This window comes from Oncorhynchus keta, chromosome 15 (assembly GCF_023373465.1).
Source record: "Oncorhynchus keta strain PuntledgeMale-10-30-2019 chromosome 15, Oket_V2, whole genome shotgun sequence".
Taxonomy (NCBI): Eukaryota; Metazoa; Chordata; class Actinopteri; order Salmoniformes; family Salmonidae; genus Oncorhynchus; species Oncorhynchus keta.
In genome coordinates this window covers 1-51,421 of record NC_068435.1, presented here as the reverse complement: position 1 = coordinate 51,421, position 51,421 = coordinate 1, and the positions used below count along the sequence as shown (strand labels likewise).

The window sequence follows — 51,421 nt, the reverse complement described above, 5'->3', positions numbered from 1 at the left end:
AACCGGGCTATGTGGGGTGGCCAGTCCTCTTCTGGCTGTGCCGGGTAGAGATTATAACAGAACATGACCAAGATGTTCAAATGTTCATAAATGACCAGCATGGTCGAATAATAATAAGGCAGAACAGTTGAAACTGGAGCAGCAGCACAGTCAGGTGGACTGGGGACAGCAAGGAGCCATCATGTCAGGTAGTCCTGGGGCACGGTCCTAGGGCTCAGGTCCTCCGAGAGAGAGAAAGAAAGAGAGAATTAGAGAGAGCATATGTGGGGTGGCCAGTCCTCTTCTGGCTGTGCCGGGTGGAGATTATAACAGAACGTGGCCAAGATGTTCAAATGTTCATAAATGACCAGCATGGTTGAATAATAGTAAGGCAGAACAGTTGAAACTGGAGCAGCAGCATGGCCAGGTGGACTGGGGACAGCAAGGAGTCCTCATGTCAGGTAGTCCTGGGACATGGTCCTAGGGCCCAGGCCAGTTGAAACTGGAGCAGGAGCATGGCCAGGTGGACTGGGGACAGCAAGGAGTCATCATGTCAGGTAGTCCTGGGGCATGGTCCTAGGGCTCAGGTCCTCCGAGAGAGAGAAAGAAAGAGAGAAGGAGAGAATTAGAGAACGCACACTTAGATTCACACAGGACACCGAATAGGACAGGAGAAGTACTCCAGATATAACAAACTGACCCTAGCCCCCGACACATAAACTACTGCAGCATAAATACTGGAGGCTGAGACAGGAGGGGTCAGGAGACACTGTGGCCCCATCCGAGGACACCCCGGACAGGGCCAAACAGGAAGGATATAACCCCACCCACTTTGCCAAAGCACAGCCCCCACACCACTAGAGGGATATCTTCAACCACCAACTTACCATCCTGAGACAAGGCCGAGTATAGCCCACAAAGATCTCCGCCACGGTACAACCCAAGGGGGGCAACCCAGACAGGCCGACCACAACAGTGAATCAACCCACCCAGGTGACGCACCCCCAGGGGCCACGAGAGAGCCCCAGCAAGCCAGTGACTCAGCCCCGTAACAGGGTTAGAGGCAGAGATCCCAGTGGAAAGAGGGGAACCGGCCAGGCAGAGACAGCAAGGGCGGTTCGTTTATCCAGAGCCTTTCCGTTCACCTTCCCACTCCTGGGCCAGACTACACTCAATCATATGACCCACTGAAGAGATGAGTCTTCAGTAAAGACTTAAAGGTTGAGACCGAGTTTGCGTCTCTGACATGGGTAGGCAGACCGTTCCATAAAAATGGAGCTCTATAGGAGAAAGCCCTGCCTCCAGCTGTTTGCTTAGAAATTCTAGGGACAATTAGGAGGCCTGCGTCTTGTGACCGTATAAGCGTTGGCGTGTAGGTATGTACGGCAGGACCAAATCAGAGAGGTAGGTAGGAGCAAGCCCATGTAATGCTTTGTAAAGGTTAGCAGTAAAACCTTGAAATCAGCCCTTGCTTTGACAGGAAGCCAGTGTAGAGAGGTAGCACTGGAGTAATATGATCAAATTTTTTGGTTCTAGTCAGGATTCTAGCAGCCGTATTTAGCACTAACTGAAGTTTATTTAGTGCTTTATCCGGGTAGCCGGAAAATAGAGCATTGCAGTAGTCTAACCTAGAAGTGACAAAAGCATGGATTAATTTTTCTGCATCATTTTTGGACAGAAAGTTTCTGATTTTTGCAATGTTACGTAGATGGAAAAAGCTGTCCTCGAAATGGTCTTGATATGTTCTTCAAAAGAGATCAGGGTCCAGAGTAACGCCGAGGTCCTTCACAGTTTTATTTGAGACGACTGTACAACCATTAAGATTAATTGTCAGATTCAACAGAAGATCTCTTTGTTTCTTGGGACCTAGAACAAGCATCTCTGTTTTGTCCGAGTTTAATAGTAGAAAGTTTGCAGCCATCCACTTCCTTATGTCTGAAACACATGCTTCTAGCGAGGGCAATTTTGGGGGCTTCACCATGTTTCATTGAAATGTACAGCTGTGTGTCATCCGCATAGCAGTGAAAGTTTACATTATGTTTTCGAATAACATCCCCAAGAGGTAAAATATATAGTGAAAACAATAGTGGTCCTAAAACAGAACCTTGAGGAACACCGAAATGTACAGTTGATTTGTCAGAGGACAAACCATTCACAGAGACAAACTGATATCTTTCCGACAGATAAGACCTAAACCAGGCCAGAACATGTCCGTGTAGACCAATTTGGGTTTCCAATCTCTCCAAAAGAATGTGGTGATCGATGGTATCAAAAGCAGCACTAAGGTCTAGGAGCACGAGGACAGATGCAGAGCCTCGGTCCGATGCCATTAAAATGTCATTTACCACCTTCACAAGTGCCGTCTCAGTGCTATGATGGGGTCTAAAACCAGACTGAAGCATTTCGTATACATTGTTTGTCTTCAGGAAGGCAGTGAGTTGCTGCGCAACAGCCTTCTCTAAAATCTTTGAGAGGAATGGAAGATTCGATATAGGCCGATAGTTTTTATATTTTCTGGGTCAAGGTTTGGCTTTTTCAAGAGAGGCTTTATTACTGCCACTTTTAGTGAGTTTGGTACACATCCAGTGGATAGAGAGCCGTTTATTATGTTCAACATAGGAGGGCCAAGCACAGGAAGCAGCTCTTTCAGTAGTTTAGTTGGAATAGGGTCCAGTATACAGCTTGAAGGTTTAGAGGCCATGATTATTTTCATCATTGTGTCAAGAGATATAGTACTAAAACACTTGAGCGTCTCTCTTGATCCTAGGTCCTGGCAGAGTTGTGCAGACTCAGGACAACTGAGGTTTGGAGGAATACGCAGGTTTAAAGAGGAGTCCGTAATTTGCTTTCTAATAATCATAATCTTTTCCTCAAAGAAGTTCATGAATTTATCACTGCTAAAGTGAAAGTCATCCTCTCTTGGGGAATGCTGCTTTTAGTTAGCTTTGCCACAGTATCAAAAAGGAATTTCGGATTGTTCTTATTTTCCTCAATTAAGTTAGAAAAATAGGACGATCGAGCAGCAGTAAGGGCTCTTCGGTACTGCAGGGTACCGTCCTTCCAAGCTAGTCGGAAGACTTCCAGTTTGGTGTGGCGCCATTTCAGTTCCAATTTTCTGGAAGCTTGCTTCAGAGCTCGGGTATTTTCTGTGTACCAGGGAGCTAGTTTCTTATGAGACATTTTTTTAGTTTTTAGGGGTGCAACTGCATCTAGGGTATTGCGCAAGGTTAAATTGAGATCCTCAGTTAGGTGGTTAACGGATTTTTGTCCTCTGGCGTCCTTGGGTAGGCAGAGGGAGTCTGGAAGGGCATCAAGGAATCTTTGTGTTGTCTGTGAATTTATAGCACGACTTTTGATGTTCCTTGGTTGGGGTCTGAGCAGATTATTTGTTGCAATTGCAAACGTAATAAAATGGTGGTCCGATAGTCCAGGATTATGAGGAAAAACATTAAGATCCACAACATTTATTCCATGGGACAAAACTAGGTCCAGCGTATGACTGTGACAGTGAGTGGGTCCAGAGACATGTTGGACAAAACCCACTGAGTCGATGATGGCTCAAAAAGCCTTTTGGAGTGGGTCTGTGGACTTTTCCATGTGAATATTAAAGTCACCAAAGATTAGAATATTATCTGCAATGACTACAAGGTCTGATAGGAATTCAGGGAACTCAGTGAGAAACGCTGTATATGGCCCAGGAGGCCTGTAAACAGTAGCTATAAAAAGTGATTGAGTAGGCTGCATAGATTTCATGACTAGAAGCTCAAAAGACGAAAACGTCATTTTTTTTGTAAATTGAAATTTGCTATCGTAAATGTTAGCAACACCTCCGCCTTTGCGGGATGCACGGGGATATGGTCACTAGTGTAGCCAGGAGGTGAGGCCTCATTTAACACAGTAAATTCATCAGGCTTAAGCCATGTTTCAGTCAGGCCAATCACATCAAGATTATGATCAGTGATTAGTTCATTGACTATAATTGCCTTTGAAGTAAGGGATCTAACATTAAGTAGCCCTATTTTGAGATGTGAGGTATCATGATCTCTTTCAGTAATGACAGGAATGGAGGTGGTCTTTATCCTAGTGAGATTGCTAAGGCGAACACCGCCATGTTTAGTTTTGCCCAACCTAGGTCGAGGCACAGACACGGTCTCAATGGTGATAGCTGAGCTGACTACACTGACTATGCTAGTGGCAGACTCCACTATGCTGGCAGGCTGGCTAATAGCCTGCTGCCTGGCCTGCACCCTATTTCATTGTGGAGCTAGAGGAGTTAGAGCCCTGTCTATGTTGGCAGATAAGATGAGAGCACCCCTCCAGCTAGGATGGAGTCCGTCACTCCTCAGCAGTTCAGGCTTGGTCCTGTTTGTGGGTGAGTCCCAGAAAGAGGGCCAATTATCTACAAATTCTATCTTTTGGGAGGGGCAGAAAACAGTTTTCAACCAGCGATTGAGTTGTGAGACTCTGCTGTAGAGCTCATCACTCCCCTAACTGGGAGGGCCAGAGACAATTACTCGATGCCGACACATCTTTCTAGCTGATATGCACGCAGAAGCTATGTTGCGCTTGTGATCTCTGACTGTTTCATCCTAACATCGTTGGTGCCGACGTGGATAACAATATCTCTATACTCTCTACACTCGCCAGTTTTAGCTTTAGCCAGCACCATCTTCAGATTAGCCTTAACGTCGGTAGCCCTGCCCCGGGTAAACAGTGTATGATCGCTGGATGATTCGCTTTAAGTCTAATACTGCGGGTAATGGAGTCGCCAATGACTAGAGTTTTCAATTTGTCAGAGCTAATGGTGGGAAGCCGGGCGTCTCAGACCCCGTAACGGGAGGAGTAGAGACCAGAGAAGACTCGGCCTCTGACACCGACCCGCTGCTTAATGGGGAGAACCGGTTGAAAGTTTCTGTCTGCTGAATGAGCGACACCGGTTGAGCGTTCCTACAGCATTTCCTTCCAGAAACCGTGAGAAAGTTGTCCGGCTGCGGGGACTGTGCCAGGGGATTTATACTACTATCTGTACTTACTGGTGGCACAGACGCTGTTTCATCCTTTCCTACACTGAAATTACCCTTGCCTAACGATTGCGTCTGAAGCTGGGCCTGCAGTACAGCTATCCTCGCCGTAAGGCGAAAGCAGCGGCTGCAATTAGAAGGCATCATGTTAATGTTACTACTTAGCTTCGGCTGTTGGAGGTCCTGACGAATCGTGTCCAGATAAAGCGTCCGGAGTGAAAAAGTTGAGGAAAAAATAAATAAATATATGAACGGTAATTAAAAAGTGAAACCCGTAAAGTTGTCAGGTAGCAAAATAGGTTGGCAACAAAACGCACAGCAATTCGAAAACAAGCCTGCAAGTTGTGACCGGAAATGACGTAGTTGGTGAACCGGAAGTGTCTCCGGAAGGTGGTTCAGTATACAGTATGCACCATTGACACACCATATAAACACCATATATAAACCATATACATACCATATGTACACCAAATACAGTAAAAATCAAATCAAATTTTATTTGTCACATATACATTGTTAGCAGATGCTAATGCGAGTGTAGCGAAATGCTTGTGCTTCTAGTTCCGACAATGCAGTAATAACCAACAAGTAATTTAGCTAACAATTCCAAAACGACTACCTTATAGACACAAGTGTAAGGGGATAAAGAATATGTACATAAAGATATATGAATGAGTGATGGTACAGAGAATCATGGGCAAGATGCAGTAGATGGTATCGAGTACAGTATATACATATGAGATGAGTATGTAAACAAAGTGGCATAGTTAAAGTGGCTAGTGATACATGTATTACATAAAGATGCAGTAGATGATATAGAGTACAGTATATACATATACATATGAGATGAATAATGTAGGGTATGTAAACATTATATTAGGTAGCATTGTTTAAAGTGGCTAGTGATATATTTTACATCATGTCCCATCAATTCCCATTATTAAAGTGGCTGGAGTTGAGTCAGTATGTTGGCAGCAGCCACTCTATGTTAGTGATGGCTGTTTAACAGTCTGATTGCCTTGAGATAGAAGCTGTTTTTCAGTCTCTCGGTCCCAGCTTTGATGCACCTGTACTGACCTCGCCTTCTGGATGATAGCGGGGTGAACAGGCAGTGGCTCAGGTGGTTGTTGTCCTTGATGATCTTTATGGCCTTCCTGTGACATCGGGTGGTGTAGGTGTCCTGGAGGGCAGGTAGTTTGCCCCCGGTGATACGTTGCGCAGACCTCACTACCCTCTGGAGAGCCTTACGGTTGTGGGCGGAGCAGTTGCCGTAGCAGGCGGTGATACAGCCTGACAGGATGCTCTCGATTGTGCATCTGTAGAAGTTTGTGAGTGCTTTTGGTGACAAGCCGAATTTCTTCAGCCTCCTGAGGTTGAAGAGGCGCTGCTGCGCCTTCTTCACGATGCTGTCTGTGTGGGTGGACCAATTCAGTTTGTCTGTGATGTGTACGCAGAGGAACTTAAAACTTACTACCCTCTCCACTACTGTTCCATCGATGTGGATAGGGGGGTGTTCCCTCTGCTGTTTCCTGAAGTCCACAATCATCTCCTTAGTTTTGTTGACGTTGAGTGTGAGGTTATTTTCCTGACACCACACTCAGAGGGCCCTCACCTCCTCCCTGTAGGCCGTCTCGTCGTTGTTGGTAATCAAGCCTACCACTGTTGTGTCATCCGCAAACTTGATGATTGAGTTGGAGGCGTGCATGGCCACGCAGTCGTGGATGAACAGGGAGTACAGGAGAGGGCTCAGAACGCACCCTTGTGGGGCCCCAGTGTTGAGGATCAGCGGGGTGGAGATGTTGTTCCCTACGCTCACCACCTGGGGGCGGCCCGTCAGGAAGTCCAGTACCCAGTTGCACAGGGCGGGGTCGAGACCCAGGGTCTCGAGCTTGATGATGAGCCTGGAGGGTACTATGGTGTTAAATGCTGAGCTGTAGTCGATGAACAGCATTCTCACATAGGTATTCCTCTTGTCCAGATGGGTTAGGGCAGTGTGCAGTGTGGTTGAGATTGCATCGTCTGTGGACCTATTTGGGCGGTTAGCAAATTGGAGTGGGTCTAGGGTGTCAGGTAGGGTGGAGGTGATATGGTCCTTGACTAGTCTCTCAAAGCACTTCATGATGACGGAAGTGAGTGCTACGGGGCGGTAGTCGTTTAGCTCAGTTACCTTAGCTTTCTTGGGAACAGGAACAATGGTGGCCCTCTTGAAGCATGTGGGAACAATAGACTGGGATAGGGATTGATTGAATATGTCCGTAAACACACCAGCCAGCTGGTCTGCGCATGCTCTGAGGGCACGGCTGGGGATGCCGTCTGGGCCTGCAGCCTTGCGAGGGTTGACACGTTTAAATGTTTTCCTCACGTCGGCTGCAGTGAAGGAGAGTCCGCATGTTTTAGTTGCGGGCCGTGTCAGTGGCACTGTGTTGTCCTCAAAGCGGGCAAAAAAGTTATTTAGTCTGCCTGGGAGCAAGACATCCTGGTCCGTGACGGGGCTGGTTTTCTTTTTGTAATGCGTGATTGACTGTAGACCCTGCCACATACCTCTTATGTCTGAGCCGTTGAATTGAGATATACACCATAGACACACCATATGTACACCATATAAAGTATACATTATAATCTTGATCTTGTTTCTTAGGGTCAGAGAGTCCTTTAGGTGCCTTTTGTCAAACTCCAAGTGTGTGGTCATGTGCCTTTTACTGAGGGGCTTCCATCTGGCCACTCTATCATAAAGGCCTAATTGGTGGAGTGCTGCAGAGATGGTTGTCCTTCTGGACGGTTCTCCAATCTTCACAAAGGAACTCTGGAGCTCTGTCAGAGTAACCACCGGGTTCTTGGTCACCTCCCTGACCAAGTCCCTTCTCCCCAGATTGCTCAGTTTGGCCGGGCAGTCAGCTCTCCGAAGAGTCTTGGTGGTTCCAAACGTCTTCCATTTCGGAATGGATGCCACTGAGTTCTTGGGGATCTTCAATGCTGTAGAACATTTTTGGTACCCTTCCCCAGGTCTGTACCTTGACACAATCCTGCCTCAGAGCTCTATGGATGATTGCTTCGCCCTCATGGCTTGGTTTTTGCTCTGACATGCACTATCAACTGTGGGACCTTATATAGACAGGTGTGTCTTCAAAATCATTTTCCAATCAATTGAATGTACCACAGATGGACTCCAATTAAGTTGTAGAAACATCAAGTATGATCAAAGGAAACAGGATGCACCCGAGCTCAATTTCGAGTCTCATAGCAAAGGGTCTGAATACTTATGTAAATAAGGTGTGTTTTTTTTATTGGTGATAATTTTGTTAAAATGTAAAAAACCTATTTTCACTTTGTCATGATGTGTGGAGATTGAGAGGGTGGGGGGTGTAATCCCTTTTAGAATAAGGCTGTAAGGTAACACAATGTGGAAGGGGAAGGGGTCTGAATACACACACCGTCTATACACTTTTTTACAGGTAGTCAATGTTGAGACCAAAGTATATTTTCCAGATGAGCCCTGTGTAGCACCACAACACAAACACATTGATATACACAATAAAATACACAAAAAGCAATCATAAAAATACATTCAATAATAAAGTCCCCTAGCAACCATATGAAATGCCCTAGAGACACCAATACCTCTAATTTTAAAGTTAATTGTAAATGATTCCACACGCTGGCAAACGCTGATCTACCTAAATCTACACATCAAAGGAGTTTCCAGAGTTAACTAACCCTGTGAATGGGTTTGATAACTTGTCAGTTTAAATCTTACCAGTGATGTTAGGTAAGGCAGAAGTTTGTGGAGCAGGATTTTGTAGACATAAAGAGCGTGATGATGTGATCTACTTCAAAGAGGTCCAGCCAGCCTTTTGGTAAAGAATAGAGTGATGCGTAATAAAACTGTCTGCTGTGATAAAACGAAGGGAGCTATGAAACAGCATCCAAGAGTAGAAGCAGCTGCACTGAAAAATAGTATCACCATAATCAACAACAGGTAGAACGGTTGACAGCACAATCTGCTTCCTGCTGACTAGAGAGAGACCAGTTTCTTAACAAGCTAAGTTGTATGTTTTTTAAACTATAAATCATTGTCAATCCAAATACCAAGGTATTTGTATGCAGAGACTCGTTAGATTCTAGAGCCATCCTGTAATGATGGGACGGAAGAAGGTTTCAGGTGAAACGTTTTAATACAACAAAACCAAGAACACAACACAAACATAAGGCAGAACGCCGATACACAAGAACAATACCAACTGGTGAGTGAACCTGGAAGAGTGACATAAAGGGGAGGAATTTAAGGTAATGGAGTCCATGTGTGAATCATAATGATTCACAGGTATGCGTGCTGATGAATCCCAGGACCGGTGGTTAGTACTCTGGCGACGTTGTACGCCGGAGGGGAAGACAGTACAGTATCCCCCCTCTGACGTGCGAATCCAGCAACAGGACGACCTCAAGGACAAGGAGCGGATCGGTCCAGGCGGCGAAGGTGGAAATCACCAATGATGTTGGAATCCAGAATGTCTTCCACTGGAACCCAACACCCCTCTGGGCCATACCCCTCCCAGTCCACCAGATACTGGAGGCGGCCCCACGACGTCGGGAGTCCAGTAGGGATCTGACAGCGTACGCCGGTCTCCCCTCGATGTCCAGGGGGGTGGAGGTGTGTTGTGGGGGACAGCATCAGTTAGGGGACCAGGAACCACCAGCCTGAGAAGGGGGACATGAAAAGACGGTGAGATATGGTAGTGACAGGGTAATTGTAAACTGTATGTCACCTCATTGACCCTCCGGAAAATCTTGAATGGCCCCACAAACCGGGGGCTCAGTTTCTTGCAGGGCAGGTGGAGTGGGAGGTTCCTGGTAGAGAGCCTGCTCCTTCTGATGACGGACGGCATGCTGGAGTTAAAGGCGCATTGTTCCACACCTCCTCGCCACACCGGAACCACTCATCTACTGCAGAAGCCGCAGTCTGGCCCGGGGTTCACAGGGTCAGGGCCGGCTGGAAACCCAACACACTGGAAGATGGTCAACCCAGTAGAGGAGCGATGTAGAGAGTTCTGGGCGTACTCTGCCCAAGGAAGGAAACGTGCCCACTCACCCTGCCGGTCCTGACAGTGACTCCTCAGGAAACTCCCCAGCTCTCTCCACCTGCAAGTTAGACTGAGGCCAATACCTGGATGTGAGGCTAACCATGACCCCAAGCTTCTCCAAGAAGGCCCTCAATACTCGGGATGTGAATTCTGGTCCACAGTCTGAGACAATGTCTTTCGGAAGACCATAATACCGGAAGACCTCATTGACCTGGAGAGCAGTGGGAAGACCAGGATTAAATGACATGACTTGGAGAATCTATCCACAACCAGCAGAATGGTGGTGAAACCATCAGAAGGGGGAAGATCCGTAACAAAGTCAATGGGTAGATGGGACCAAGGTCTCTGAGGCGTGGGAAGCGGCAGGAGCTTCCCTGCTGGAGCATTCCGGGGGGAGGGGGAGAGAGAGACTTGGTTTGAGCACACATGGAACAGGAGTTGACATACCACGTAACATCCCGCACCACGGTGGGCCACCAGTATTTCTCAGTGATGGAATGGATGGTGCGAGAAATACCTGGATGTCCAGCGAGGCCAGCTGTGTCCTCAGGTCAGCAGCCGATCCCTTTTCCCTGATGGAACGTAGATGTGTGTGCCCAGGTCAGCAGCCGATCCCTATTCCCTGATGGAACGTAGATGTGTGTGCCCAGGTAAGCAGCCGATCCCTATTCCTTGTGGGAACGTAGATGTGTGTGCCCAGGTAAGCAGCCGATCCCTTTTCCCTGATGGAACGTAGATGTGTGTGCCCAGGTCAGCAGCCGATCCCTATTCCCTGATGGAACGTAGATGTGTGTGCCCAGGTAAGCAGCCGATCCCTATTCCTTGTGGGAACGTAGATGTGTGTGCCCAGGTCAGCAGCCGATCCCTTTTCCCCGTGGGAACGTATATGTGTGTGCCCAGGTAAGCAGCCGATCCCTATTCCTTGTGGGAACGTAGATGTGTGTGCCCAGGTCAGCAGCCGATCCCTTTTCCCCGTGGGAACGTATATGTGTGTGCCCAGGTCAGCAGCCGATCCCTTTTCCCTGTGGGAACGTAGATGTGTGTGCCCAGGTCAGCAGCCGATCCCTTTTCCCTGTGGGAACGTAGATGTGTGTGCCCAGGTCAGCAGCCGATCCCTTTTCCCTGTGGGAACGTAGATGTGTGTGCCCAGGTCAGCAGCCGATCCCTTTTCCCTGTGGGAACGTAGATGTGTGTGCCCAGGTCAGCAGCCGATCCCTATTCCTTGTGGGAACGTAGATGCGCGAGGGAGTAGAATTACGGGGTGTGGGCTCCCTCTGTAGACCCTGGCGGATGTCCACCTCTACGTCCCAAACCACTGGACCCACAACTCGGGAGGATGGGATTATAAGTGCCCTCTGGACAGGAGTCTCTCCCAAATCATAGATACGGGACAGGGTATAGGCCTTGATGTTCTTAGAACCTGGGGAATAGGTCAGTGTGAAGTCGAACCTGGTGAAGAAGAGGGCCCATCTGGCTTGACGCGGCTTCAGTCTCCTCGCTGTCCGTATGTACTCAAGGTTCAGATGGTCGGTGAGGATGAAGAATGGTTCCTTGGCACCCTCCAGCCAGTGTCTCCACTCCTCTAATGCCAACTTCACCGCCAAGTGCTCCCGATTGCCAACGTCGTTATTCCTATTTGCTGAAACTGTCTGTCCAAAAATGATGCAGAAAAATTAATCCATGCTTTTGTCACTTCTAGGTTAGACTACTGCAATGCTCTACTTTCCGGCTACCCGGATAAAGCATTAAATAAACTTCAGTTAGTGCTAAATACGGCAGCTAGAATCCTGACAGGAACCCAAAAATTTGATCATATTACTCCAGTGCTAGCCTCCCTACACTGGCTTCCTGTCAAAGCAAGGGCTGATTTCAAGGTTTTACTGCTAACCTACAAAGCATTACATGGGCTTGCTCCTACCTATCTCTCTGATTTGGTCCTGCATACCTACAAGTAACGCTACAGTCACAAGACGCAGGCCTCCTAATTGTCCCTAGAATTTCTAAGCAAACAGCTGGAGGCAAACAGCAAACAGCTATTTCTAAGCAAACAGCTGGTGGTTGAAGATATCCCTCTAGTGGTGTGGGGGCTGTGCTTTGGCAAAGTGGGTGAGGTTATATCCTTCCTGTTTGGCCCTGTCCGGGGGTGTCCTCGGATGGGGCCACAGTGTCTCCTTACCCCTCCTGTCTCAGCCTCCAGTATTTATGTTGCAGTAGTTTATGTGTCGGGGGGCTAGGGTCAGTTTGTTATATCTGGAGTACTTATCCTGTCCTATTCGGTGTCCTGTGTGAATTTAAGTGTGCTCTCACTCTTTCTCTCTTCCTTTCTCTCTCTCGGAGGACCTGAGCCCTAGGACCATGTTTCTGCCTAGCCCAGATCTTGATGTAATCCAATTGAGGAAGTGAGCTCCTAATGTTCAGATGCATCAACCCAACTCTTTTATGATTTTAAAAGTCACATTGAGTTTCAAACTCAAACAAGCTATGTTCAATAGGTGGTTGCAGGCCCTGTTTGATGGTTGATATTGATATAGTTGGTATTGTCATGGAAATATTCGCTCAATCATATTTCACAGACACCGGAACTTGTGAATTCAAATAGACTTTATTACAACGTACCAAGCCAAGCTGGTTCATGGACCAACTGACTTTCCAGCCTTGGCACACACCTTTTATACAGTTTTCATCCTTACGTCCCACACATAGTAACTCCTCTTTAGGTTAATGATCCAACCCCTTTGGCATTTAGCCACCATTATCATTTTGCCCTGCACTTATTTTAGCTTGGTTTCCATTTTCTTATTTGTCCCAGACATTAGGGCATAGATTCTATTGGTGGCGTAACCATAGCAATGACACAAAAATAAACACACGTACACTCCTAATGCAGGTGCATGTCTAATGGTGCTTAAGTAATACAAACCTATGCTCCTAATGCACGTCTAATGAACCTCACGGGGCTAGGTAATTGCTTCCCTTAGCCTAATGACCTAGACACACATATAGAGTGCACTGATTCTGCTTACTGTATAATGTGCACATATGCACTGGAAAATTCCCAATAGTATGGCTATAAGATTGCATAGAACTGTCCCAATTAGTCTATCCCTATTAGTAATAGAGGAAAGAGTAGAAATTTGAATTACCATAGGCCTTGAGGCTGAAGCCAATTTCAATATGAGGAACTCAAGAGTAACCAATGATGGAATATTAGAAACGGACTTACATGGGCTTTGGTTGCTTTCGAGGGGGTATTCAATTTCACATTTGAGCAAATAACACTGGGTGAGCAGACCACAGTAGAATTATCTTTTTAGCTAACAATAGCAGATCTAAGAGTGGAATTCAAAGAATGGGTACAAGATTACAACTGACAACACCCCTGGCAGTATGGACAACAGTACGATGATAACTCTTAGAATGGATGGGACGTATTACCTGAGCGATTCTTGGTCTATCTTTGAGTCAATAACTTAATGCGTCCTTGAAATGTGAAGAGAGGGTCCATCCTCCTAGATGGTTTGGGTGCAGTCCATCATCTCTGTAGAGCATCTTTTCTTTCCAAAAAGTGTGGAAATTGTCAAAAAGCATGCCAACAGAGTGTCAGTAGTCTTTAAGCCATAAATGAAGTGCTAAGAGCCTGCTGAACATTTTGCAGTTGTGACCCACTGGGACAGAGAGTCTGTTTTTTTACTACCCTATGATAGAAACCCCCTGAGCAGGACCCTCGGGAGAAAGGGTAGAGGATTTTTATTTTTTATTTTTTTAGAGGATAAAGGAGCAAGAATCTCTGGAAGCAGGTGGGTGAAACAGTTTGTCAGCAGGACATATTAATGATGTCGGAGGAGATGGCTGCCGTTTTACGGGCTCCTAACCAATTGTGCTCTATTGTGCTTTTTTTCAAGTTGTTTGTAACTTATATTTGAAAAACACCTTGAGGATTGATTATAAAAAACGTTTGCCATGTTTCTGTCGATATTATGGATCTAATTTGGAATATTTTTCGGCGTTGTCATGACTGTAATTTCCGAAGGATTTCAAAACGTGAAGAACAAACGGAGATATTTCGGCTATAAAAAATAACCTTTATGGAATAAAATGAACATTTGCTGTCTAACTAGGAGTCTCGTGAGTGAAAACATCCAAAGCTCATCAAAGGTAAACAATTTATTTGATTGCTTTTCTGATTTTCGTGACCAAGTTACCTGCTGCTGGCTGGACATAATGCTATGCTAGGCTACACAAATGCTTGTATTGCTTTGGCTGTAAAGCATCATTTCAAAATCTGAGATGACAGGGTGATTAACAAAAGGCTAAGCTGAGTTTCACTATATTTCACTTGTGATTTCATGAATATGAATATTTTCTAGTAAGATTGTTTGTCCGTTGTGTTATGCTAATTAGTGTAGTTGATGACAATTCCCCCGGATTCGGGAGGGCTAGTTCTAAGAATTAACAACTGTAATAGCTTATGTTACACAAAGTCGTGGCTGAATGACAACATGGATAACATTTTTTAGTGCACCAGCAAGACTGAACAGCTGCCCCGGTACGACAAGTGGTGGTGGTCTTTGTCTATTTGTCAAAAACAGCTGGTGCGCAAAATCTAATATTAAGGGTAGAGTATCTCATGATAAGCTGTAGACCACACTATTTACCAAGAGAGTTTCATCTACATTTTTCACAGCTGTCTATTTACCACCACAAACCGATGCTATATAAGGCCATAAGCAAACAAGAAAATGCTCATTCAGAGGTGGTGCTCCTAGTGGCCGGGGACTTGCAGGGAAACTTAAATCTGATTTACCTAATTTCATTTCATATGTGCAACCAGAGGGAAAAAAAATCTAGACCACCTATACTCCGCACTCAGATGATCATTATGGCCAAGCAGTTCTATTTTTGTTTCATCAGACCAGAGGATATTTCTCCAAAAAGTACGATCTTTGTCCCCATGTGCAGTTTCAAACTGTAGTCTGGCTTTTTTATGGTGGTTTCTTTTTAGGATCCATCCTCAAAGTGTTTTTAACATATGTATTCAATAATATATCCGTGGAGGCAGTTGGTTTCTCATAAGAAACTATTGGAAAAATGGCTACCTCAGTAGCCGGGAGACACCATGCGTCCATTCGCCCTATATGGTCTCTTACAGCCATTCTCCAATGGAAATGCCTAAAAAGACGTCACAATGCTGTAGACACCTTGGGGAAAACGTGGAAAACGTAAGCTGACTCCTAGCTCCTTCACAGCCATGTAAGGAGTCATTGACATGAGACTGTTTCAAAAAATGCGACACTTTCTGATTGGATTTGTATCTGGGTTTCGCCTGTAACATCAGTTATGTGGCACTCACAGACAATATCTTTGCAGTTTTGGAAACGTCAGAGTGTTTTCTTTCCAAAGCTGTCAATTATATCTTGTTTAAAACGGGAACGTTTTTCATCCAAAAATGTAAATAGCGCCCCCTATATCCAAGAAGTTGATCTCTAGGAGACAGAAGGTGTCTCCTTCCTGAGCAGTATGACGGCTGCGTGGTCCCATGGTGTTCATACTCACGTACTATTGTTTGTACAGATGAATGTGGTACCGTCAGGTGTTTGGAAATTTCTCCCAAGGATGGACCAGACTTGCGGAGGTCTGCAATTTTTTTCTGAGATCTTGGATGATTTCTTTTCATTTACCCATGATGTCAAGCAAAGAGGCACTGAGTTTGAAGGTAGGCCTTGAAATACATCCACAGGTACACCTCCAATTGACTCAAATTATGTCAATTAGCCTGACAGAAGCTTCTATAGTCATGACATATTTTCTGAAAATGTCCAAGCTGTTTAAAGGCACAGTCAACTTAGTGTATGTAAACTTCTTACCCACTGGAATTGTGATACAGTGAATTATGAGTGAAATAATCTGTCTGTAAACATTTGTTGGAAAAATTTGTTGGAAAGATGTCCTAGCCGACTTCCCAAAATTATAGTTTGTTCACAATGAATTTGTGTAATGGTTGAAAAACAAGTTTTAATGACTCCAACCTTAGTGTTTGTTCTATTACCGTAACTCAACTATAGTGTTCTATCACTGTAACTATAGTGTTATATTACCGTAACTCAACTATAGTGTTCTATCACTGTAACTATAGTGTTCTATTACTGTAACTATAGTGTTCTATTACTGTAACTATAGTGTTCCATTACTGTAACTATAGTGTTCTATTACTGTAACTATAGTGTTGTATTACTGTAACTATAGTGTTCTATCACTGTAACTATAGTGTTCTATTACCGTAACTCAACTATAGTGTTCTATCACTGTAACTATCGTGTTCTATTGCTGTATCTATAGTGTTCTATTACCGTAACTCAACTATAGTGTTCTATCACTGTAACTATAGTGTACTATTACTGTAACTATAGCGTTCTATTACTGTAACTATAGTGTTCTATTACTGTAACTCAACTATAGTGTTCTATTACTGTAACTATAGTGTTCTATTACTGTAACTATAGTGTTATATTACTGTAACTATAGTGTTCTATTACTGTAACTATAGTGTTCCATTACTGTAACTATAGTGTTCTATTACTGTAACTATAGTGTTGTATTGCTGTAACTATAGTGTTCTATTACTGTAACTCAACTATAGTGTTCTATTACTGTAACTATAGTGTTCTATTACTGTACCTATAGTGTTATATTACTGTAGCTAGATTGTTCTATTACTGTAGCTAGATTGTTCTATTACTGTAACTATAGTGTTCTATTACTGTAACTCAACTATAGTGTTCTATTACTGTAACTATAGTGTTCTATTACTGTAACTATAGTGTTCTATTACTGTAACTATAGTGTTGTATTACTGTAACTATAGTGTTGTATTACTGTAACTATAGTGTTCTATTACTGAAACTCAAACCTAGTGTTCTATTACTGTCACTATAGTGTTCCATTACTGTAACTATAGTGTTCTATTACTGTAACTATAGTGTTGTATTACTGTAACTATAGTGTTGTATTACTGTAACTATAGTGTTATATTACTGTAACTATAGTGTTATATTACTGTAACTATAGTGTTATATTACTGTAACTCAACTATGGTGTTCTATTACTGTAAGTATAGTGTTCTATTACTGTAACTATAGTGTTCTATTACTGTAACTCGACTATAGCGTTCTATTACTGTAACTATAGTGTTGTATTACTGTAACTATAGTGTTGTATTACTGTAACTATAGTGTTCTATTACTGTAACTATAGTGTTGTATTACTGTAACTATAGTGTTATATTACTGTAACTATAGTGTTCTATTACTGTAACTATAGTGTTATATTACTGTAACTATAGTGTTATATTACTGTAACTCAACTATGGTGTTCTATTACTGTAAGTATAGTGTTCTATTACTGTAAGTATAGTGTTATATTACTGTAACTCAACTATAGTGTTCTATTACTGTAACTATAGTGTTCTATTACTGTAACTATAGTGTTATATTACTGTAACTCAACTATGGTGTTCTATTACTGTAAGTATAGTGTTCTATTACTGTAAGTATAGTGTTATATTACTGTAACTCAACTATAGTGTTCTATTACTGTAACTATAGTGTTCTATTACTGTAACTATAGTGTTCTATTACTTTAACTATAGTGCTCTATTACTGTACCTATAGTGTTATATTACTGTAACTATAGTGTTATATTACTGTAAGTATAGTGTTCTATTACTGTAAGTATAGTGTTATATTACTGTAACTCAACTATAGTGTTCTATTACTGTAACTATAGTGTTCTATTACTGTAACTATAGTGCTCTATTACTGTAACTATAGTGTTCTATTACTGTAACTATAGTGTTCTATTACTGTAACTCAACTATAGTGTTCTATAACTGTAACTATAGTGTTATATTACTGGAGTTAGTGTTCTATTACTGTAACTATAGTGTTCTATTACTGTAACTATAGTGTTGCATTACTGTAACTATAGTGTTCTATTACTGTAACTATAGTGTTATATTACTGTAACTATAGTGTTATATTACTGTAACTCAACTATAGTGTTCTATTACTGTAACTATAGTGTTATATTACTGGAGTTAGTGTCCTATTACTGTAACTATAGTGTTATATTACTTTAACTATAGTGCTCTATTACTGTAACTATAGTGTTCTATTACTGTAACTATAGTGTTCTATTACTGTAACTCAACTATAGTGTTCTATAACTGTAACTATAGTGTTATATTACTGGAGTTAGTGTCCTATTACTGTAACTATAGTGTTGCATTACTGTAACTATAGTGTCCTATTAATTTAACTATAACGTTCTATTACTGTAACTCATCTATAGTGTTCGCTTACTGTAACTATAGTGTTTTATTACTGTAACTATAGTGTTCTATTACTGTAACTATAGTGTTGCATTACTGTAACTATAGTGTTCTATTACTGTAACTATAGTGTTCTATTACTGTAAGTATAGTGTTCTATTACTGTAACTATAGTGTTCTATTACTGTAACTCAACTATAGTGTTCTATAACTGTAACTATAGTGTTATATTACTGGAGTTAGTGTTCTATTACTGTAACTATAGTGTTCTATTACTGTAACTATAGTGTTGCATTACTGTAACTATAGTGTTGTATTACTGTAACTATGGTGTTCTATTACTGTAAGTATAGTGTTCTATTACTGTAACTCAACTATGGTGTTCTATTACTGGAAGTATAGTGTTCTATTACTGTAACTATAGTGTTCTATTACTGTAACTCAACTATAGTGTTCTATAACTGTAACTATAGTGTTATATTACTGGAGTTAGTGTTCTATTACTGTAACTATAGTGTTCTATTAAAGTAACTATAGTGTTCCATTACTGTAACTATAGTGTTCTATTACTGTAACTATAGTGTTGTATTACTGTAACTATAGTGTTCTATTACTGTAACTCAACTATAGTGTTATATTACTGTAACTATAGTGTTCTATTACTGTAACTAAAGTGTTGTATTACTGTAACTATAGTGTTCTATTACTGTAACTATAGTGTTATATTACTGTAGCTAGATTGTTCTATTACTGTAGCTAGATTGTTCTATTACTGTAACTATAGTGTTCTATTACTGTAACTCAACTATAGTGTTCTATTACTGTAACTATAGTGTTATATTACTGTAACTATAGTGTTCTATTACTGTAACTATAGTGTTCTATTACTGTAACTATAGCGTTCTATTACTGTAACTCAACTATAGTGTTCTATTACTGAAACTCAAACCTAGTGTTCTATTACTGTCACTATAGTGTTCCATTACTGTAACTATAGTGTTCTATTACTGTAACTATAGTGTTGTATTACTGTAACTATAGTGTTGTATTACTGTAACTATAGTGTTATATTACTGTAACTATAGTGTTATATTACTGTAACTCAACTATGGTGTTCTATTACTGTAAGTATAGTGTTCTATTACTGTAACTATAGTGTTCTATTACTGTAACTCGACTATAGCGTTCTATTACTGTAACTATAGTGTTGTATTACTGTAACTATAGTGTTGTATTACTGTAACTATAGTGTTCTATTACTGTAACTATAGTGTTGTATTACTGTAACTATAGTGTTATATTACTGTAACTATAGTGTTCTATTACTGTAACTATAGTGTTGTATTACTGTAACTATAGTGTTATATTACTGTAACTATAGTGTTATATTACTGTAACTCAACTATGGTGTTCTATTACTGTAAGTATAGTGTTCTATTACTGTAAGTATAGTGTTATATTACTGTAACTCAACTATAGTGTTCTATTACTGTAACTATAGTGTTCTATTACTGTAACTATAGTGTTCTATTACTGTAACTATAGTGTTATATTACTGTAACTCAACTATGGTGTTCTATTACTGTAAGTATAGTGTTCTATTACTGTAAGTATAGTGTTATATTACTGTAACTCAACTATAGTGTTCTATTACTGTAACTATAGTGTTCTATTACTGTAACTATAGTGTTCTATTACTTTAACTATAGTGCTCTATTACTGTACCTATAGTGTTATATTACTGTAAGTATAGTGTTCTATTACTGTAAGTATAGTGTTATATTACTGTAACTCAACTATAGTGTTCTATTACTGTAAGTATAGTGTTATATTACTGTAACTCAACTATAGTGTTCTATTACTGTAACTATAGTGTTATATTACTGGAGTTAGTGTCCTATTACTGTAACTATAGTGTTATATTACTGTAAGTATAGTGTTATATTACTGTAAGTATAGTGTTATATTACTGTAACTCAACTATAGTGTTCTATTACTGTAACTATAGTGTTATATTACTGTAACTATAGTGTTATATTACTGTAACTCAACTATGGTGTTCTATTACTGTAAGTATAGTGTTCTATTACTGTAACTATAGTGTTATATTACTGTAACTCAACTATAGTGTTCTATTACTGTAACTATAGTGTTATATTACTGGAGTTAGTGTCCTATTACTGTAACTATAGTGTTATATTACTTTAACTATAGTGCTCTATTACTGTAACTATAGTGTTCTATTACTGTAACTATAGTGTTCTATTACTGTAACTCAACTATAGTGTTCTATAACTGTAACTATAGTGTTATATTACTGGAGTTAGTGTCCTATTACTGTAACTATAGTGTTGCATTACTGTAACTATAGTGTTGCATTACTGTAACTATAGTGTCCTATTAATTTAACTATAACGTTCTATTACTGTAACTCATCTATAGTGTTCTCTTACTGTAACTATAGTGTTCTATTACTGTAACTCAACTATAGTGTTCTATAACTGTAACTATAGTGTTATATTACTGGAGTTAGTGTTCTATTACTGTAACTATAGTGTTCTATTACTGTAACTATAGTGTTGCATTACTGTAACTATAGTGTTCTATTACTGTAACTATAGTGTTCTATTACTGTAAGTATAGTGTTATATTACTGTAACTCAACTATGGTGTTCTATTACTGTAAGTATAGTGTTCTATTACTGTAACTATAGTGTTATATTACTGTAACTCAACTATGGTGTTCTATTACTGTAAGTATAGTGTTCTATTACTGTAACTATAGTGTTCTATTACTGTAACTCAACTATAGTGTTCTATAACTGTAACTATAATGTTATATTACTGGAGTTAGTGTTCTATTACTGTAACTATAGTGTTCTATTACTGTAACTATAGTGTTGCATTACTGTAACTATAGTGTTGCATTACTGTAACTATAGTGTTATATTACTGCAACTCAACTATAGTGTTCTATTACTGTAACTATAGTGTTCTATTACTGTAACTATAGTGTTGCATTACTGTAACTATAGTGTTATATTACTGCAACTCAACTATAGTGTTCTATTACTGTAACTATAGTGTTCTATTACTGTAACTATAGTGATCTATTACTGTAACTCAACTATAGTGTTCTATAACTGTAACTATAGTGTTATATTACTGGAGTTAGTGTCCTATTACTGTAACTATAGTGTTGCATTACTGTAACTATAGTGTTGCATTACTGTAACTATAGTGTCCTATTAATTTAACTATAACGTTCTATTACTGTAACTCATCTATAGTGTTCGCGTACTGTAACTATAGTGTTCTCTTACTGTAACTATAGTGTTGTATTACTGTAACTATAGTGTTATATTACTGTAACTATAGTGTTATATTACTGTAACTATAGCGTTCTATTACTGTAACTATAGTGTTCTATTACTGTAACTCAACTATAGTGTTCTATTACTGAAACTCAAACCTAGTGTTATATTACTGTAACTATAGTGTTCTATTACTGTAACTATAGTGTTGTATTACTGTAACTATAGTGTTCTATTACTGTAGCTTAACTATAGTGTTCTATTACTGTAACTATAGTGTTATATTACTGTAACTATAGTGTTCTATTACTGTAACTCAACTATGGTGTTCTATTACTGTAACTATAGTGTTCTATTACTGTAGCTTAACTATAGTGTTCTATTACTGTAACTATAGTGTTATATTACTGTAACTATAGTGTCCTATTACTGTAACTATAGTGCTCTATTACTGTACCTATAGTGCTCTATTACTGTACCTATAGTGCTCTATTACTGTACCTATAGTGCTCTATTACTGTAACTATAGTGTTCTCTTACTGTAACTCAACTATAGTGTTATATTACTGTAACTATAGTGTCCTATTACTGTAACTATAGTGCTCTATTACTGTACCTATAGTGCTCTATTACTGTACCTATAGTGCTCTATTACTGTACCTATAGTGTTCTATTACTGTAACTATAGTGTTCTATTACTGTAACTATAGTGTTGCATTACTGTAACTATAGTGTTATATTACTGCAACTCAACTATAGTGTTCTATTACTGTAACTATAGTGTTCTATTACTGTAACTATAGTGATCTATTACTGTAACTCAACTATAGTGTTCTATAACTGTAACTATAGTGTTATATTACTGGAGTTAGTGTCCTATTACTGTAACTATAGTGTTGCATTACTGTAACTATAGTGTTGCATTACTGTAACTATAGTGTCCTATTAATTTAACTATAACGTTCTATTACTGTAACTCATCTATAGTGTTCGCGTACTGTAACTATAGTGTTCTCTTACTGTAACTATAGTGTTGTATTACTGTAACTATAGTGTTATATTACTGTACCTATAGCGTTCTATTACTGTAACTATAGTGTTCTATTACTGTAACTCAACTATAGTGTTCTATTTCTGTAACTATAGTGTTATATTACTGTAACTATAGTGTTGTATTACTGTAACTATAGTGTTATATTACTGTAACTATAGTGTTCTATTACTGTAGCTTAACTATAGTGTTCTATTACTGTAACTATAGTGTTATATTACTGTAACTATAGTGTTCTATTACTGTAACTCAACTATGGTGTTCTATTACTGTAACTATAGTGTTCTATTACTGTAGCTTAACTATAGTGTTCTATTACTGTAACTATAGTGTTATATTACTGTAACTATAGTGTCCTATTACTGTAACTATAGTGCTCTATTACTGTACCTATAGTGCTCTATTACTGTACCTATAGTGCTCTATTACTGTACCTATAGTGCTCTATTACTGTAACTATAGTGTTCTCTTACTGTAACTCAACTATAGTGTTATATTACTGTAACTATAGTGTCCTATTACTGTAACTATAGTGCTCTATTACTGTACCTATAGTGCTCTATTACTGTACCTATAGTGCTCTATTACTGTACCTATAGTGCTCTATTACTGTACCTATAGTGCTCTATTACTGTAACTATGGTGTTCCATTACTGTAACTATAGTGTTCCATTACTGTAACTATAGTGTCCTATTAATTTAACTATAGTGTTCTATTACTGTAAGTATAGTGTTCTCTTACTGTAACTCAACTATAGTGTTATATTACTGTAACTATAGTGTCCTATTACTGTAACTATAGTGCTCTATTACTGTACCTATAGTGCTCTATTACTGTACCTATAGTGCTCTATTACTGTACCTATAGTGCTCTATTACTGTACCTATAGTGCTCTATTACTGTACCTATAGTGCTCTATTACTGTAACTATGGTGTTCCATTACTGTAACTATAGTGTTCCATTACTGTAACTATAGTGTCCTATTAATTTAACTATAGTGTTCTATTACTGTAACTATAGTGTTATATTACTGTAACTATAGTTTTCTATTACTGTAACTATAGTGTTCTCTTACTGTAACTCAACTATAGTGTTCTATCACTGTAACTATAGTGTCCTATTAATTTAACAATAGTGTTATATTACTGTAACTATAGTGTTATATTACTGTAACTATAGTGTTCCATTACTGTAACTATAGTGTTATATTACTGTAACTATAGTGTTATATTATTGTATCTATAGTGTTATATTACTGTAACTATAGTCTTCTCTTACTGTAACTATAGTGTTATATTATTGTATCTATAGTGTTCTATTACTGTAACTATAGTGTTATATTATTGTATCTATAGTGTTCTATTACTGTAACTATAGTCTTCTATTACTGTAACTATAGTGTTATATTATTGTATCTATAGTGTTCTATTACTGTAACTATAGTCTTCTCTTACTGTAACTATAGTGTTCTATTACTGTAACTATAGTGTTATATTACTGTAACTATAGTGTTATATTATTGTATCTATAGTGTTCTATTACTGTATCTATAGTGTTCTATTACTGTAACTATAGTTTTCTATTGCTGTAACTATAGTGTTCTATTACTGTAACTATAGTGTTATATTATTGTAACTATAGTTTTCTATTGCTGTAACTATAGTGTTCTATTACTGTATCTATAGTGTTCTATTACTGTAACTATAGTGTTATATTACTGTAACTCAACTATAGTGTTCTATTACTGTAACTCAACTATAGTGTTCTATTACTGTATCTATAGTGTTCTATTACTGTAACTCAACTATAGTGTTCTATTACTGTATCTATAGTGTTCTATTACTGTAACTCAACCATGCATATTGCTAATTATCTTAATGGAGTTAGGTAAACATTTTAATAGGCTAAGGGTTTAGTCTTCTTACAAGTTGCATGTGATGCATTTATAATATACACATATCAAAAATGACTGCCCATTAACATGATTTTCATTTGACCGTGTATGATGATGATGATGATGATGATGATGATGATGATTGTTATTATTATCATGTTTTTTTATTCCAGGATGGAGAATTAATAAACCATCTGCGATGAAGAGGAAGGGTTCCCATGACCACCAGGCTGACGAGCACACCCAGCCCGCAGAGAGGAGAAAGAAACACCTCTCAGACCATCACACACCCACGACCACCCTACAAACCAACCTCCTCACCACCCTAACCACCACAACTGCAGGACAGAGCACCACACCCAGCCTCAGTAGAAAGAGAATATCTCCAGCCTGGACAAAGATCACTGCCAGTTGAAGAGGAGCGGGATTAGGAGCACTACAGCCCCAAGACAGTCTCACAGAGACCATAACCACCATCACCATACCCCCCCCACCACCCAAACCACCTCAGAACCAACCACCATCACCACACCACCCCCCACCACCACCCAAACCACCTCAGAACCAACCACCATCACCACACAAAGCCCCCCCCCCCACCACCACCACCCAAACCACCGCAGAACAAACCACCATCACCACGCCAACCCCAGACCCCCCTCTATAAATATGGAAGGCACAGGGATTACTATGTCCACCAGTCATGTTTGTGTTTCATGTGTCTGGGTACAGTAGTTTATGACTATGCTGCTCCAGTTGCTATGCACTAACAGCAAGACAGAAACCTCTCAGTACACAATATCACCCTGGTATTACCAAAAACCTAATCATCTGCCTGATGCTAAACCAGGGGTGGGCAAACACTTTGGCTCGAGGGCCACATCACGATTTAGAAATTCAATGGAGGGCAGCACAGATTTTTTTCTACCGATTCGTTCATCAAAATCAATTTGTGGGCCAGAAAAAATGCAGTTATTTGAAAATATATAGGTCCATTATAATTTCTACATAGTTTCAATCTAGTTTTTGACATTCAAGTGTAGTCTGGATTGTTTTTATATATGTTTATTTTTAGCTCCCTTTTTCGTGATTACGATCTTGTCTCATCGCTGCAACCCCCCAATGTGCTCAGGAGAGGCGAAGGTCGAGTCATGTGTCCTCCAAAACACGCTTCTTAACACCCGCTTGCTTAACCAGCTGCACCAATGTGTCGGAGGAAACACTGTTCAACTGATGACAGAAGTCAGCCTGCAGGTGACCGGCCCACCACAGAGAGTCACTTGAGCCCAATGAGCCCCAGGCTGAAGTGACACAGCAAAACTGTGATGCATTGCCTTAGATCTCTGCACCACTCGGGAGGTCCTGGACTGGTTTTCTATTCCAAAATAATAATTTGACCCTAACCCTTGCTGGCTGCATTTAATCTGCCGGCAGGCCAGACGTGGAGCGAGGGCCATAGTTTGCCCGCCCCAGCCCTAAACCGTAACCCTAACCTTAACCCTACTGAAACTGTTCATATAGAACTGATCTTGTTCACGATTTAATTGATATGATTATCTCTTTAATTCTAAAGTGACAATGCTATTTCATACCCCCTCCATTCTGAAAAGGCACTGAACATAACTTTACCATTCAAATATTTAAAATATATAGTCTTCTTCAACTTCATACTTTTATAATGAAGAGTTGTAGCATTCTTACTTGGTAATTAGCTTTGACTACTGGATCAGTTCTAGAGCTTTGACTACTGGATCAGTTCTAGAGCTTTGACTACTGGATCAGTTCTAGAGCTTTGACTACTGGATCAGTTCTAGAGCTTTGACTACTGGATCAGTTCTAGAGCTTTGACAACTGAATCAGTTCCAGAGCGTTGACTACTGGATCAATTATAGAGGTTTGTCATACAATATAGTTTAAATACACTTTCTATGCATTTGCAAACATTTAATTAATGCCCTTGCAGATGTGATGAGGAGAGAGTAGGCCTGTTCCAACATTAAATATGTGTTTATTTTATTATCAATTTCCTAGCCAGCAGCATACCACCCTGCATCTCACTGCTGGTGAGCCTCTGAGTCTAAGCAGAGTTGATCCTGGTCAGTCCCTGGAGGGAAGACCAGATGTTGCCTGAAGTGGTGTTGGAGAGCCAGTAGGAGGTACTCTTTCCTATGTTTAAAAAATAATAGGAAATCCCAATTCCCCAGGGCAGTGATGTTGTCCTGTGTAGGGTGCTGTTTTTCAGATGGGATGTTAAACATGTTTCCTTACTCTCTGTGGTCCCCAAAGATCCCATAGCACTAAGAGTAAGAGTAGGGGTGTTAACCCTGGTGTCTGCTCTCATACCATCATGGCCACCTAATCATCTCCAGCTTACAATTGGCTCATTTGTCCCTCTCTTCTCCCCTGTAACTATTCCCCAGGTTGGTGTTGTAAATGATAATGTGCTCTTAGTCAACTTACCTAATAAAAATAAAATGCTTATTTACCAACCTGAATGTGTGATTATTGCTTTAAAATTGAAATCGCACTACAGCATGGATCATCAGCGCTACAGATCTAGCCCGAAGTCTAACCCTAACTCTGACCCTGATGAACTCAAATCAGTTCTACATCTTCTTGCCTAGTGTAATGCAATCAATTAAAATACATTGTTGCTCAGATCGACTACCTACCATGATGTCTGCACTGTGAATATTTCTCCCCCCCAAAAATATATCACATTTTGAAATGTGTGCTGTTCCATGATGAAGTATGACCACAAGACCTTAGTATTACTTTCTGATACTGCATTTTTGCCTCAGGTCAGGAGTAGAGAGTATTAAATGTGTCTCTTTTCTGTGGAAGGGTATGTTTGCTCTCTGGTGGATCTCAGCGGTACTCCTACTAAAACTGAGTACAGTTGTACATCCTGAGTGTAAAAAAAATATATATATATGTTAACATTTCAGTGTTACGGATTCCCCTGAGTTGGGGAATGGAGAGAAATGAAGAGGAACAATGTTACACCAGGCGCCATCGGTGGTACCAGCCCCCAGATTCACTCAACTAATTTCAGCAGAGGCTCCTCCAAGCTGTCGAGAGGGATACAGCCAATCCTGATACAGGAAGGAGGATGAAGAGACCCTCTTTGCCAAGAGCCTGAAGAGGTTGCCTCAGCAAAGAAGCAGTCAAGGTTAAAATTCATCAGATGCTTTTCAATGCCGAGTTCAATGGTTTTTCTCTCCACAACACAGGTAGTGTCATAAGTATTGCGACAGTGATCGTCTGCTAAATGACTTAAATGTAAATGTAATTTTTACAGTATACTCATGTAGGCTAATTGATATTTCAGATCAAAGGATTAATATGAGGCAAATGTATAGCTGTTGTTTCTGGGTTAGAAAATATCCTAAAACAGTTTGCTTGTCTAAATATTTGCCTATATTCATAGAGTCATATTCATCTTTTGATCTGAAATAAAAATTCCATGAGTAAACAGGAAGAATTAGCAACTTTACCACACTGTTCCAATATTTACAGCACTAACTACACTATACAAGCAGTATTTAGTTAACATAAACCTCTCCTTCTATGGTGTTATATTATGTAAAGCTTGTATGTGTTGTTTTTCTCTTCCCTTCCAGAGATGGAGTGAATTTAGCCGACCAGCTCACAGGAAGGACAGGAAGAGGAGAGTTGTCTGGTTGTTATTTTAACCTTCTCCAATGGGTTTTGATCGGGAGGTGAGGAGAGAGGATGCGAGAAATCAAGGAAATGCAACTGAGATTTTACAACTGTCCTTGTTAGCAGATTCTCAATACTTAGGATAGCATTCATTATTAGATGTACATAGATTGCATGAAAATTGACTGAATTAAAACAGACAACACTGGAAAATTCTGATGCGCTTGTTGTTCTTTTACAAGACTTAAGATGAAATGTGTGTTTACCTGTATTGTGGCTAGACATGTATGTTCCAGACACACACACCTCTCTTCCACTCCTCTCTGTACCTCACATCTCCAGTGCCCTGCCGTCTCTCTCTTTATGGCCATGTCTGAAGTTCCCCTACTATGTCTAGGCTTTATGAGTAGTCCCTGTATCTGTCTGCAGTTGTGACAAAAATACATGCTCTTGTTGTTCTCCTACAGATTACAGGTTACACATAAATGTTTGTATTTTCACACACACACACACACACACACACACACACACACACACACACACACACACACACACACACACACACACACACACACACACACGTCTTTCAATTGTTTTTATTTTTTGTAACATTTTTACAACACACATAGCTTCCATGTTCTTTCCTGTATTTGAATACCTATTCAATTATGTCAGTTGTTTATTAATATCTCATTTAGAAATGAATCTGCTTATTTATTCCTTACACCTTTGCAGATCTAAGACAAGATCAAAGTAAAAACACATTCTCTTCCTAATAGTTTTTTTTCTCACCTGCATTTTGTCAGACCAGTGAAGATGGTGGTAAACTGCTCTGTTTGTATGGACCCTAGGCTTCCTTTTCCCATGTTATCATAGTGTGTCGTATAACCTTAGAGGTCCTCACCTGATGTACCATGCCAGGTGTGTATAATACTGAAGTTAATGGGAGGTGTGGTCTTTACTCCCAAATGTCACTTAAATATAACTTCCAACTGAAAAAAATGCTCTTTCACTCCACAGCATACTGCCATGGGATGAGAAGTAGGTGCTCAGCTTCTCCCTCACCTGGAGTGCCTGTCTGGGGGACTGGTTGGCACCTGCCCTGGTGACATCAGGTAGGTGACCATTTGGCGTGCCAGTCTCCATCCTGAGCAGCTCCTGGAATTGCCTCTGCAGTAGTTGTGGAGAACACATGTGTCACGCAGGTGTAACAGTTTTTCTTCCTTCCCTCTCCTCACCCCTACCTGGGCTCGAACCAGGGACCCTCTGCAAACATTGACAACAGCCACCCTCGAAGCATCGTTACCCATCTCTTCACAAATCCCACGGCCCTTGCAGAGCAAGGGAAAAAACTACTTCAAGGTCTCAGAATCCCAAAGGCGCATTCAAAAACTAACCTTGCTCCGAATAAGGATTTAAAACCAACTTTGGGAAAAGTTATAGTCCAAATGAACATTCTGTAAAAGTACATCTCATGTCACATTGGGTCTATTAACTAGAGAACCCTTTAGCTAGCTAGGTTGCACATAAAATATATCTAATATCAATCAATTACGGTATCAAAGGCTTTACAAATTCACTAGAATTTAGCTTACCGGAGACAAATCAGAGTTTGTTTTGATATTTTAACCTGCGTGTTGTGTTTGGTGTGGGGGGACAACGCAGCCGGGTTGGGTTCCATGTGAACAGTTTTCCATGTATGTCAATGTGGTTTGTAAACCAACCCGGATGTAATATAATTCACATGTTGACTCAGTGTCGCCTCTCCACGCAGGACGTGGATGGATGCTCACTCTAATATATATAATATAATAATATAATAATATATATAATAATATAATATATATAATAATATAATAATAATAACACTCTCTCATCAGTAGCTCCCCACAATCAAAAACTGGACTAGGTGCATCGCCTGGCACTGAGTTACAAGCTAAAGTTAGCCACAGACATGTTCGTTCAGCCTGTTAATTCTTTCAGTCCGATTTGACTTATTTTACGAAGTCAGCATGGCATTAACATAGTTTCTTTCGGTTTTTGATCTTGACATTGTTGCTGGATAGATACTTTGATAGCTAAAATGCTGGCACTGCTAGTTGGGTAAGTTCCCGAGAGAGAGCAGCATATTGGTAAGTCAACTTTGCTTTCAAAGTTTGTAATCATCTGTAAAGTTTTTTTTTTTACATGCAATCATACTAGCTAGTGTTACATTCATTGGTTGTTTCTTTGGAGCTAGCTAACTAAGCTAACTAGGTGGATAATAAGGTACAGTAGGATACAGTAACGTTACAGTTGGGTGGGTATAATTTGTGGAACTTTTCAACAGGAATCTGTTCCAAAAACTTCGTAAATAACAAGGTTTCCAACAAACAACGCGTACAAAGTTGTATTGCGGCCGAATAAGATACCGGGGAGGGAGTGGGCTATTTCATAAAGTGTTTTAACTCACCACGTTTATTCCGAAAAATGTCTTGTCCTCACTCTGGTAGCCTTTGGACAAACATTAAGAATAAACTACGTGGTGAGTTGAAGCCTATTCGTTCGCAAGGTTAATTGATCGTGCTACATTGTATGCATTATTTGTTGGCAACGAAGTTTTTGGAACATATCTGTTTTGAATGTTAAATGACGAGACAGAGGCATTGATCCGAGTAACCAGTCTTGTTCAGTACATCACAACACATCCGGGTATCTGAAGCACCCCGGTAAAACACAAGAGTTGCAGTAATGAACATTTACCAACAGATGGCATCACTGTGCCATCTTACACCCTTAACAATATCCCTGTTGGAACGTTCCACAAATTATACATTTACATTTAAGTCATACCCACCCGTACAGTATTACTGAAAGTCTACAATAAGCCTTGTCACTGCTAGTAGGCAAGTTGGTTGACATGGGGTGCAGTAGGCTACAGTACAACATTACTAAATGATAACAACGTAGCCTTGAAAACAGACAGTAGTATGTTGATGGGGTAGGCTACTGTATACAGCAACAATAGCCTTCCAACTGTTTTCTTATTCGTTGGGTCCCTTGACAAAAGTATGTTATTTTTGACTTGGTAAAATAAGCAAATGATTGTGTGCACTCTCACTAGATAGAATGCTCACTAATTATTGTTAATATTCCAGTTTTCTAGGGCCTCCATTCCCAACCCTGAAGCCCCCTGTCCCCAGCAGGAAAGACCAGGAGAAGGTGTTGGCATCAGGTAAAACTTCCTATTGAGGAAAGGTAAGACAACTCAATGTCATATTCAGATTTAGAGTTACTCACATGAATAGAAGCATATACAAGCAATCTATCAAATGTATTTTATAAAGCCCCCTTTACATCAGTAGCTGTCACAAAGTGCTTATACAGCCAGCCTAAAACCCCAAAGAGCAAGCAATGCAGATGTAGAAGCACGGTGGCTAGGAAAAACTCCATAGAAAGGCTCCTGCCTCTAGGAAGAAACTTAGAGAGGAGCCAGGCTCTGAGGGTGGCCAGTCCTCTTCTGGCAGTGCTGGTGGAGATTATAAAAGAGTACAGCCCTTTAGGCCAGATTGTTCTTCAAGATCTTTAAATGTTCATAGATGACCAGCAGTGTCAAATAATAATAATGACAGTGGTTATAGAGGGTGCAATAGTTCCATGTAGTCATGGCTGTTCCAGGACTGGAGTGGCACGCTGGAACTTCCAGAGGCTTGTAGACCTGAAGCAGTGTGATGTGGTCCAGGAAATTATCATACACACTCAATCACTCACTCTGTTTTGTTGTATAATTATTTTAACTTAAGAAAATTGTTCCTCTCTTTTAGATCTTACACCCTATTAGCTCAACCACAGTCCTCACAGCTGCAGTCGTCTGCCCCTGTACCTGCTACACCGACCACGACAGGTGATACAGGTAATCATCACATGCATGTATACACACATGCACGCTCTCCCTCACTTGGGGCTCTATTCAATCACGTCTGCTTTAGTTGACCTCCACATAGCAGTTGTTTTGGTGGTATCTGAGGTGAAACTGTGTTAGAGCATGCTGTCCTTGTAAATAACACTTTGTTCTTAACTGGTTCCATATGTGTTATTTCACAGTTTTTGATGTCTTCACTATTATTCTACAATGTAGAAAATAGTAAAAAATAAAGAAAACCCCTGGAATGAGTAGGTGTGTCCAAACTTTAGACTGGTTCTTATTTGTTTTGATCCAAAGCCTGAGTGAGTCACTCAGCTTTATGTAGGTGCCGGCTAAATGGCTGTGCCATCAACTTGATAATATATAACGCTATTTTGGAGGTTATTTAGTTACAAAAACAACAACGAAAGTGAGCAATTGTAATCTGAATAAAGGCCAAAATAATATTTGTAAAGGCCAAAACATTTATTTCTGTTTTTAGAGGGAGAGAAATGCTGGGCCAATTGTGCGCCGCCCTATGGGACTCCTAATCACGGTCGGATGTGATGCAGTATAATTATACTTAACTTAAAACCTAACTTAGAAATACATTTGACGATAGAATTATCCCCCTACCCTCCATCTAGGCAAGTCTATTGTCCAGCTACCTGCTAGAACAGCGGGAACGTTTCCCTAGTCATAGCCATTATTAGTGCAATGCCCCTTAGTGTTGCTCTGTGCTACCCAGTGTGGCGGGGTGGGGGTCCACCCCCCCTCCTCCCTTCCCCATGGGCTAGGTCTATCTTCTGTGCGCTGCTCTGTGGCCCGTCCCGTGCCCCCTGCTCTCGTGCCTTGAAGCTTGTGCTCTTTCAGTGGATACAGCTGGAGAACTGCAAGGCAATCAATCCCATTGTGCGTTTTTTATTTGTTTTTAATCGCTTTGTTTAAATAATTACAATACTTTGGAGATTATTTTGTTTTTCAAATAATGTAAAATGAGTGAGGAAAAAGGCCATTCTTGAACATGGGGTGAAACATTGTTACTAATTTGTAAATAAAGCCAGTTTGTTATTTTGAATGATTTATTTCTGTTTTTAGAGGGAGAGAAACCAAACACCTACAGTCATGGGTCTCCCAGTCGAGGCCCGCACGGGTATTGAACCAGCATCTGTAGCAACACAGCTTGTCTTAGACTGTCGCGCCACTCAGGCGCTGAACAACGTGACCGATCGGGAGTGGGCTACAGTAATATAGTAAGAGCAAAATTATCCTAATAAAATAATAAAAACCTTTGTAACAACAGTTTTAGTAAGTAATACTGAAGTCGTGCACAATTATCAGTTTCTATTTAGGTTTATGTCGCCCATTCTTTGTCAGTTAGAGACACAGTAGGACCCAAAAGCATAATCAGTGCTCTAACTCCCCCTTGTGGTGGTCTGGAGTAATGAAGTGGTGACGCAGGGTATCGTACTAAACCACACATTACCTCTAAGTACCACAGCATAATCACACAACTTTTAGTGGAGCAACCACTGTATGCTCACTCACACCGACAGATGTACACACAGACATGTTGTTGAGCTGTATATTTACTGTCACTCTTTCAGATCTGCCATGCAGTCCACCACTGCCTGACAGCCTCACCCAGAAGACACTGGGCCTATCAAGACTGACAAAGCAGAGATGGGTGGCTGACAAGGTAAAACAATATGCACACACACATTCTACACAATGTAAATCATTTGGTGTTACTTGTTTTTTTTATGTTTACTCCATTTTATTTTAGGATTGTAGATATCTACTCCTTCATATCCGTTCTCAATATCTACATAATTATTCTAAATATCTATCAAATAAAAGTGTGATTGATAATATTGTAAAAGACTATGGCTTAATGTGTACAGTGAGGAAATTCTGTGTGCTTTTTTCTGAGTTGAAAAACATGCCTCCCTCACACACACACACACACATTGGACACAATGTAAATGCATAGTTTATTTTATGTATGTCTATTTTTGTGAGGATTGTGCGCATTAAAGTACCTTCACAGTTAAAGCAACAGTTTGGTTTATTGGATATTTCTCTGATTTAAATATGTACAGGGTTCCCAGGAGTTGCAGGAAAATATGTTTATTGTCTTGCAAAAGTATTAATGTGCCAAGGCCATTCCCTGGCTACCCATCCACATCCCTCAGGCCAAACAGATGTTTGTTCTACACAATGAATGTACACTACCGTTCAAAAGTTTAGGGTCACTTAGAATTGTCCGTTTTTGAAAGAAAAGCACATTTTATGTTCATTAAAATAATAAAATTGATCAGAAATACAGCGTAGACATTGTTAATGTTGTAAATGACTATTGTAGCTGGAAACAGCTGAATTTTAATGGAACCATCACTACTGTGTTCCAATGGCATGTTGTGTTAGCTAATCCAGGTTTACCATTTTAAAAGGCTAATTGATCATTAGAAAACCCTGTTGCAATTATGTTAGCACAGCTGAAAACTGATGTTCTGATTAAAGAAGCAATACAACTGGCCTTTAGACTAGTTGAATATATACAGTTGAAGTCGTAAGTTTCCATACACTTAGGTTGGAGTCATTAAAACTAATTTTTCAACCACTCCACAAATGTATTTGGATCTACCCATCCCGGATCCGGGAGAATTGTCATCAACTGACACTAAGTAGCATAACGCAACGGACAAAAAATCTTACTAGAAAATATTCATATTCATGAAATCACAAGTGAAATATAGTGAAACACAGCTTAGCCTTTTGTTAATCACCCTGTCATCTCAGATTTTGAAAATATTCTTTACAGCCAAAGCAAGACAAGCATTTGTGTAAGTTTATCAATAGCCTAGCATAGCATTATGGCTAGCTAGCAGCAGGCAATCTGGTCACGAAAATCAGAAAAGCAATCAAATTGAATCGTTTACCTTTGATAAGCTTCGGATGTTTTCACTCACGAGACTCCCAGTTAGATAGCAAATGTTCCTTTTTTCCAGAAAAATTATTTATGTAGCCAAAAATAGCTCCATTAGTTCTTCACTTTGGCTGAGAAAACGCCCGGAAATTGCGGTCACGACAACGCCGAAAAATATTCCAAATTAGCTCCATAATATCGACAGAAACATGGCAAACGTTGTTTATAATCAATCCTCAAGGTGTTTTTCAAATATCTATTCAATAATATATCAACCGGGACAGAGCTTTTTTCAGTAAGACCGGGTGGAAAAATGGTTACCTCTGTCTTTTGCGTGAGAAATACACAAAGAGCCATCAGGTGGACACTGACGAAATGTTGTTGTACACGCTCATTTTTTCTAAATAAAAGCCTGAAACTATGTCTTGTGATACTAGACACATTAAGGAATCCATAGAAAAAGGAATCTCGTTGATATCCCATTCACTGCTCAATAGGGAAGCATAGGAAGGGACTCTTATTTAGAAACCGCTGCGTTCCTGTTTGGATTTTTCTCATTCTTTTGCCTGCAATATCAGTTCTGTTATACTCACAGACAATATCTTTACCGTTTTGGAAACGTTAGAGTGTTTTCTATCCTAAGCTGTCAGTTATATGCATATTCTATTTTCTGGTCCTGAAAAATAGCCTGTTTACTTTGGGAACGTTATTTTTCCAAAAATTAAAAAATGACCCCTAGATTCAACAAGTTTTTAACAAACTATAGTTTTGGCAAGTCTGTTAGGACATTACTTTGTGCATGACCCCCATTCATTTTTCCAACAATTGTTTACAGACAGATTATTTCACTTAATCACAATTCCAGTGGTTCAGAAGTTTACATACACTAAGTTGACCATGCCTTTAAACAGCTTGTAAAATTCCAGAAAATGATGTAATGGCTTTAGAAGCTGATGGGCTGATTGACATAATTTGAGTCAATTGGAGGTGTAACCTGTGGGTGTATTTTAAGGCCTACCTTCAAACTCAATGCCTCTGCTTGACATCATGGGAAATTCAAAAGAAATCAGCCAAGACCTCGGAATAAAAATTGTAGACCTCCACAAGTCTGGTTTATCCTTGGGAGCAATTTCCAAACGCCTGCAACTGCACATGGGGACAAAGATCTTACTTTTTTGAGAAATGTATGAAAAAAAATAAATATATATATATATATATATATATATAACTTTTTGGCCATAATGACCATCGTTACGTTTGGAGGAAAAAGGGTACACCATCCAAACCGCTTGGTCGCAAATGGGTCTTCCAAATGGACAATGACCCCAGGCATACTTCCAAAGTTGTGGCAAAATGGCTTAAGGGCAACAAAGTCAAGCTATTGGAGTGGCCATCACAAAGCCCTGACCTCAATCCCATAGAAAATGTGTGGGCGGAACTGAAAAATCGTGTGCGAGCAAGAAGGCCTACAAACCTGACTCAGTTACACCAGCTCTGTCAGGAGGAATGTGCCAAAATTCACCCAATTTATTGTGGGAAGCTTCTGGAAGGCTACCCAAAATGTTTGACCCGAGTTAAACAATTTAAAGGCAATGCTACCAAATACTAATTGAGTGTATGTAATCTTCTGACCCACGGGGAATGTGATGAAATAAATAATTCTCTCTACTATTATTCTGACATTTCACATTCTTAAAATGAAGTGGTGATTCAAACTGTCCTAAGACAGGGAATTGTTACTAGGATTAAATGTCAGGAATTGTGAAAAACTGAGTTTAAATGTATTTGGCTAAGGTGTATGTAAACTTCCGACTTCAACTGTATATCTGGAGCATCAGCATTTGTGGGTTCGATTACAGGCTCAAAATGGCTAGACACAAATACATTTCTTCTGAAACTCAGCAGTCTGTTCTTGTTCTGGGAAATGGGAGGCCCCGGTGCACAACTGAGTAAGAGGACGATTACACTAGTGTCTAGTTTGAGAAACGGACGCCTTTCAAATCCTCAACTGGCAGCTTCATTTAATATTACCCGCTAAACACCAGTCAACATCAACAGTGAAGAGGCGACTCCGGGATGCTGGCCTTCTAGGCAGAGTTCCTCTGTCCAGTCTCAACGTCAACAGTGAAGAGGCGACTCCGGGATGCTGGCCTTCTAGGCAGAGTTCCTCTGTCCAGTCTCAACGTCAACAGTGAAGAGGCGACTCCGGGATGCTGGCCTTCTAGGCAGAGTTCCTCTGTCAGTCTCAACGTCAACAGTGAAGGCGACTCCCGGGATGCTGGCCTTCTAGGCAGAGTTCCTCTGTCCAGTCTCAACGTCAACAGTGAAGGCGACTCCGGGATGCTGGCCTTCTAGGCAGAGTTCCTCTGTCCAGTCTCAACGTCAACGGTGAAGGGGTGACTCCGGGATGCTGGCCTTCTAAAGTTCCTCTGTCCAGTCTCAACGTCAACGGTGAAGGCGACTCCGGGATGCTGGCCTTCTAGGCAGAGTTCCTCTGTCCAGTCTCAATGTCAACAGTGAAGGGCGACTCCGGTATGCTGGCCTTCTAGGCAGAGTTCCTCTGTCCAGTCTCAACGTCAACAGTGAAGAGACACCCTGGGATGATGGCCTTCTAGGCAGAGTTCCTCTGTCCAGTCTCAACGTCAACAGTGAAGAGGCGACCCTGGGATGATGGCCTTCTAGGCAGAGTTCCTCTGTCCAGTCTCAACATCAACAGTGAAGAGGCGACTCATGGCCTTCTAGGCAGAGTTCCTCTGTCCAGTCTCAACGTCAACAGTGAAGAGGTGACTCCGGGATGCTGGCCTTCTAGGCAGAGTTCCTCTGTCCAGTCTCAACGTCAACAGTGAAGAGGCGACTCCGGGATGCTGGCCTAGGCAGAGTTCCTCTGTCAGTCTCACATCAACAGTGAAGGCGACTCCGGGATGCTGGCCTTCTAGGCAAAGTTCCTCTGTCCAGTCTCAACGTCAACAGTGAAGAGGCGACTCCGGGATGCTGGCCTTCTAGGCAGAGTTCCTCTGTCCAGTCTCAACGTCAACAGTGAAGAGGCGACTCCGGGATGCTGGCCTTCTAGGCAGAGTTCCTCTGTCCAGTCTCAACGTCAACAGTGAAGAGGCGACTCCGGGATGCTGGCCTTCTAGGCAGAGTTCCTCTGTCCAGTCTCAACGTCCAGTGAAGAGGCCCCCGGGATGCTGGCCTTCTAGGCAGAGTTCCTCTGTCCAGTCTCAAAACAGTGAAAACTGATGCTGGCCTTCTAGGCAGAGTTCCTCTGTCCAGTCTCAACGTCAACAGTGAAGAGGCGACTCCGGGATGCTGGCCTTCTAGGCAGAGTTCCTCTGTCCAGTGTTTGTTGTTTTGCCCATTTTATTCTTTCATTTGTATTGGCCAGTCTGAGATATGGCTTTTTCTTTGCAACTCTGCCCACCCTGACTGGGTCCATCACCCCACAGTATGACTTGTTATATAAAGACCTGACTGGGTCCATCACCCCACAGTATGACTTGTTATATAAAGACCTGACTGGGTCCATCACCCCACAGTATGACTTGTTATATAAAGACCTGACTGGGTCCATCACCCCACAGTATGACTTGTTATATAAAGACCTGACTGGGTCCAACACCCCACAGTATGACTTGTTATATAAAGACCTGACTGGGTCCATCACCCCACAGTATGACTTGTTATATAAAGACCTGACTGGGTCCATCACCCCACAGTATGACTTGTTATATAAAGACCTGACTGGGTCCATCACCCCACAGTATGACTTGTTATATAAAGACCTGACTGGGTCCATCACCCCACAGTATGACTTGTTATATAAAGACCTGACTGGGTCCAACACCCCACAGTATGACTTGTTATATAAAGACCTGACTGGGTCCATCACCCCACAGTATGACTTGTTATATAAAGACCTGACTGGGTCCATCACCCCACAGTATGACTTGTTATATAAAGACCTGACTGGGTCCATCACCCCACGGTATGACTTGTTATATAAAGACCTGACTGGGTCCATCACCCCACAGTATGACTTGTTATATAAAGACCTGTCTGGGTCCAACATCCCACAGTATGACTTGTTATATAAAGACCTGACTGGGTCCTTCACCCCACAGTATGACTTGTTATATAAAGACCTGACTGGGTCCAACACCCCACAGTATGACTTGTTATATAAAGACCTGACTGGGTCCAGCACCCCACAGTATGACTTGTTATATAAAGACCTGACTGGGTCCAGCACCCCACAGTATGACTTGTTATATAAAGACCTGACTGGGTCCATCACCCCACAGTATGACTTGTTATATAAAGACCTGACTGGGTCCAGCACCCCAAATGACTTGTTATATAAAGACCTGACTGGGTCCAGCACCCCACAGTATGACTTGTTATATAAAGACCTGACTGGGTCCAACACCCCACAGTATGACTTGTTATATAAAGACCTGACTGGGTCCAACACCCCACAGTATGACTTGTTATATAAAGACCTGACTGGGTCCAACATCCCACAGTATGACTTGTTATATAAAGACCTGACTGGGTCCAACATCCCACAGTATGACTTGTTATATAAAGACCTGACTGGATCCAACATCCCACAGTATGACTTGTTATATAAAGACCTGACTGGGTCCATCACCCCACAGTATGACTTGTTATATTATTATATAAAGACCTGACTGGGTCCAACATCCCACAGTATGACTTTTTATATAAAGACCTGACTGGGTCCAGCACCCCACAGTATGACTTGTTATATAAAGACCTGACTGGGTCCAACATCCCACAGTATGACTTGTTATATAAACACCTGACTGGGTAAATGACTTGTTATATAAAGACCTGACTGGGTCCATCACCCCACAGATGACTTGTTATATAAAGACCTGACTGGGTCCATCACCCCACAGTATGACTTGTTATATAAAGACCTGACTGGTCCAACACCCCACAGTATGACTTGTTATATAAAGACCTGACTGGGTCCATCACCCCACAGTATGACTTGTTATATAAAGACCTGACTGGGTCCATCACCCCACAGTATGACTTGTTATATAAAGACCTGACTGGGTCCAACATCCCACAGTATGACTTGTTATATAAAGACCTGACTGGGTCCAGCACCCCACAGTATGACTTGTTATATAAAGACCTGACTGGGTCCAGCACCCCACAGTATGACTTGTTATATAAAGACCTGACTGGGTCAGCACCCCACAGTATGACTTGTTATATTGTTATATAAAGACCTGACTGGGTCAGCACCCCAACTGTATGACTTGTTATATAAAGACCTGACTGGGTCCAGCACCCCACAGTATGACTTGTTATATAAAGACCTGACTGGGTCAACATTCCACAGTATGACTTGTTATATAAAGACCTGACTGGGTCAGCACCCCACAGTATGACTTGTTATATAAAGACCTGACTGGGTCCAGCACCCCACAGTATGACTTGTTATATAAAGACCTGACTGGGTCCAGCACCCCACAGTATGACTTGTTATATTGTTATATAAAGACCTGACTGGGTCCAGCACCCCACAGTATGACTTGTTATATAAAGACCTGACTGGGTCCAGCACCCCACAGTATGACTTGTTATATTGTTATATAAAGACCTGACTGGGTCCAGCACCCCACAGTATGACTTGTTATATAAAGACCTGACTGGGTCCAACATCCCACAGTATGACTTGTTATATAAAGACCTGACTGGGTCCAGCACCCCACAGTATGACTTGTCCAGGGTCCTGCACCCCACAGTATGACTTGTTATATAAAGACCTGACTGGGTCCAGCACCCCACAGTATGACTTGTTATATTGTTATATAAAGACCTGACTGGGTCAGCACCCCACAGTATGACTTGTTATATAAAGACCTGACTGGGTGCACCCCACAGTATGACTTGTTATATAAAGACCTGACTGGGTCCAACATCCCACAGTATGACTTGTTATATAAAGACCTGACTGGGTCCAGCACCCCACAGTATGACTTGTTATATAAAGACCTGACTGGGTCCAGCACCCCACAGTATGACTTGTTATATAAAGACCTGACTGGGTCCTGCACTCCACAGTATGACTTGTTATATAAAGACCTGACTGGGTCCAGTCTCACCCCACAGTATGACTTGTTATATTGTTATATAAAGACCTGACTGGGTCCAGCACCCCACAGTATGACTTGTTATATAAAGACCTGACTGGGTCCAGCACCCCACAGTATGACTTGTTATATAAAGACCTGACTGAACATCCCACAGTATGACTTGTTATATAAAGACCTGACTGGGTCCAGCACCCCACAGTATGACTTGTTATATAAAGACCTGACTGGGTCCAGCACCCCACAGTATGACTTGTTATATTGTTATATAAAGACCTGACTGGGTCCAGCACCCCACAGTATGACTTGTTATATAAAGACCTGACTGTCCAGTCCCACAGTATGACTTGTTATATAAAGACCTGACTGGGTCCAGCACCCCACAGTATGACTTGTTATATAAAGACCTGACTGGGTCCAGCACCCCACAGTATGACTTGTTATATTGTTATATAAAGACCTGACTGGGTGCACCCCACAGTATGACTTGTTATATAAAGACCTGACTGTGTCCAGCACCCCTGAGTATGACTTTTATATTGTTATATAAAGACCTGACTGGGTCCAGCACCCCACAGTATGACTTGTTATATAAAGACCTGACTGGGTCCAACATCCCACAGTATGACTTGTTATATAAAGACCTGACTGGGTCCATCACCCCACAGTATGACTTGTTATATAAAGACCTGACTGGGTCCAACACCCCACAGTATGACTTGTTATATAAAGACCTGACTGGGTCCAGCACCCCACAGTATGACTTGTTATATAAAGACCTGACTGGGTCCAGCACCCCACAGTATGACTTGTTATATTGTTATAAAAGACCTGACTGGGTCCAGCACCCCACAGTATGACTTGTTATATAAAGACCTGACTGGGTCCAGCACCCCACAGTATGACTTGTTATATTGTTATATAAAGACCTGACTGGGTCCAGCACCCCACAGTATGACTTGTTATATAAAGACCTGACTGGGTCCAACATCCCACAGTATGACTTGTTATATAAAGACCTGACTGGGTCCAGCACCCCACAGTATGACTTGTTATATAAAGACCTGACTGGGTCCATCACCCCACAGTATGACTTGTTATATAAAGACCTGACTGGGTCCAGCACCCCACAGTATGACTTGTTATATTGTTATATAAAGACCTGACTGGGTCCAGCATCCCACAGTATGACTTGTTATATAAAGACCTGACTGGGTCCAGCATCCCACAGTATGACTTGTTATATAAAGACCTGACTGGGTCCAACATCCCACAGTATGACTTGTTATATAAAGACCTGACTGGGTCCAGCACCCCACAGTATGACTTGTTATATTGACTGGGTAGCACCCCACAGTATGACTTGTTATATAAAGACCTGACTGGGTCCTGCATCCCACAGTATGACTTGTTATATAAAGACCTGACTGGGTCCAGCACCCCACAGTATGACTTGTTATATATATAAAGACCTGACTGGGTCCAGCACCCCACAGTATGACTTGTTATATAAAGACCTGACTGGGTCCATCACCCCACAGTATGACTTGTTATATAAAGACCTGACTGGGTCCAACATCCCACAGTATGACTTGTTATATAAAGACCTGACTGGGTCCATCACCCCACAGTATGACTTGTTATATAAAGACCTGACTGGGTCCAGCACCCCACAGTATGACTTGTTATATTGTTATATAAAGACCTGACTGGGTCCAGCACCCCACAGTATGACTTGTTATATAAAGACCTGACTGGGTCCAACACCCCACAGTATGACTTGTTATATAAAGACCTGACTGGGTCCAACACCCCACAGTATGACTTGTTATATAAAGACCTGACTGGGTCCATCACCCCACAGTATGACTTGTTATATAAAGACCTGACTGGGTCCAGCACCCCACAGTATGACTTGTTATATTGTTATATAAAGACCTGACTGGGTCCAGCACCCCACAGTATGACTTGTTATATAAAGACCTGACTGGGTCCAGCACCCCACAGTATGACTTGTTATATAAAGACCTGACTGGGTCCAGCACCCCACAGTATGACTTGTTATATTGTTATATAAAGACCTGACTGGGTCCAGCACCCCACAGTATGACTTGTTATATAAAGACCTGACTGGGTCCAACACCCCACAGTATGACTTGCTATATAAAGACCTGACTGGGTCCAACACCCCACAGTATGACTTGTTATATAAAGACCTGTCTGGGTCCAACATCCCACAGTATGACTTGTTATATAAAGACCTGACTGGGTCCAGCACCCCACAGTATAGTTGTTGGGCTGCATGATGAGTAACCTTGCTTGAGACCTTGTGGTAGACTGGGTTAGAGAGACCTGGGTTACAATCCAGTCTCTGCCCAGATGGGGCTAAAAGTGTAACAGAGGCTGGTTTGGTCATTTGGTGAACCGCACTTGTATGTTGTGTAATTTTGTGTGGGACCTGAAGATTGCATTGCTCCCTGAGATAAAGACGAAGATTACATCTTGGAATTGTTTTGCAGTTGTGCGTTGCTCAAGGGCACAACAGCAGGATATGGAATCTAGAATTAGATACCAGCAACCCTCCATTTGCCAGTTCACATCCACCAGATTTGTCCAATTAGACCCAGGATTCAAACCAGCAACCCTCTGGTATTTGGGCCACCCGTCTAACTTCTAGGCTACATAGTTCAGCAGGGTAAAAAGTGTCTCCGGTCCATTACTCCCTGTATATACTGTAGCTTCATTCTTGTGTATTTTTTATTTTTGTGTTACTATTTATTTGTATTAATTGTTTACTCTGCTTCTGCTCGTCAGCAAGCATTTAGCGGTAAAGTCGAGACGCGCTGTATTCGGCGCATGTGAGAAATAAAATGCGATGTGATTTGAACTAAGTTGATTACACCAGCAACTTTCTAGCTCACACCCACCAGATTTTTCCTGTCAGTCCTTGGATTCAAAATGGCAACCCTCCATTTACTGGCCTGCCACTTTAACCTCTTTAGGTAACAAAATGTTTATAAACACATAACCATGGTTTACAGAACCACCCATTTCACTTCCTCACACATACCTATCCAGGTCACGGCACCAACGGGACAGACTAGTTTCTAACCTAGGTCTCCTGCAGGCTGTTACCAAAATGCTGTTACCCTACTAAGTTTAAGCATATGCATTAGATCAGGGATTACTTTCATACACCAACAATTTTATATAATTCCTGATCGAAAAAAAATAAGGAAAATAATCACATTGTGTGCAGGATTCAACCCTCAGAATCCAATTCCATTTATTCAAAATAAATACTGGTCTGCTCATAGTTTTGTAGACTTTCCATCGACAAGCATAAACACAATCCCTAATATAAATAAGGAAGTGTGAATACAGAGGAGGAACACAACAGATATGAATGTTTCGGCCTCAACCACACCAAAGCAAAGCTCTGTAATGGAAGGCCACAATGTTGGAAGATGATGACTTACAGATGCTCTATCTCTTCCTGCATGAATTTGAAATTCAAACTTATAGTGTATTCATGGTTTAAAATACTTCTAAAATGTTTCATTTCCACATTAAAATGTCCAACTTGATTTGCACTAACACAAAATGTATCAACCCCTAAAGAATGTCCATTAATGATAATCGAATAGAACAAGAAGGCCCTCACACTGTTAAATGGATCAACCCCTAAAGAATGTCCATTAATGATAATCGAATAGAACAAGAAGGCCCTCACACTGTTAAATGGATCAACCCCTAAAGAATGTCCATTAATGATAATAGAACAAGAAGGCCCTCACACTGTTAAATGGATCAACCCCTAAAGAATGTCCATTAATGATAATAGAACAAGAAGGCCCTCACACTGTTAAATGGATCAACCCCTAAAGAATGTCCATTAATGATAATAGAACAAGAAGGCCCTCACACTGTTAAATGGATCAACCCCTAAAGAATGTCCATTAATGAATCGAATAGAACAAGAAGGCCCTCACACTGTTAAATGGATCAACCCCTAAAGAATGTCCATTAATGATAATAGAACAAGAAGGCCCTCACACTGTTAAATGGATCAACCCCTAAAGAATGTCCATTAATGATAATAGAACAAGAAGGCCCTCACACTGTTAAATGGATCAACCCCTAAAGAATGTCCATTAATGATAATAGAACAAGAAGGCCCTCACACTGTTAAATGGATCAACCCCTAAAGAATGTCCATTAATATAATCGAATAGAACAAGAAGGCCCTCACACTGTTAAATGGATCTTAGTTTCGGATCTAAACGTTGTCAATAAAGCAGTGCATTGGGAGTTTTAAGGGAAGTGATACCGAGATGGGGCTTATTTCGGACATTAGATTCCTTTCAGGGAACCATTTCACATCTAAAGTGCTACAAGCAGTATGTAAGGCTTTGGGAACGCCATGGCAGCGGAAGCAGAGCTAAAGAGAGAGAGGGAGAGTAGAGTCCACTGTAGACAAGCAGTTGGGTCTGGGAGTTATTTTAACCGGCACAGTTTTAGTGTCGGTTGCTTTGATGGTTACTGAACCATGTAAAGACGATAGATTGACTATTAGCATAGAATGGGTTGCTAAATATGAAGACACGAGAATGCATTGGCGTAAAGTCAATGCTAATGCCTCGGATAATAGACAGGTCACTAGTGACAAAGGTATGGCGATATGGGTTGAGCCAATTGAACAGAACTAGCACATTGGATGTAGGTTGTTCTGAGCAGGGTTTTATTACAGACAGGAGTGTGGAAAGAACGTAATAATACTGAGAGTTTAGAGAACAAAACTAGATTTACTCTGTTGCCACAGATGGACGCCATGTGCCAGGATTATAGATCAGCTGATGCACAGTCGATAACTTTCAGACTAATGCTACCAGAAAGGCCCTTTAGTACAGCAACTAGGGGAGTGAAGTGGTCAGGGAGAGTTTTAGACACCAGTAGAACACGAACCTGGGGAAAGATAGCTTGTTGGGGTAATTATATTCAGGACAGCATCCTAAGGGGGGAATATGAGAACCAAAGGTCTAGGTCATTTACACTGTAACAAGGGTGTTCACAAATGGGTGGGGGGTAGATCTGCCTTGGGATGAGAGATTTGTACCTAACTTGATCACAGGAAGTATTATCCACAGGTTCCAACTGTGGCAGAACACAGGAGGCCATTGGAGGTGGCTAAGGACCAGGGAATGAACTGGGAGACAGGTAGGGAGTATCTGACAGGTTCAGTCCTAGACCAGAAAACCACGGAGATAATAGAGCAGGAGACAGGTAGGGAGTATCTGACAGGTTCAGTCCTAGACCAGTAAACCACGGAGATAATAGAGCAGGAGACAGGGAGGGAGTATCTGACAGGTTCAGTCCTAGACCAGTAAACCACGGAGATAATAGGAGAGTAGGAGACAGGTAGGGAGTATCTGACAGGTTCAGTCCTAGACCAGTAAACCACGGAGATAATAGGAGAGTAGGAGACAGGTAGGGAGTATCTGACAGGTTCAGTCCTAGACCAGTAAACCACGGAGATAATAGAGCAGGAGACAGGGAGGGAGTATCTGACAGGTTCAGTCCTAGACCAGTAAACCACGGAGATAATAGAGCAGGAGACAGGGAGGGAGTATCTGACAGGTTCAGTCCTAGACCAGTAAACCACGGAGATAATAGGAGAGTAGGAGACAGGTAGGGAGTATCTGACAGGTTCAGTCCTAGACCAGTAAACCACGGAGATAATAGAGCAGGAGACAGGGAGGGAGTATCTGACAGGTTCAGTCCTAGACCAGTAAACCACGGAGATAATAGGAGAGTAGGAGACAGGTAGGGAGTATCTGACAGGTTCAGTCCTAGACCAGTAAACCACGGAGATAATAGGAGAGTAGGAGACAGGTAGGGAGTATCTGACAGGTTCAGTCCTAGACCAGTAAACCACGGAGATAATAGGAGAGTAGGAGACAGGTAGGGAGTATCTGACAGGTAAACCACGGAGATAATAGGAGAGCAGGAGACAGGTCTGACTTCAGTCCTAGACCAGAAAACCACAGAGATAATAGAGCAGGAGACAGGTAGGGAGGATCTGACAGGTTCAGTCCTAGACCAGAAAACCACGGAGATAATAGGAGAGCAGGAGACAGGTAGGGAGGATCTGACAGGTTCAGTCCTAGACCAGAAAACCACGGAGATAATAGGAGAGTAGGAGACAGGTAGGGAGTATCTGACAGGTTCAGTCCTAGACCAGTAAACCACGGAGATAATAGAGCAGGAGACTTCTGGGCAAAAGCTATTCTCACGGCAGTCGCTGTAGGGACAGTAACAGAAAGAGCAGTGCTAGTAGCAAAGGATGCTCTATTAACTGCATGGAACTGGACTACATTGCAAATGAGGGGTATTGTGAAATATGGGTCAGGAGCCGTGTTAGTAATAGCGGGGGTTACTTTGGTGATATTGTTGGGATATCATGTGCATTGATGTTAAAACGAATACACAGTGTTGAGTTACCTCAAGATGAGGTAAAACTGATTAAGGCTACCGCACTAATATATCGGGTGACTATGGAGGAGGATGATGGGGAGCAAAGGGAGAATGACATGGCTTGGGAACACCTCTTGGATCCTGTAGTCTGACGGGAAAGACTGCGCGAAAGCATGAGGCGTTTAAGGGCATTCATTTTTGCCAACTTCGGCAGAAAAGTATCCTGAAGGCAAAGTCAGGCTAAGAGTCAGGCTAAGAGAGCGTGGGAATTGTCATGTTATCAAACTTTGCGTTGTCATGCATATATAATTGTGCATATATTTTAATATATATATATTTGTTTAAATTCTCCTTTTTTCTCCCCAATTTCATGGTATCCAATTGTTAGTAATTACTGTCTTGTCTCATCGCTACAACTCCCGCACGGATTCGGGAGAGGCGAAGGTCAAGAGCCATGCATCCTCCAAAACACAACCCAACCAAGCCGCACTTAACACAGCGCGCATCCCACCTGGAAGCCAGCCGCACCAATGTGTCGGAGGAAACACCGTACACCTGGTGACATGGTCAGCGTGCACTGCGCCCGGCCCATCACAGGAGTCGCTAGTGCGCGATGAGACAAGGATATCCCTGCCGGCCAAACCCTCCCTAACCCGGACGCCGCTAGGCCAATTGTGTGGCGCCCATGGGCCTCCCGGTCGCGGCCGGCTGCGACAGAGCCTGGGCTCGAACCCAGAGATAATTGTGCATATCTTAACACGGTATTAATGCTGTTATGTTTGTGTGTCTTTTTTGTTGCTTTCCAAATCTTGTGCTATTACTCTCTTAGGAACCAGGAGGAGAAATTGGAGAAACTAAAAGCCTCTCCAGCTGACATGGAGCAAGCCAGCAGATTCAGCTGGAATGGCATTTTGTTGTATGATGAGAGATGGAAATAAATGTGTGTATGGTGTGATAATAGAACAGATCCCATAAGTCTCTGAGTTTGTAAACCTAACCTGGTTATCGTTGTTAGTTAATTTATAATTTATTTTTTTGTTCATGTCTTGTTATCATTGTTAGTTCATTTATAAGTCATTTCCAAGTTTATGTAAGTTGAACATTAGGAAGCTATTGTTCCAGGCTGGGGCCTGTTAGATTCTGGTTTAAACTTGAACATTGTTATACTCAGAAGGGTAGCATATAAAGGAGTAAAAGAGAGTGGTTTTTACATCAGAAGTTAATGGTATCTTTAGGAGACAGATGCCTGTAAAATTGGGAGATGGGTGGAGATCTTTGGTCAGGTCAGTTTCCCTTAACTAGCTAACGTTAGCTGGCTGGCTCGTTATGTGACGTGTGTGATGTTACACGTTGTTTACCTAGTTAGCTACATGTCTTAAACTATATTGTACAACACCCATTGAATATGGCCGGTGTCAGTAAACATCTGCAAAAAAAGCGTAATGAAATTGTTGCCAGCAGAGCTGGTTAGGCAGTGTTCATGTTATCCAGAGGTAAATAAATCATCAGTCAGAGCGTCAAATGTGCGCTCCGAGAGCGAAACGAAATGGGTGGGGCTAAAGCTTAAGAGGTTGTGAACAATGCTGAATGGATGTAGACAAAGAGGTGCTCTTCACTAGATACCAAAACATTCAAAGGTAATTTTATCACGCGTGAGTTTACAAGTTGATCATCTTTCAAAGCAGAGTTATCCAATATAAAAACACAATTAAAACATTTGCGACATAAGACCGAATCCAGGTTGTGAGTCACAAATGACTCAAATTGAGTAACAATAAATAATTTTGGAGAAATAATATGAATTGGCATATTAGGTGCAAGACAATTTTACCTTTTAAGAATATAGTTTTCGTTATCCTCATTTTGTTTTGTTTTCTGCTTGTTTCAGTGCAAGCATTCAACAAGGGCATGAGACGAAGGAATGTGGTGTATCAGTGGAGAAAGTTTTGTGTATATGCTTTGGGGTGCTCATGGAGCTGGAGATCGGAGGTGTCCGGTGAGAGAAAGGCAGGTTGATGTGGCCAGGGTCAGAGTAGTACAGAAAGTGTCATATGCTGAAGCAGTGAAGAGAGTGGTAGAGGAAGATGGGTCAATAGAGTGGTAGAGGAAGATGGGTACGGGGTGAGGGATCCTGATAGGATAAGGAGGCAGAGATCAATAGAGTGGTAGAGGAAGATGGGTGAGGGATCCTGATAGGATAAGGAGGCAGAGATCAATAGAGTGGTAGAGGAAGATGGGTGAGGGATCCTGATAGGATAAGGAGGCAGAGATCAATAGAGTGGTAGAGGAAGATGGGTACGGGGTGAGGGATCCTGATAGGATAAGGAGGCAGAGATCAATAGAGTGGGAGAGGAATAAATATGTGCGTCAGGAAAGTGTGTTTCTTAGCATTCATAGTCATGGTTAACTGTATTGCAAGGTTTTACTGCATAATATTTATTTTAAATGGTAAAATGGGGAGAGTTTAGTGAGGGCTAATAGTTGGCAGGGTCATTTTCCTTTTTCCCAATTTTGTATTAGCGGAAATTCATGTCGGTAGGCTGTGACTGGCTCCACACTCCAATACAGTAGGCGGCAGTGTATGCGCCTTAACGTTGGCTACGATCCGCCAACCCAATCCCAAAGAAGAAGGTGTGGTTTACCACGAGAGCGCTGTTTTATTGTGTTACCGGCATTCTTCTTTTTACCGATCAATATGGATAGGCGAAAGCGCTCCAGAGAAGATTTACCGACTGCGGACAGTGACCATTTCAATACCCCGGAGGAGAGAGTTTATGCCGGGCTGTCGGGAGACGGGGACTTGAGGCAATGGACTGTCGAGGACACATGCAGATACATGCGTCTGGAAGGGCTCGGGATATGGGAGGAGAAATTCAGAGGTTCGATTGTTGTGATCACTGTTTTGCATGTCTTCACTAACTAGCTGCATACACATGATATTTGACTGACCAAGCCAATGTGGCTTGTAACTGTAAACTAAACTGCAGAGAAAGTGACTGGGTCAGCAGCAGAGGAATTGCTAGCCCACTAGATCAGCTGTTGTTGGCTAAAATCAAATTGTATTAGTCACATGTGCCGAAGACAACAGGTGTAGTAGACCTTACAGTGAAATGCTGAATACAACAGGTGTAGTAGACCTTACAGTGAAATGCTGAATACAACAGGTGTAGTAGACCTTACAGTGAAATGCTGAATACAACAGGTGTAGTAGACCTCACAGTGAAATGCTGAATACAACTGGTGTAGTAGACCTCACAGTGAAATGCTGAATACAACAGGTGTAGTAGACCTCACAGTGAAATGCTGAATACAACAGGTGTAGTAGACCTTACAGTGAAATGCTGAATACAGCAGGTGTAGTAGACCTTACAGTGAAATGCTGAATACAACAGGTGTAGTAGACCTTACAGTGAAATGCTGAATACAACAGGTGTAGTAGACCTTACAGTGAAATGCTGAATACAACAGGTGTAGTAGACCTTACAGTGAAATGCTGAATACAACAGGTGTAGTTAGACCTCACAGTGAAATGCTGAATACAACAGGTGTAGTAGACCTCACAGTGAAATGCTGAATAGAACAGGTGTAGTAGACCTTACAGTGAAATGCTGAATACAACAGGTGTAGTAGACCTTACAGTGAAATGCTGAATACAACAGGTGTAGTTAGACCTCAC

General features: G+C 41.3%; 2 protein-coding genes and 1 long non-coding RNA gene across 5 annotated transcripts; 1 reads left to right on the top strand and 2 right to left on the bottom strand.

Annotated features, from left to right (window-relative positions):
• Positions 1 to 9,153: 9,153 nt before the first annotated feature.
• LOC127907463 (uncharacterized) lies at positions 9,154 to 30,171 on the bottom strand. Of its 3 annotated transcripts, none has more exons than XR_008064426.1 (5): positions 29,924 to 30,171; positions 29,394 to 29,498; positions 28,595 to 28,751; positions 9,804 to 11,727; positions 9,154 to 9,695 (listed from the first exon to the last, which is right to left on the bottom strand). XR_008064426.1 is itself a non-coding variant. In XM_052462692.1 (5 exons), the coding sequence occupies exons 1-5, from the start codon at positions 30,007 to 30,009 to the stop codon at positions 9,482 to 9,484; spliced, it is 762 nt and encodes a 253-aa protein (XP_052318652.1). In that variant the 5' UTR covers positions 30,010 to 30,171; the 3' UTR covers positions 9,154 to 9,481. The 3 variants fall into 3 exon arrangements, 2 of the variants coding, with proteins under 2 accessions (XP_052318652.1, XP_052318653.1); XM_052462692.1 differs by having other exon boundaries at positions 11,528 to 11,727; XM_052462693.1 differs by lacking the exons at positions 9,804 to 11,727; positions 28,595 to 28,751 and having other exon boundaries at positions 29,924 to 30,163.
• Positions 30,171 to 36,290, top strand: LOC118394356 (uncharacterized). Its single transcript, XR_004827760.2, has 5 exons — positions 30,171 to 30,460; positions 31,466 to 31,565; positions 32,132 to 32,220; positions 33,310 to 33,464; positions 33,819 to 36,290. It is a non-coding gene; the product is annotated as an uncharacterized LOC118394356 (long non-coding RNA).
• An 854-nt stretch (positions 36,291 to 37,144) lies between these two features.
• Positions 37,145 to 45,724, bottom strand: LOC127907718 (uncharacterized). The gene is made up of 8 exons (XM_052464296.1): positions 43,488 to 45,724; positions 42,977 to 43,111; positions 42,789 to 42,878; positions 41,871 to 42,005; positions 41,084 to 41,218; positions 40,263 to 40,352; positions 39,510 to 39,729; positions 37,145 to 37,174 (listed from the first exon to the last, which is right to left on the bottom strand). Exons 1-8 carry the CDS (start codon positions 43,685 to 43,687, stop codon positions 37,145 to 37,147), a joined length of 1,035 nt encoding a protein of 344 aa, XP_052320256.1. The 5' UTR covers positions 43,688 to 45,724.
• Between the last annotated feature and the right edge of the window lie 5,697 nt (positions 45,725 to 51,421).

Bases quoted from the DNA above. Each gene is read 5' to 3' on its own strand.
- LOC127907718 (XM_052464296.1), bottom strand. From the start codon at position 43,687: ATGACCAAACCAGCCTCTGTTACACTTTTAGCCCCATCTGGGCAGAGA. The intron at 42,879-42,976 runs GTCTTTATATAA...GGACCCAGTCAG, and splicing joins GGGGTGCTGGACCCAGTCAG to GTCTTTATATAACAAGTCAT. The intron at 39,730-40,262 runs GTCTTTATATAA...GGATCCAGTCAG, and splicing joins GGGGTGCTGGACCCAGTCAG to GTCTTTATATAACAAGTCAT.
- LOC127907463 (XM_052462692.1), bottom strand. From the start codon at position 30,009: ATGGAACCCAACCCGGCTGCGTTGTCCCCCCACACCAAACACAACACG. The intron at 29,499-29,923 runs GTAAGCTAAATT...CAACTACTGCAG, and splicing joins CAAACTCTGATTTGTCTCCG to AGGCAATTCCAGGAGCTGCT. The intron at 9,696-11,527 runs GTTCGACTTCAC...CCCCCTTCTCAG, and splicing joins TGGGCCCTCTTCTTCACCAG to GCTGGTGGTTCCTGGTCCCC.